General features: G+C 46.1%; 3 protein-coding genes across 9 annotated transcripts; 2 read left to right on the forward strand and 1 right to left on the reverse strand.

The window, feature by feature from the left end:
- The first annotated feature begins 5,436 nt into the window (after nt 1-5,436).
- Nucleotides 5,437-9,681, forward strand: LOC103013544 (pulmonary surfactant-associated protein A). Of its 3 annotated transcripts, none has more exons than XM_007177932.2 (6): nt 5,469-5,517; nt 5,982-6,041; nt 6,365-6,559; nt 6,814-6,933; nt 7,690-7,767; nt 8,239-9,681. In XM_007177932.2, the coding sequence occupies exons 3-6, from the start codon at nt 6,388-6,390 to the stop codon at nt 8,613-8,615; spliced, it is 747 nt and encodes a 248-aa protein (XP_007177994.1). In that variant the 5' UTR covers nt 5,469-5,517; nt 5,982-6,041; nt 6,365-6,387; the 3' UTR covers nt 8,616-9,681. The 3 variants fall into 3 exon arrangements, with proteins under 3 accessions (XP_007177993.1, XP_007177994.1, XP_028021184.1); XM_028165383.2 differs by having other exon boundaries at nt 5,492-5,517; nt 5,982-6,046; XM_007177931.2 differs by lacking the exon at nt 5,982-6,041 and having other exon boundaries at nt 5,437-5,517.
- A 7,516-nt stretch (nt 9,682-17,197) lies between these two features.
- LOC103013990 (mannose-binding protein A-like) lies at nt 17,198-22,178 on the forward strand. 2 transcript variants are annotated; one of them, XM_007177934.2, is made up of 5 exons: nt 17,198-17,385; nt 17,807-17,923; nt 18,785-18,859; nt 21,427-21,620; nt 22,103-22,178. In XM_007177934.2, the coding sequence occupies exons 1-5, from the start codon at nt 17,202-17,204 to the stop codon at nt 22,103-22,105; spliced, it is 573 nt and encodes a 190-aa protein (XP_007177996.1). In that variant the 5' UTR covers nt 17,198-17,201; the 3' UTR covers nt 22,106-22,178. The 2 variants fall into 2 exon arrangements, with proteins under 2 accessions (XP_007177996.1, XP_007177995.1); XM_007177933.2 differs by lacking the exon at nt 22,103-22,178 and having other exon boundaries at nt 21,427-21,840.
- Nucleotides 22,179-28,723: 6,545 nt separating this feature from the next.
- Nucleotides 28,724-43,784, reverse strand: SFTPD (surfactant protein D). 4 transcript variants are annotated; one of them, XM_057531127.1, is made up of 9 exons: nt 43,726-43,784; nt 42,226-42,427; nt 36,580-36,696; nt 36,192-36,308; nt 35,762-35,878; nt 35,294-35,410; nt 34,619-34,702; nt 32,258-32,343; nt 28,724-28,951 (listed from the first exon to the last, which is right to left on the reverse strand). In XM_057531127.1, exons 2-9 carry the CDS (start codon nt 42,422-42,424, stop codon nt 28,874-28,876), a joined length of 915 nt encoding a protein of 304 aa, XP_057387110.1. In that variant the 5' UTR covers nt 42,425-42,427; nt 43,726-43,784; the 3' UTR covers nt 28,724-28,873. The 4 variants fall into 4 exon arrangements, with proteins under 4 accessions (XP_057387110.1, XP_007177997.1, XP_007177998.1 ...); XM_007177935.2 differs by lacking the exon at nt 28,724-28,951 and having other exon boundaries at nt 31,653-32,343; XM_007177936.2 differs by lacking the exons at nt 28,724-28,951; nt 36,580-36,696 and having other exon boundaries at nt 31,653-32,343.
- Between the last annotated feature and the right edge of the window lie 25,633 nt (nt 43,785-69,417).

The raw sequence follows: 69,417 nt of genomic DNA on the forward strand, positions 1-69,417 counted from the left end.
CACCCTACAGCGAGCCAGGCCTCAGGGGCACAGCTGGGAACCGCGGGCTTCCTGAGTGAGGATTCTCCCCAGGGTCATTAGGGTCTGAGGCACAGGCAGCAGCGTTCGTGGCACTGTGTCCTACCACTCCCTGGCCTTTTGTGACATGTACCAACCTGGCTCTCCTTCCCCCCGTGGGCCCCTCTACTCCTCTCATGTGTCTCTCCCAATCTGGCTAACTGTCCTTGGTTCTCCTTGGTTCTCTGGGGTGGACCTCAAGCTGTGTGCAATGGCTCTCTGCTGGTCTCTCAGTTCCCTCTGCATTCGCAGGGCGTGCTTGCGTCCTTGTGGGTCTCTGTGATTAGTCACCTGCTCCCTTCCCTGGTTCATGTTTATCCGAGACACTCATCCTCAGGTTACCCTTCCACACTTCACAGGCGGAGGCTCTTTCTCCTCCAGCTTCAGTATCCCTGTTGCTCCTCGGACCAGGCTGGATGCTGGGTCAGGATCTCATGCAGATTCCGTGTTTGTCCTATGGATGTCTGCAGGGCTGTGTACAGACAAGCCATCGCAGTGAGCACAGCCCCAGGACAGTACTGCTGGGTTGCTGGGACAAGGCTTTGTGGTGGAAGCAGACGTGGCTGGTGGCCGGTGGCCAGGCCGTGGTCACCTGCCATAGTTGCACTCCTGAAGGCCCTGCCGCTCTGAATGTCCCTGCAGGCCTGGCTCCTGGCCTGGGGCAGTGCGGGGTCCGTGGCCCAGCATGTGCTCTCTGGTCTTGAGTTGGGGCACAGCCATGTAGCTTAGGAGAGCCCCAGCTCTGGCACATGGTGGGGCTGTGCTCGCTTTGCAGAGGGCTGAGCTCCTCTGGCTCGGGTCATATATGAAGCACAAATTCAGTTTTTTTATATTTATACTCATAGTCATAATTTTTATATTAACACCATCTCCCAGTAAACCAAGATGTGTTTGGTCGAAGCTGTGTTAAATACATGTTGGCTGGAAGCTGGAGTCTTTATTTGTTCCTAGTCAGTTTCTCCTGGGTCAGTGAGTAGCAACTCCAGCACCCACCCAACAGATCCTCTGCTACGAGGGGACTGGAAAGCAGCAACCACACGCCAGAGGGTAGTTTCGGAAGAAGACCCTAGAGTTAGGAGTGATGCAGATGCCGGGGAAGCCCTGCCTGCCCCCGCAGAGGGCGGGCATTGGACGGGTGCCTGAGGAGCTGGTACCTTCCCCTCTACAGATGTGGGACACTCCAGCAAGGATCAGATTTTCCCCACACCAGTCACCCTGCCAGGAGCTCTACCTGAGCTGTCATCTTTTATCATCTCTTCAGCCCAAGGAGGTGGAGTAGCCTGTGGTCTGGCTGCCCTTCAGGATACCATGAGGGAGCAGGGTGGGCGGTGCTGAGACCTCCTTCTCGGCCCCATTCTTGAGCCCCTTTTAAGCTGAAAGCTCCAGAGAATGCCCTCTCTTCTTGAACATTCAGGTCTTTTAGAAAATGAAACCCAGATCATAGCTAGTCTTAGGCCCACAACTTGGCCTGAGGGGACATTGCTCCGACATCCCAGATCACTGGGACAAGCATTGCAGGCCTAAATGCCAAGAGGCTTTGGTCCCTTCTGAAATGTTTTCAAAAGTCTAGAATGAATGTACTGAGGTATTCTTGCTGTAATCTGAGGTTAATTAAATATAGGAGGGCTCACAGAAGGGCACTGCACACGAGGGAGTAGAACACATCCAGGCTGCAGGACCAGGAAGAAGGAGCCTCTTTAGAGAGCTCTGTGGACACTCCCACAGCTGATGCCACGGTGTTCCGGGGCCTGGCTCTTGGGTGAGCCAGGAGGGGGCCAAGGCTGACACGGGAGGGTCACGTGGGTGTCAGGATGTGGACTCAGGTGTTCTCTGAGGACAGTGGAGGCCCCGGATGAACGTAGTGAATGTGGGGGAGGAATGGGGAGATCCATGACGGGAAAAGTCTCTTCAGTTCCAGTGTAAACACGAGGCTGGGATCAGACCAGAAGCTGGTTGTTCCGTGAAGCAGGGCGAAAAGAGAATCCCATGTTGTCCTGAGCCTGGAATTCTTCCCAGGGGAACAGCTGTGACTGCGTAGAGCACATGTTAATGTACATGTTTGATTCTGAAGACCAGGGCCTCCTTGATCCTGTGATGCACTAGAGTTAAACTAAAGTCCATGAAGAAGCTTGCAGGCCATTGAAAGTTCTCTCCTGTCACAGTGTAGGTAGCAGACGGTTTCTCTAACTCCCTCAGGCTGGGATCCAGGTGCAGCCCATCCTGCATCTTTCCTGGGGAGAACCCCAGCCTGCTTGCTGCTAACCCCTCCCTGGCCCTGCTGTCTGCCTGTCCTGTCCTGTCCCACCGGCTGCTCTCGGCTTTGTCTCCACCAGGCAGCCTCATGTAAACAACCACCAGAGCCTGAGCCCTGGCTGGTGCCTCCTCTCTGGGCTTTGCACGTGTGGTTTGCAAGGTGTCTGGAGCCCACTGCCCCAGAGAAAGGGACACAGACTCTGTGAGAAGCCTCTGCACTTGGTCAACATCTCTGCTTTGATGGACACTCATCCCCAGGAAGGCTGGTCAGGAGCTCCAGCCACACTTGGTTCCTTCCTTTGCTCTGTCCTAACTGTGTCTTACCTTGCTGTCCTCCCTCCCAATGTAGCCATGGAAACTCCCTTGGGAGAGTCATTCTAGTCCAGGTGGAGGCAGGGATAAAGCAAATCCTGAGCTTTCTCACCCCCGGCTCCTGGATGTTCCCTGCCACTTCAGGAGAGCTGGGGTTTGTTTTAAATACCAGCCCCATTTGTAACCCATATACTCCACACTTCAGCCCCTGCTCAATAGCCACACAGAGGTCAGGAAGACTTTTCATCTGTATCTGAGCCAAAAATCAGCAACTTTGACAACGTGGTCCCAGACTAAACCCATAAGATGACAGCAAGCCGAAGGACGTCTCTCCTGCCTCACCCAAAGCCTCTGCTTGATGGTCCCTGAAGGTAGGTTTTCCAGATAAAATATAAGATGCCCAACTACACCCGAACTTCAGATAAACAATGAATAATTTTTTAGTATAAGTACGTCCCAAATGTTGCATACTTACAGTAAAAAATTATTTGTTCCCTTGTGAACTGTTGGTGGGATTATAAACTGGTAAATGGGTCTAGCCACTATGGGTAACAGTATGGAGGTCCCTCAGAAATTTAAAAATAGAACTACTATATGATCCAGCCATCCCAGTTTTGGGTATATATCCAAAGGAAATGAAAACAGGTTTTCAAGGAGATATCTTCACTCCCATGTTTATTGCAGCATTATTCACAATAGTCAAGTTTATGGAAACAACCTAAGTGTCCATTGATACATGAATGGATAAAGAAGATGTGGTGTATACATACAACGGAATATTATTCAGCCACGAAAAAAAGGAAATCCTGCCATTTGCAGCAACATGGATAGTCCTTGAGGACATTATGCTAAGTGAGATAAGTCGGACAGAGAAAGACAAATATTGTATGACATCCACCCTTTTTTTGTGTGTGGCAGGAAATGCAGTCAGAACACTCCAGACAAGAGAAGAATCATGCTCAGAGAAAGAGTGACATGGAAAGCACCCCTCAGTTCCGTGAACTTGGAACATCCTCTTAGAAGCTGCAGAAGGGAGAGTGGTGGAACACAGGATGAAGAAGGAGGTAAGGCCACGTAAATAATTAATTAGTCATTTTATTAGAATTTTTATGACACACTTTAATATATTGGCATTTAGCCATGTGAGTGACTTAAGTTAAACAGGTGACTTAAAAGATTAAATAAAATACCCCATGTTACTCTTTCATGTTTTTAAATAAAAATAATATCTGAACCAGTGTTAATTTCTTGATTTTGATGGTTATATTGGAAAGCATCTTCATATGAAATATAAACTAATATACTAGGGTGATGGAGTATCATGTTTGCAACTTACTCTCATAGGTTCAGAAAAAAATTTGTAGTGCACCTGCATCTTTCCTGTAGGTTTGTTATTACTTCAAAATAATAATTTTTTTTAAAAAACCCAGAAAACCATGACTCAGGAAGTTATATAACCTGACCTAGGCCACATGGATAACAAGTGGCAGCTCCAAAGTGCAGCTCAGGTGCGTCTGGCTCCTAAGTCCACACCCTTCCCCACCAACCATGGCCCGGACCTCCAGGCTGCCTCCCCCTACACCCTTTAAAATCTGCCCAAGAAGACCCCTGTTCCCGTTCCTTCACGTGCAGAACCGCATCCCCTCCAAGCCGAGTTGTGGTCCTTAAGCTGGAGCTGCTCCCCAGTTGCCCCAACCCTGCGCTGGCCCTGGCTCCCCATCCTGTGCCTGACAGAGTCGCAGGGCACGTGACAGGCGGCAGCAGGGCAGCTGAAAGCACTCCGGGCTCCAGAGAGGCTCTGACGGGCTCCCTGCTCCTGGGAGAGGGATTCCATTAGCTGAGCTCCCCCTCTTCCTGAGGACCTCAAGATTTTTCAGACCACTCACAGGTAAGCATGGCGATTTCTTCCTGTCTCTGTTCCCCATCGTTACCATCCCTACGTTAGAGATTCCCTCCTCATCAAGCGGCTTGAAGAGGGAATCTTATCAATTAAGGCTTCACGTGTCATTCCACTACTTACAGAAATCACCACTGCAGGTCATCAGACATCACCAAGGCCAAGACAGAAACTGCTGCCCTCCTGTGACCTTCCAGCCCCGCCCTGCTTCCCCACCTCTGAGCCTGCCGGGACGGAGGGATGGGGAACCCGCTAAGGGTTCACCTGTACCTGTGAACCATGTGTCCATCAACTCAGCTGCAGGCCCCAGAAGCAAGAGCTGGGGGCTCAGTGGTGAGCCACGCCCCATGACAGTTTGTTCCAGCTCAACCTGACCACCCTTTGGCTTCAGACATGACCTCTGTACACTCTGGAGCCCTATGGACCACTTCCAAGAGCCAAAGAGGCTCTGGAGCTGGACTGGCCCCGGGAGACAGCCCTGTATGTCACTGATCTGCCTCTTTGCTCCCCTGGGAAAAGAGTCCAGCCCTGGTATGTTCTCTCCAGCTGGTGGGCTTTTGGGGGATAGTGATTCTGGGGCTGCGAACGTGTCACTAGCCAGGACCGGGAGGCCGAGGCCCAGGAGGGAGAGGGCTCCCTTTGCCACGTGCCTCCATCGGTTCCCGTGTAAGTGCTCTCATCCTTCACTGCTTTTGGGAAACTGGATGGAGGGAGAGCGGGTGGCCTCCGGTCCATGGGAATTTTCCTTTCTTACCGATCTGGAGTTTCTCTTTAACGGGTTTCCTAAGTGGCCCTCCAGCCTGAGTGCCCTGTGGGGAAATGTACTGGGTAAACAAGATGACAGCTTCCTGCCTGGCTCTCCTGGAGTAGAGGCCCTTGTGACAGGCCCCTCTCTGGGGTGGAGAGGAAACCTGGTAGCCTACATCAGTATAAATGTTGCTGTCCACCTCGCCACCCTGATCTGGAGGCAGAGAACCACACAGGCTCTGTTCGTGTGGGTGAGTTTAGCCCCATCCCCTGGGTCTTCCCCAGGGTTGCAGCAGCATGAACCAGCCCAGCAGCCACAGGCTTCACTATGGGTCAGGCAGGGAAGGAGGGGCCCTCCCTGGGTACCACTGGGACTTGTTCCACAGAACCCTAACTATGGGTACAGGAAGATGGGCTTGCAAATATCCTCACACTTCACTTTGCTCCTGGGCCGGGCCCATTGGCCCCAGGGATTCATCAGGGCCTGCAGGGTGGAGGCAGGGGGAGAAAGAGCCTGCCAAAGAGGAAGCCTCCCAAGAAAGCAGGGAGGAGGGACTCCCTATCATTGACCAACGTGGGGTGGCCAAGACATGGGCCCTGGTCATCTCTGCTCATCCTCAGGATCATGGTCCCTTAGAACTCAAAGGGAGGGTAGCTGAGAGTATGAGGGACAGATGGAGCGAGTGAATGTTGACCACATCCTTCCTCCCAACAGCCTGGGAGGGACAGGCCAGGATTGCCTCCAGGACAGAAGTTTCAGCTGAAGCCAAGAGAGGTGAAGTGAGTTCCCCACAGTCACACAGCTAGGAACAAACAGAGACTCCATTAGAACCCAGGTCCTCTGACTCTCCAGAGCTCTCTACAACTCCTCCCCTGCCCGGGTACCACTCCACCTCCAGCCAGAGGGATGGGGCATGAGACCATGTTAGATACCAGATGATGCTGGGAGTTTCCAAGGATAGTTTGGGTCTTTCCAGAGCTCCTGTCTGTACCTGCCCTGGCCCTCAGGCTCCATCACATGCCTGAATCTTGACAAAGCACAGCAAGGGGAGACCTTGGCAAATGCTTCAGGTGGACCACAGCCCTTCCCTTCTACAGAAGGAGCCGCTGGAGCAAACGCCATGCTGCTGTGCTCTTTGACCCTCACCCTCATCTGGCTGGTGGTTTCTGGCCTTGAGTGCGACATGAAGGAAGTTTGTCTTGGAAGCCCTGGCATCCCTGGTACTCCTGGATCCCATGGCCTTCCAGGAAGAGATGGGAGAGATGGTATCAAAGGAGACCCTGGACCTCCAGGTACTGAGTGGGAGCTGAGGGACCTGTTTTCAGGGGGACTTGCTGTCCAGGGTTCCGGGCTGGGTTCAAGGGTCAGCTGGATGGTGGGAGTTTCCCGGGACCCTTAGACTGGAGCAGCCCTGGAGCATCTACCCTCAAGGTGCCTGTGGAGTGACAGGTGAGTCAGCCTGGCTGATAATGGAGGTCCAGTCCCATCAGCCCCAGCCCACTGTGGGTGATAGATAGCATACATCCTTGTCCCCCTCTCTCTGCAGGCCCCATGGGCCCCCCTGGAGGAATGCCAGGCCTCCCTGGGCGTGATGGGATGACTGGAGCCCCTGGCCTCACTGGAGAGCGTGGAGAAAAGGGAGAGCCTGGTGAGAGGGGCCCCCCAGGTGAGCAGGATGTGGCCAGTGTACAGAAGCAACTGGACACTGTGCCCATGTGGTCAGTTACATGAGGGATGACGGGGATCAGACAAAACCACGGAAGTCCCCAAAGGGTATATTTTTCAACCTAGATAAGAGAATATGAGGTTGAGAAATCAGAGGGGTCTGGGTCGTGGGACTGGTGGGTATTGGAAGTGTTCCACGCATCATAACAGCTGATGGGGAGACACGGGGCGTCAGGTGTGGGAAATGGAACAGCACTGGGAGGAGGGGAGGCACTTCCTAGTGCTGAGGCATAGGGGCATTCTGAGGATGTAGGGGGTTATGTGGACCAAGGACCAGACAGATGACATAACTGGGAACCCTGCATGTCCAGGGGAATTCTGGAGCTCTGAGCAGTAATCAAGATCCATCAGGAGAGTCAGAGAGAACCAGATTTGCTCTTAATGGAGGGTGGGGAAGGGGGCCCTTCCCAGAAACTAGAAAACCCCACAGAAGTGGACAGACAGAGCCATGAAAGGATATGGCAGGAAAGAAGAGCAGAGATGGGGCTGAGCAAGTGCAAGGCTGCATTAAAGGACAAGTGTGTAGGGAGTGGGAAACACACTCCAACCTCATGGACCCTTATGACCTGGGGCCTGGGCAGTGGCTCTAGACAAGTGAAGGGCAGAATGCCAGGCTTGCCGCTGGCCTCGCACCTGCTTGGCACAAGTGGGGGTTTTTGTTGGCCTGCCCCTCTTCTTGCTGGGGATCTCTCTACAGGGCTTCCAACTTATCTAGACAAGGAGCTCCAGAGCACACTCCGTGAGATCAGCCATCAAATCCTGCAGTCGATGCGTGGTAAGGGGATCCCTTGGGGCCTTATACGGTAGGGGGTTCCCATAAGTTCTCATCCTCAGCATCAGGCTCCAGAATCTAGAGACTTGACAAACAAGTGTGGACATGGAGGTCCTTTTTCAGATGTTCTTCAACGGCTCAGAGGAGACCGAAGTAGATATGGATTATCTCCCTATGTCCTGGGGAAGCAATGTTCCTGGCTATACTGCTTTCTATTGAATCCCAGGAAATTGCACAGTTTCAGGCACATAATAGACAGTCAATAAGTAATTGTTAAATGGGTGAATGGATAATTAAATGATGGGAGCATGGAGGGGAATCCAGAAAGACTAGGATTGGAAGAGGGAGGGAAGAAGGAGAGAGAGGCAGAGGTGAAGAGATTGGAAAGCGCATAAAGGCAGAGTGAATAAAGGGAAGGAAAAGGACTTGGAAACAAAGAGGCCTGTGGCCTGACCCGGATTCCTCTGCTGTCAGTCCTCAGTTTTCAGGGCTCCATGCTGGCAGTGGGAGAGAAGGTCTTCTCCACCAATGGGCAGTCGGTCAATTTTGATGCCATTAGAGAGTCATGTGCCAGAGTAGGTGGACGCATTGCTACCCCAAGGAGTCCAGAAGAGAATGAGGCCATTGCAAGCATCGTGAGGAAGCACAATACTTATGCTTACCTGGGCCTGGCTGAGGGTCCCACTGCTGGAGACTTCCACTACCTGGATGGAACCCCTGTGAATTACACCAACTGGTACCCAGGGGAGCCTGGGGGTCGGGGCAAAGAGAAGTGTGTGGAGATGTACACAGATGGCCAGTGGAATGACAAGAACTGTTTGCAGTACCGACTGGCCATCTGTGAGTTTTGAGCAGGCACCAAGGCCACAGGATGGAGGGGGTCCTGCCTTGCCTTTCAGCCTACATCCTGGGGAATCCACCTGGTCTGTGAGGTGCTGTAACACCTTTGTGGCTATAAGAGTTGGAGGCGTCTTAGCCACTCCACTCCCAGGTGGGCCCTGACTCCTCCCCCTTGATTACTAATCAGTCTGACTCCCCCTGGAGCCCCTTCTCAGCTTTGCACTCTAGACAGCCACTCTAACTTTGCCCTTTGGCAAGAGATGGAGGCTTCTTTCTTCCTCTTCTTGTCCAACTCCTTCATTTATAGATGGCAACAGTGAGGTCCTGGGATGGAGGTTCCCTCCAAAAGCACACACAGGGTGCCTGCTTCCTGGCCCCTCTACTCTTTCTTTACAGCCCGCTGCCTGCCCAGCCTTATCAAGATGTAGCAGTCAGTGCTGCTCAAGCATAATGATAGACGGGTGGACTTCTGGGAAATTCCAAATGTGTGGAGCTAAGGATACATTTGGGATTATCTGGCAGCCTGAGGTCTGTGGGGCACATCTGCTCAGGCTCTCCATGATGTCAGAGGGCCTTGTGGTACCCCAGCATGGTGGAGGCCAACCCACCCCTAGTGATTGGCATGTATTATCCACTCCCTTGACTCTTGGGGTACCAACTCAACTCCCTGACCTAAAAGCAGCCAGCCTATGCCTCTAGGGAAGATCTCACCCCCCACCTCAGACATTACCCAAGTAACTTCCTGCTGATGAACACATCCCCACCACTTCAGACCTCAGTGAGGTGTTTATTGAGCATATACTATATACCAAGTGCCTTGACAAGCACTTCTAAGACATCTTATAAACTATGATTTAATCTTCACACGGTGCCATGGAACAAGAATTATTCTCCCCATTTTTTATACAAGAACACTGAAACTTAAAGAAGTTAAATGTTTTGAGTTTTGTTACACGGAGCAAGTGACAGAGGCTGGTTTCAAACCCATCTACCTGAACCTGAAGCTTGTGCTCATCACCACCCCACCCTCTCACTGAACAGAGATGATTCAAGTATAATAAATCATGAATATGTTAACATGAGTTTCCATTGCTTTGGTTTCAAGAAATATTTCTGTGTTTTTAGAAATCAAGTTAACTCTGGCTCTGAGGCCCCACTTATCGGAAAAGTGGAAAGTTCAATCTCAGGTTAAGCTTTCTTTGTTGGGTGGAAGGGGCAACCTGCTCCCATCCTCAGGTTGTATGGGAAGATGGGGAGTTACAGAAATGTCTGGAGGAACAAACGAGCATTAGTGTTGATGGCTGTCATCAAGATAGCTCCTGATCTAAGTCTACATGTTCCATTTGTGGGTGGTGATATCATGCCTTCCGTTTCCCACTCAGCCCCCTGGATGTTTTCCATAGCCCAACAGTGGTGGCATTCAGGGCTCTGTGAGCCACCTCAGTCTCAGGTCTGCATGGAAAGGGACCATGGCCCCCATGTCCCAAGGCTGTGTGGGAATTGGATCATGTGTCTACTTGCTTGAGGAGGCAACCATATATATGTCCCATCTCCAGAAAGGTCCCCACTTCTCCCACCTTCACATAATGCTCTCCCTCACTGCATATACTTCTTTTTTGGGACAAGAGGAAGTTCTGGATCACAATCCACAAAACCAGATGGGAATGAGCAGAAATATTTCTCATTCTTTCATGAATGTCAATTTTTAATCTGGTCACCCTGCCACATGAGCTTAGGGCCCAGCACACAAGTTATTGAGCCTTCCCCAAAATTCAAAAAAATAAGGAGAAACATATTTCCCATATTTTACAGATGAACAGTCTAAGTCTCTGAAAATTTTTGTCTTCTCATTTATTGTTAGGTTTTATTTTTACTTCCTTTATGGTGTTATTTGCAATTGTTACTATTTTTATCACATTTTAAATTAATTATTGCTGGTTTATAAGAAAACTATTGATTTATTTTTGGTTGATTGTATATCCAACCATCATTTTGGATTCTCATTTTCCCCCTAATATTTCTAATAATTGATTCTCACATTTTATAAATATATGCTCATATTTACAAATGACAGAAATTTTGCCTGTTCCTCATGGTATTTATATTTCTTATATATCATTCTTTTCTTTCTATAGGGGCCAGGAGACCCTATATATTGTTGAAGACACTCAGTGATAAATGTTATCTTTAGGGGGGCATTGAATGTATAATGAGAACATTTCCAGTATTTCAGCATTGAGTTGCTTGTTTTAGGTTTCTGATGCCTTTTATCAAGGCAAAGAAGTTCCCTTATTTTCATAGTTTGCTGAGATTAATTTTCATCATGAATGTGTACTGAGCTTTATCAGATGATTTTTTTGGCATTTCCTTTAAGCTGTTAACATCCAACGGGTGTCAAGTGTGAGTTGAGTCATTTCCTGTTCCTGGGCACTGGCATCTAGAGCCCACAAATGAGAGTAAAAGGGTCATCTTTTAATGATTCCAGGGGGTTCCAGGGACCCCACCATGGAACCTGAAAGGTGAGGGCCATTCAACATGAGTGGTTTAGTAATTCGCATTCTGTTGCTCAGTATAAGGAAGACTAAAGAGGCGAAAGCAAGCTGACCTTCCGTGGGTGACATCTGTACTCTCACAATGGAATTTATCCCTTCCTCTCCTCTCCCTGTGGCATGGGGGAGGGGACTGTCCTATCCTCCTCCTAATCTTTGCAAATAGGGATGCCCAAATTACTTTGCCTTCCTTCCCTGATTAAGTCACCTAAGGCAGGAATCTTCTGTTCTAAAATTGCTGAAGAGCTGAACCAGCAGAGGGCCTGATCTTGCGGAGGCATGGGGAGATGGAGAAGGGGGAGAATAGAACTGTGAGCAGGTGTGTTCTGGGGCAACGTGGATTTCCACCACTTGGATGGAATTTCCCAGGGGCTGCCAATGTCGATGTCATGGAAGCTAGCCAGAGTTTAAGCCCTACTCATGAGCAGATTGCTTCTTGGAACACAGAGACTTGACGAGCAAGAGACTATGAAGTGATATGTTCACTGATGTCATGTTGAGGGTAGGGAGCATGCAGCTGGAGGCTTTTACAGAGGCCCTTATCTGAAGGACCAGCTCCTGAGAGGAGCTGTCATTTATAATCAGTCATACAAAGGGACCCAACAACCAGTTAGGATGGGCCGAGAAGCAGCAGTGTTCCCACTGATACATGGTGCCTCCTGTGAGCAGGTATTGCCACCCTGGGCACCATCACTCTCTCTACCAACCGCACATGCAAAAAAAATAAGAGAGAAGGCACTGTCCACCCTTCACTTCAAGAAGCCACCAGTCTATGGCCAGGGTGGTGATGAATCAGAGATAAAACAGATTTTAATAACAAAACTAAGGGACAATAATAATTTGGACTATATTTTAACTCAACTCTAGAAAGTTTGTATTCCAAGGGAAGAATATGTATGAAGAGTTTTGAGACCATGTATTAGTTTCGAGAAAAGGGTGAGCTTCAAGCTTCAAGATTGTACATATCTGCATTAAGATTCTTAAACTTGTTATATATTAAATTAGTGAGTTAACTGGACTATGTTTTGATGTTGAACCATCTTTGCATTCCTGGGATACCCTACTTGGTCTAATGGCTGATACTCTCATCACACTTACCGTGTGCCAGGTATTATACTTCCATTAACTCATATAATCCTCATTAACCTTATTATGTAGACGTTATTATTATGCCCAATTTACAAATGCGAATATTGAGGCACGTAGAGATTAAAGTGATTTTCCAAAGATCATGCAGCCAGTTCATGGCAGAAGTGGGCTATGAATACAGGAAGTCAGATTCCAGGGACCGTGCTATTAACCATGGATGCATGGCTGGACTTTAATAGCTATTTTTTTACTTCAAGCTTTCAAGGGAGTTCCTGTTCGTTCCACATCATTTCATTATTCTGATATTAGTGGCTACTAGGGACATATTCTTCCCACATTTAAAGCTGCTGCTCCCTTAGTGTCTGCTCACGGTCACATGGCCACGCCAAATATCAAAGGGGTTGGGGTGTTTACTCCACATACTCCAGTGGGAGACATTGCACAGTACCATGACAAAGGGCATGGATATATATTTCTACAAAAAGAAAATGTGGAAATCAGGACAGTAATTCAAACCACCAGGGTTATGTTTGCCAAATTTGTTTATTTTGCAAAGAACGAGCATTTCTGAAATTTTATTAATAGCTCTATAGTTATTTCCTTATTCTAGTTCAAGTTTCACTGTTTAATTTTTATTTATTCCTTATTTATTTATTATTCCTTCTTTATTTATTCCTTATTTATACTGTCTTTATTTTTTAAATAAGTTTATTTATTTATTTTTGGCTGTGTTGGGTCTTCGTTGTTTTGAGTGGGCTTTCTCTAGCTGCGGCGAGTGGGGGCTACTCTTCCTTGTGGTGCGTGGGTTTCTCATTGTCGTGGCTTCTCTTGTTGCAGAGCACAGGATCTAGGCACGCGGGATTCAGTAGCTGTGGTGCGCGGGCTTCAGTGGTTGTGGCTCGCGGGCTCTAGAGCGCAGGCTCGGTAGTTGTGGTGCATGGGCTTAGTTGCTCCGCGGCATGTGGGATCTTCCTGGGCCAGGGATCGTACCCGTGTCCCCTGCATTGTCAGGCAGATTCTTAACCACTGCGCCACCAGGGAAGCCCTATACTGTCTTTTTAAAACTATCAATTTATCTGTTGTCTAGAGTTGACAGCATTCCGAGGCCTGTTTTTTGAGTCTTGTGTCAGTCAGATTTCACTCTACTTATTTTTTACTGTGTTCGGTAGTTTTTACAAGGTGAATTCAAATTTACCTGATCTCCATCTGAGAAAATCCTGAGGTGCCTGGGTTAAGGGTAAGGTCCTCCATTGCTTTTACGTCCCCATGGTACACTAGATTGTGATGAGCTGGGACACTTGAAAAACAATTTTTCATCTTGGCATGAAGGGAGAATTTTAATAATAATAATAATAATAGCAAAATAATACTAATAAGCATAAATTCAAACCCCAGATCTATGAGAGGACAGACTCAATGGGTATGCATCCTCGACGGGGGTCTTTTTCCCAACAGAGTCAAGTATTTCTTATTGTCCCTTTGCTCACAGCGCATATCCCTCCCTCCTCCCGTTCTATCCTCTTCCCTCCTTCTAAAGCCCTCTTTCCTCTAAGTCTGTAGGACATGTAGGGTCCTGGCTGTATGTAAATCTCTCAGCTTCAGATGTCCACCTTTCTGGGAGGTCTGCTCATTTGCCGTAGGGTTTGAGAGTTCTTTGTCCTCTGAGCCTATGGGCCCTTCGGAGTTGTGACAATGGCCTCAGTAAACACAGCCCTGGGAGGGGTCTTCTTTACAATGGGCCCCTCTCAGTGCCTGGCAGCCTCCTTGATAACAGGAATCTGGGAGGCTTGCTGAACAGGGCACATTGACTTGAGTACACAACGGTCAATGACTCTTGAGGGGCCAAAGCACCAATCACAAGGCAGAGTCAAAGGGAAGTGGTCCTACCCCTGCTCCACCACAGGGGAAAAAGCAAACCTCTAGAGTTGTTTGGTGAGACTGAGTGTTTCAAAGAGTGGGTGTAAGTTTGGGGGAAGGCAGGAATCAAAAGTTATATCAGGGACTTGAAGAAGGCCACTTGACCAGGCTCTGGAGATAAGAACCGGACACGCCTGGAAACCCAGGCGTGGAGGAACCACAGACTGATCTGGTGTCTGCCCTGCTCAGGGTCTCTGCTTCCCTCCTCACTCTCTCAGTGGATCCTCCCCACGTGCCCAGCCCTGAGTTACACCCTGGAGACAAGGAGGTGAATCAAATGCAGCTCCTGCCCTAGAAAAGTATTAAAAGCACTGGGAGAGTGGGCACAGATGTTAGCTCTAGCTGGAGGCAAGTCAAGAGGGCCACTTTAAGCACACGATGCTGGAGGATTCCTTTGTTCCACAAATGCTTGAGCATTAATTCCGTTTCCAGGCCCTCTTAGAGGTGGGGAAGCAAGATGCCTGTTCTCATGAAGTTCCTGTGCTAAAGGAGTGGGATGGTCAATAAATATGCAACCAAAGAAATAAGACAATTTTACATAGAGAAGAATTATAAGCAGGTAACTAAAACAGAGAATTATAATTTTGTGATAGAATGGTTAGGGAAAGCCCTTTCTCCAGCAATAATATTTAAGATGAAATCTGAATGACAACAAGCAATTATGCAAAGATGGAGAGAAGTGTCCTAGGCTGGAAGAGCTAGTGCAAATGCCCATGTTCAGCTTTGAATTTGAGTTGTCTACAAACACTTCCTTTCCTTGTGCCTAGCCCTGCGATGTGTCCAGAGAGGACAGCTGACGAATGTTCTGAATGACAAGGGAGGAATGAGGTGACTCAGTGTTGTAGGTGTTTAACCCCTTCCCTCCTGCTCCTCGTAAATTAAATATGAATGGAAGGGGGAACTAGGCAGAACAACTGGTACACAGATGTGCGCATGTACATGTGTGTATGCATGAGCATGTGTTTGGTAGGATGTCTATGCACGTCCCTTCCAGAGACAAATATTTGGAAAGAACTATCCTCTGGGATGCTGATCTATGATCTGGGAATCTGTGATTCTAGAGGATCAGATAGCCGAGCTGTAGAGATAGATGCATGGGAGGGAGCGGTGGGAGGAGTCTGGGGTGTTGCAGTAGAGAGCTGCCCAGTGCTAAGCTGGAGACCCCACCAGCAGCCCTGGAGAACTGCCCAGCATACAGCGGTTCTAAGGATGGTTGTTTATTAATCTGGGGTTGAAGGCCAGTCCAGCACTGTCCCTGGTCACCAGACTAATCGGGGCTGACATTGCTGAGGCATCTGCCAGAGGCCTAGGCTGGAGGACCAACTTCCCTGCCATAGCCTCTGTGCTCTGAGGAGGCCCCTAGTAAGTCATTTCTGAGGACAGAAGAGGAGGCCTCGGCCAAGAGTCTGGCCACTTGGCTTGATCCTGGTGAGTTCCAGGCAGGGGCTGTGGTGGGGTTGTCAGGCCCCCTGAGGGCCTCTGTCTCTCTGACCTGGGGCCTTGTGCCCTTCCTGGATCCAGGTTACCAACTGCAAACTAAAGGTGGTCTTTTCAGCCAAACAGAAGAATGGAAGTGGGGTGTGTATGCCAGCAACATGTTTAGCTCTGGCTTTGGCCTCCCACATAATCAGGGGAAGTTAAGCAAGAGGGAAGGTGGAGAAGATTTGATAAAGAAAATTCCCTTCCGGGACTTCCCTGGCAGTCCAGTGGTTAAGAATCCGTGCTTGCACGGCAGAGGACATGGGTCCCATCCCTGGTCAGAGAACTGGGATCCCACGTGCCACACAGTACAGCCAAAACAAAATAAACAAACAAACAACAAAAAAAACCAAAACAAAAAAGAGAGAGAAAATAAATTTAAAAAATTAAAAATCCTAAAAAAAAAAAGAAAAAAGGAAAGAAAGAAAATTCCCTCCCAACTTGCTACTTCTCACTGAGTCCTGGAGGAAAGGAAGGGTTAAGGGAGCTGACAGGCCAGGGTGGCCAAGGACAGATGCAGTAGTGATGCAGCAAAGGCAGGGACATTGGAATTAGAGGCCAGAGAGGAGCAGAGGGATAGGCCCATGGGGGCTGGGCTGTGAGGCTTCCTGGAAGGGGACCAGCTCGAGCAAAGGCTGGATGGGAATCTGATGGCTGGATGGGGGCACAGAGCCGGAGAGGTGTCTCGGAAGCATGCAGAGAATCCTGCCAGGAGGAGACGTATGAGCTGACCCTGCTGGGCCCAGGGTGAACAGAAATTTTAGGAGCCTGGGTTCTGGCTGGAAAAATGGCCTCTCAGTGGAAAATCTCAAACCAAGGGAAGGAGGTAAATCTAAGTGTCAACTGGCCAGGATCAATGACCAAAGAAGGTTCCATTCTCAGGGTCAGAATAAGTTTCCATACCTCAGGGTACTCTGGGTCCCGAGTCCCAGCAAGTGCCTGTCACAAAGTAGAGACTTTATTAAACAGGATGATTGACAGGCTGTTGGGGAAACAGCTGTGGTTCTGGGGGTGGTTGGGGCCCTGAGGTGTAAAACAGAGATTTTTATGTGACATGAGACAATGGATGTTGTAAAACAGGTCCCGCCAAGCAATGGGTCACATGCTATAGTTTGAGTCTACCTTTAGCGTCCATAGGAAGGAGAAGAAGAGGGAAATTTAGGCTACTTAGGCCCTCAAGAAAGGGAGTTGAGAAGAGAACAGCCACAGGTCATGCAAGAAATGAGCCCTCTTTGCCGGGCCATCAGGAACAGGGCTTGTGTGTCATTTGTAGACCCTTGGGCCCACAGGGCATGAGAGCCCCAGGGAAAGTGGGCCCCCATTATATTACTCTTGCATCTATATTTGTTTTAGCACTGATCTAACTCTAATGCATTTTACTTGTGCTAGTAGTAGTTTTCCTAGTAGCCTGGAAGTAACTCAGGGCCAAGAGTTGTGATATCCCCCTCTGTGTCAGCTGCCCTGAGCACAGGGTCCAACACATCAGAGATGGTAGCAAATGTTGACTAAACCAAATGAGATGGAATTATTTTCTTTGACTTTCTCCACTCTAAGGTAAGGACCATGTTCCTGTTTTTGTCACTTCCTGTCCTCCTTCTGTGTGTGGTGACAGCATCCTGCTCAGAAACAAAAGCCTGTGAGGATGTCCAGAAGACCTGTTCAGTGGTGACCTGTGGCATCCCGGTCACCAACGGCACCCCAGGCAGAGATGGGCGAGATGGACCCAAGGGAGAAAAGGGAGAGCCAGGTATAGGACAGGCCGCTCTGACTTCTTAAATCTTTTACCCCAACGGGAGAGTTTTCTCTCTAAGGGATCTAGCACAGAGACATGAGGAGGCTCAGCTTTCATTATGGTAGGTGATGATTCACTGAGAAAAATTCCTGTAAAAGGGCATTCTCTCCAAAATAAAGATGCTTCTCTGGCTCTCCAGGATCCCTCATTGCCACCCAGGAATTGGTGATGTGTGGTTGTCCTTAGAGAAGGGGTGTCTTTTCTGCTCAGGGAGCTGGCCCTTAGGACAGGCCATCCCCTGAGATGCAGGAGGATCTTTCTTCTTTGGATCACTACTAGCTGAGTGGTGGTTTTTTGGGGTCAATCAAATATTGAGCTTTTGGAGAAAGAGAATGAGCGACAGACACTGGGTCACATTTCCTTCCTCTTCCAACAGGGCAAGGGCTCAGAGGCTTGCAGGGCCCTCCAGGGAAAATGGGGCCTCAAGGAAACATAGGGAAACCTGGGCTTCCAGGACCAAAGGGCCACAAAGGAGATCGTGGAGACAGTTCGGGTAAGGAGCTCACCCCAGCAAGTGATGTGGGCTGAGGGGACCCAGGACCTAGGAACTCCAGGGCCAGGTGGGAGGTGCCCCATCTCCTGCTGCCCTACTGGAAGATGCTCAGCTCTGCTTGCTGACCCAGCACCCTCATTCCTCTCAGCTCCTTGGGGCCCAAGGGGATTCCCACTGGTGCCCGGGTATAGACTTCAGAACCCTGCCCACCTCACCCTCAGCAGACCTCTGTAGGACATGTGCCCTGGCCCTTCTTCAGCTGCAACAGTTCAGTGCGTGGTTCCAGGCTGCAAGGGAGGAAACTGGTCCCCTCTGCTGTTGGATCATGTCTGTTGTCACAAGAATGGCATGAAAAGGGTTGGCCTCATAGGACCCCTGGATAATGGGGAACATCACAGCAACTTAGTTCAGAGTAAAATAAATTCAGTAACAACAAAACCAAAATGATGACCTCTTATATTTGTCCACTGGCCTATCAAAATAATAAACGTATTAAAGAGTTTGCCTAGAATAGGAAATGAAAATATGATTAAGAAAAATTTTCAGAAAGGAGAATAATTAGCTGGGCCTTTTCTTATAAATAATTATAATATTGCAATATTTAAGCAGTATATGAAGAAAAGGATCCAGAGCTATAGTTTATGGTATTATTATTATTTCCAGAGTTATAGTTTACAATAGTTACTAAGTATATCTGAGAAGGCAGGAATACAGTGTTTTTCCTTTTGCTTCTTTTTGTTTTCTTATTTTTCTGGAATAAGAATACTTTTTAGTAAGCTAATTTTTTTTTTTTCCAAAATACTCTGCTCTCCAAATTAGGGTCTTCTTCTAAATAAATATCCTCTCCCTATTGCTTTATAGTTGCCGAGGCTAAGCTGGCTAACTTAGAGGGACAGATAAGGAGCCTGAAATCACAACTGGATCACATCAAAAAGTGTAAGCTTTTTTTCTGTCCCCAATGTGTTCTTGATGTTGAGATGGAGATCTCTGGGAGATTTTTGCCGTTTGGTATTACGTGGAGCTGGGAGGTCTCTTGTGGACCAGTGTTCTGAAGTTGGCTCTCCCACCTCAGAGGCACAGCCCTGATGCCTGGCTGGAGCACCAAGAGCCTTTCGTCCACACGGCTCAGAGTAAAAGGGAGAAAAAATAGAAAGAAAGAAAGAAAGAGGCTATAATATAGTGAAGTAAAATAAAGCTATTGTAAAGCAAAGCTATACAGACAAAATCTCACCCAGCAGCATATACATATACACTCACAAAAAAAAGGAAAAGGGGAAAAATTAATATCTCCTGCTCCCAGAGTCCACCTCCTGAATTTGGGCTGATTCGTTGTCTATTCAGGTATTCAGCAGATGCAGGCACATCCAGTTGTTTGTGGAGCTTTAATCCGCTGCTCCCGAGGCTGCTGGGAGAGATTTCTCCTTCTCTTCCCTGTTCGCACAGCTCCTGGGGTTCAGCTTTGGATTTGGACCCGCCTCTGCGTGTAGGTCGCCTGAGGGCGTCTGTTCCCCGCCCAGACAGGACGGGGTTAAAGGAGCAGCTGCTTCGGGGGCTCTGGCTCACCCAGGCCGCGGGGAGGGAGGGGTACAGAGGAGGCGGGGCGAGCCTGCGGCGGCCGAGGCCGGCGTGACGTTGCACCAGCCCGAGGCGCGCAGTGCGTTCTCCCGGGGATGTTGTCCCCGGATCCCGGGACCCTGGCAGTGGCGGGCTGCACAGGCTACCGGGAGGGGTGGTGTGGCGAGTGACCTGTGCTCACACACAGGCTTTTTGGAGGCGGCAGCAGCAGCCCCAGCGTCTCACGCCCGTCTCTGGGGTCCGCGCTGATAGCCGCGGCTCGCGCCCTTCTCTGGAGTTCGTTTAGGCGGCGCTCTGAATCACCTCTCCTTGCGCGCAGCGAAACAAAGAGGCAAGAAAAAGTCTCTTGCCTCTTCGGCAGCTGCAGACCTTTTCCTGGTCTCCCTCCCGGCTAGCTGTGGTGCGCCAACCCCTTCAGTCTGTGTTCACGCCGCCAGCCCCAGTCCTCTCCCTGCGCTCCGACTGAAGCCGAGCCTCAGCTCCCAGCCCCGCCTGCCCCGGCGGGTGAGCAGACAAGCCTCTCGGGCTGCTGAGTGCTACTCGGCGCCGAGCCTCTGTGCGGGAATCTCTCCGTTTTTTCCTCTGCGCCCCTGTTGCTGTGGGGACCGAGCTGATAGCTGCGGCTCGCGCCAGTCTCTGGAGTTCGTTTAGGCGGCGCTCTGAATCCCCTCTCCTTGCGCACGAGGAAACACAGAGGGAAGAAAAAGTCTCTTGCCTCTTCGGCAGCTGCAGACTTTTTCCCGGACTCCCTCCCGGCTAGCGGTGGCGCACTAACCCCTTCAGGCTGTGTTCACGCCGCCAGCCCCAGTCCTCTCCCTGCGATCCGACCGAAGCCGAGCCTCAGCTCCCAGCCCCGCCCGCCCCGGCGGGTGAGCAGACAAGCCTCTCGGGCTGGTGAGTGCTGGTCGGCTCTGCTCCTCCGTGCGGGAATGTCTCCGCTTTGCCCTCCGCGCCTCTGTGGCTGCGCTCTCCTCCGTGGCTCCAAAGCTTCCCCCCTCTGCCACCCGCAGTCTCTGCCCGCGAAGGGGCTTCCTAGTGCGTGGAAACCTTTCCTCCTTCACAGCTCCCTCCCACTGGTGCAGGTGCCGTCCCTATTCTTTTGTCTCTGTTATTTCTTTTTTTTTTTCTTTTGCCCTACCCAAGTACAGGGGGGAGTTTCTTGCCTTTTTGGAGGTCGGACGTTTTCTGCCAGCGTTCAGTGGGTGTTCTGTAGGAGCAGTTCCACGTGTAGATGTATTTCTACTGTATCTGTGGGAAGGAAGGTGATCTCCACGTCTTACTCTTCCGCCATCTTCTCCCAGCCTCCCCAATGTGTTCTTGACTCTAACTTTTTCTCCAGAGTGCTCTACGTTTTGGGGGGACGGTGGAAAAGAACTTACACTTATGACGACTTATTATATACTAGGTTGGAATTTTCTCATAATGTGGTTTTATTCAATCCTCTTGCCATCCCTATTTGTGGGTATTACACCCATTTTATTTACAGGTGAGAAAAAAATAGGTCCAGGAAGTCTAGATAATTCATTCAACAGCATACAGTTAGGAAGTGGGAAGGAGGATGGTGTGGAGGTCTGCTGACTCTGGAATCTTTGCTCCTTCCTTAGCACCCACGGGCCTCAGATGGCGGTCCACGACTCTTTCTCATCCTGGTGCCCACGTCTGGCAGTGGGGCTCAAGCATGTTTCCCTAGGTCTACCTGTACGGGGACAGTTTTCAACAGATATTTGTCCTAAGGATGGGATATGCCAGGAGAGCCCCGGCTTGCTGCCAGGGACTTGCCTTCCACCTTCTTACTAGGATCTCACCAGGGGTGGTAGAGAATGGGGCTCAACCCCAGACTCCCAAGTTCCCAGAGAAGGGTTTTTTCATCTGCTGTCCTAGGCTGGGCTTGAAGCCAAGTCAACCTCACCTACATTTTGTGATTTCAGTGCAAAGCTTCTCCTTGGGTAAAAAGTCTGGAAAGATGCTCTACGTGACCAATAGTGAAAAGATGCCTTTTTCCAAAGTGAAGGCTCTGTGCGCTGAGCTTGGGGCCACCGTGGCCACCCCCAAGAATGCTGAGGAGAACAAAGCCATCCAGGACATGGCCCCTGACATAGCTTTCCTGGGCATCACAGATGAGGTGACCGAAGGCCAGTTTATGTATGTAACAGGAGGGAGGATGGGCTACAGCAACTGGAAGAAGGGTGAGCCGAACAACCATGGCTCAGGGGAGGATTGTGTCCTCCTCCTGAGAGACGGGCTCTGGAATGACATCTCCTGCTCTTCCTCTTTCTTGGCCATCTGTGAATTCCCAGCCTGAAGAGGCAGATTCCTCCGCCCCCTCCTTGGCTCCCTGCTGAGGTCCCTGCTGCTCTGAAAGAGAATTCAGTGCCAGTTTCCCCGTGTCCAGTGTTGATTCATTCCTTCATGGGGATGGGAGAAAAGCAAGGGGACACATTTGATTGTGGGAGAATGAAGTGAAAAGAGACTGACCGTGGGGCATGAGGGTTTCTGGTCCAGTCCAGTCCATGGCAAAGGACACCTTGTGTCCTGCCAAAGAGCACAGCATTGGGTCAGAGTCAATCTCAGAAAAAGCACCTTCAAACCCTCTCCTTTTTTTAGTGAGGACACTGCAGCCCAGCAGATGCATCAATGGAGGACCACACCTGTGTCCGAGCAGGCAGTGTCTCAGCTTCCAAGAGATCCAATTCCCATTTTTCCAAGTTGCCACTACCTGGTGCCAATGTCTCTTTCCCATGGCTAGCCCGGCCCTGTCTACGACATGAGTGTTGTTTTTAGTTGTTCATGAGCTATACCCTAAAACTGTAACACTTGGCCATGTCCTACACGGGTAACAGTGAATAGTCCTAGGAATCCCCTCACTTGCCCAAGTGGCTGTGGCCTCCCTATAGTCACTAGGGTGATCTTGAGAACAAAGGGCAGCCTTCCCTTCCCGCATACTTTTAGGAGACTGTTTTGATATTGTGGCATATGCCAGTATCGCGGGAGGAAGCAAATGGTCAGGCGGGCTGGGTCCTTCCTTACGGGGCATCATCAGTCTTAATGCCTCCATGTTCAACATCCCCTTTCTTCTGTGACATCCTCATCCCATTATAGGTCAATGGGTCCATTATTCGTAGAGACAAGAGGGAAAATCTCCCTAAAGGTGCATTTCACACACTAGGGGGCAAATTATGCAGCACCATCCAGTGAGCAAATAAAACCTCCCTCTGAGCAGAGTTCTGACACTATCTTGGCCCACAATCAAACTCATGACCGTGGATGTTCTTGAGCAATCTCAGGGTGGATGGAGCTGGGATTATACGGAGCCCAGGCAGCAAACTGGGGGACGAGAGTGAATTCCGGTTCCAGCTGTATGCCAATCACAAAATGAGGTTGAAAATATTTCATGAATGGGCTAAGGGCCATTTTAACTCAATGAAATATCTTTGTTAAATTAGTTTTCCATTTTATTTTTCTTTGTATCCGAACTACCAGAGGGAGCGCCTCGCACTTGGTAAGTGCTTGATGAGTATTTGTTGCATGGGTGCCCCAAAGAATTACCAAATGGACGAGTGGGTGGGATACTGCGAATTGAATATTATAGGGTAGAGTTCTCTCTGAGGTGTGCTTCTTCTGTGAGGCTATCGGGGTAGGTGTGGGATGTGCTGAAGACATTGGGGCTGGCAGGGTGAGGGAGACAGCACCTGTGTGCTCAGCCTCTGGCCCACCTAGACTGTCACATCACTGAATTTTCAACCTCATGAAGCTTTTCTTCAGGCACTGCACTTGGGGGCAGTGAGAAGGGTACTTTTGTGATGTACAGAACAATTCACTATTTGCACTTCAAATCCAGACTTCTTGCCAAAGGAATGGGAAACTGCCTAAAATTTAGAGGCACATATGAAACCTAGGTAACATAGGTTATGGCAAATGGAAAAAGGAAAGACCAGAAAGTTTTTAGAAGGAAAGAAGATACATGTAAGACAACCCAGAACAAGAGAATTATCATAACCAAGCATGAAAATTCCACCTGAATTTTCTCATTGCCAAGACAAAAATGAGAAAATGGACAAGTAACCATTATATAATTCTTTCTATTTTATGTAAGGGGGTGGCGGGGACCATGTCTACCCTGAGATGATTGTCCCCTTTGTTTATACTGTGCATAAAGGTCAGTGTACAAGATGCAGTCATGTGCTTCACAGGAATTGTTTCCCAGCATGTAATGAGTGCCCCCTCAGTCAGGGAAATGCAATAAAAATCTGTGGATGAGCTCAAATTCTTCCATTTCCCTTTCAGTCTTCTCCTTCTAGTTCCTTCCACAGTGTTCCCTTCCCCCTTCATCCCTCAATCACTAGAGCCTCACATTCCTGCTCTGAGAGCTTTCTATGCCACCCAAGACCTGACCCTGCTCCCCTACCCTTAAGCCATCCCCAGGGGACATGAAGCTTTCTCCCCAGCCTCTTGGACATGTAGAGCTGGTTCTTCCCCTGATCGAGCACCTGATCATCTTTTCAGATCTCCTCTCTCTAAATGTATCCCCTGGCCGGCATTCTTCCCTCAGTCTAGGATTGAGGCAACAACCTCCCTATATTCACTTCCCAATTCTTATCAGCAAGCAGTGGGGCCCCAGGCAAATCAGCTCAAGAGAAGGTGGAGTTAACCTAAAAATGGATTCTCATGAGAGTCCAAGGATAGAAACTACAGTTCATCCGGCTTCCCAAGACCTAAAACAAGAGGGAAATTATGGATTCAAGGATACTGTCCAGATCATCTCTTTCACTCTCTCAAGGGCTGAGGGCAGGCTGTTTTCCTTTACTAAGGGACATATGATGATTGACATCTCTTGCACAGGGGACCTAATGAAGCCAGGTGCTCCAAGGACAGACCTCAGGGGCCTCGGGCAGCACATTTCCCTCGGGACTTCAGGACTCTGAGCAACTTCTTGAGCCCCGTTGTTTGTTCTCATGGAATAGGAGTCTTCGCCATGGCATGCTGGCTCCCTGGGCCTCAGTTTCCCTATCTGTAAATTGGTCAGTAATGGCTTCTCCCTTTTAAAGCTGGATGAATCAATGATCACACACAGATGCAGACCTGCAGGGCCCATTTCAGGGGCAAAGCTGCAGGATCCGAGAACTGTCTTCCGTTTTTGTTACCTGCCAATTTTTTCCAAACTCATTGTGCCCTGAACACTTATCACCAATTTCTCAGTTCCATAGAAAGTCAGACTGAGTGAGTTAGAATGGCAAACACACCCTGCTCTTGAGATGGGGACTTTGAGTTTAAATTATGTCTGTAAGTCAGCAGTCTCCCATGAAGGTATAGATACAGCCAATGTGATTGCAATTTGCTTCCTGTACTAGAATGAAAATAACTACCAAAACTCGCAACATACAAGGCCTGGGCTCTGGCCTGGATTCTGGATCCTGGTACGGCAAGGCCTTGTTCCCACAGGACAGTCTTTCTTTGGAGTCTTCCAGCTCTACTGTTCTCACTTTTAGCCATGCCCAAGCCAGAGGACAGGGGCTTGGGGTACCAGCTGAAGGCCTAGCATTCACACTCCTGAAATCCCCTTCCTGCCCAGGACCAGCCTGCCTCCCTTCTCTGGCTGTCAGAGGTGTGCGGGAACCAGGGTTCACAGTTTGCTCATTGCTGTCAAGGTTGTTTGCTCATTATTGTGTAAGTGAACTATGCTTTAGAACCTGCCAGGAATCAGGGATATTTTTTTTTTTTCTTTTCTTTTCTCATTAACGAGGAAGGGATTGAACATTATCATGGAGTGTGGGCTGGAGATGCCGGGAAGTGGACTTTGAAAATTGATGCTGTCCTCCTAACCTGAAGTGGCTGGTGGGGTGCTGGGAAACGAGGAGGATCTCAGGGCGGGGGTCCACCTGGATGGGATGTTCTTAGCCCTGGTGGCAACCTGTGTGGGGAGGAGAACAGTATCTCCAACTATGGACCCGTGGTTTGTCCAAGCAAATACAAGTGTCATGCTCAAAAGCAGTGAAATGCAAGTAACCATTTATTAGCCTAACAAACGCCTTGGGCTGGGCCAGCCGCCGCCGACCCCAAATCCAGCCTGCCCTGTCCTGGCAAGCACAGCGCTTATGCCACCTCATGCAGCTCTCAGAGCAGCGACCCGCAGAATTGCCCGGAATGCTAGCCAAAGTCATAGGCTCTCAGCTCCACTCTGCACCCAGTGAATCAAAATCTCAGAAATCTGTTACCTTCGCGAGGCCCTGAGGTGACCTGGGTTTTTTGTCAGTTTGGGAAACGACTGTCCTAAGAAATATAGTCACCATAGCTGCTTTCTGCCTCCCCCTCACTTTTGCAGGAGGGCCTAGAACCAGGAAGCCAGGCTTCTCCTTTCCTTGTAGACCCTTCATGAGGTGAAGGGCGTCCTGCTTCACTCTGTATATTTTTTCTTCCATTTTTGTTGAGATATAACTGACATATAGCACTGTATAAGTTTAAGGCGTACATATATTTATATTGCATTGGAAGTAGAAGAGTTGAATGAAGGAAATCCTTAATTCCTACTTATAAATCTATTCGTAGGCCTGAAGAAATATTATATTTATATTTATTTGTTTTGGCCTTTATTTTTTGTTGTTTTTAAAATTTGTTTTAAAAAGATGAACACTCAATTCAATTATTTTCAGCACACTTTTTTATGGTTTTTAAATTTTTAATAACAAAAGTAAAGTGTATTTTCCTCTGACTATAGCTTTAACTATAGCTCATAGATTTTGGATACTTATTACTGATTAATTTGAGTTTCTTTAATTACTACTAAGATTGTGCATTTTTTCATGTTTCCATACTATTGGCCATCAGTATTTCTTCTTTTATGAATTCCCTCTTCTCATTCTTACTTATCCCATTTTTTCTACTTAGATATTAATTTTCTTATTGATTTATCTGTTATGTACTTTGCAAATAAATCAGACTTTTAATTTTGATTTTATGTTGTGTTTTACTTTTTGGCAGAGATGTTTTATATATTTTTTTGTGTAGATATATCAATATTTTATTTGGATTTTCTTCTCTGATAGTCTTAGCTCTTTTCCCTTCTAAGACTACATAAATCATTACTTATATTTTCTTCTGATTTTGATTTTTATATATAACTGAAAGAATCTGATTTCGTTTTTCTTCCAAATGCTTAACTTTTTAATTCAGCATTACTAATTGAACAATTCATTATTCTCCTACAATTTGGGTATTCTATTTCTATCTTTTATCATGCATATATAAGATATATATGTATATATATGTATATTTGGACCCGTTTTTGGAGTCTGTGGTTTTTTACATTGTTTTATCTAGTCCTGTGTCAGTAATACACTGTTGTAATTATGTTAGCTTTGTAAAACCCTTTAAAATAAAATGACCACGTCCATTCTCCTTATGTTTTTATTTTATTTATTTATTTATTTATTTATTTATTTATGGCTGTGTTGGGTCTTCGTTTCTGTGCGAGGGCTTTCTCTAGTTGTGGCAAGCGGGGGCCACTTTTCATCGCGGTGCGCGGGCCTCTCACTATTGCGGCCTCTCTTGTTGCAGAGCACAGGCTCCAGACGCGCAGGCTCAGTAATTGTGGCTCACGGGCCCAGCTGCTCCGCGGCATGTGGGATCTTCCCAGACCAGGGCTCGAACCCGTGTCCCCTGCATTGGCAGGCAGATTCTCAACCACTGCACCACTAGGGAAGCCCGCCCCTTATGTTTTTAAATTAATGTTTATGACTGTTCTAGGATGTTTATTCTTTCATCAGAGCTTTGGAATCATTTGATGAAGTCCTCACAGCCTCAATCACTGTTTTTCTGGGGGATTGACTCTTTGGAGAATTCACATCCCTCTCATCCCTCTGGGGACCAGGCATCCCAGGCTTGCTCGAAAGCCACCACTGGTTTTCTTCCCTTTCCTGCCCTGGTCCATCTTTCTGGTCACAGGATGTGTTTGCTTGGCCTGAAGTTGTCATCTGACCTTTTGGCCCTGGCCTGGCCCCAGCCACTTACCCCTGAAATGAATGAAGTATTCAGGGAATTAATAAATGTGCAGAAAGTCTGGCAGTGAGGTCATGGTGCTATTTCCTCATATCAAAGAGCCTGGAAACATCTTGAAGGCACTTTCTTCAGGCCTACGAATAGATTTATAAGTAGGAATTAAGGATTTCATTCATTCAACTCTTCTACTTATTCACTTCATTCATTCTGTCTCCTTACGAAATAAATATGAAAAGTGCCATTTTGCTCAGGCAGGGCCCTCTTGAGTCCTTCTGTGGCTCCAAGTTGTTTCAGCCAGGCAGTCTGAGAGAGACTATACTGCTTAAGTAAATGGAGATCAAATATGTGAATATTCAAAATGTATCCAGTAAGGATGGGCTACACATGCTGCAGTAACAACCCCCAAACCCCAGTCAAAATCCAAGTGGATCTGGGTGATCCCCAAGGGCAGTTGTTTTCCATCCATTTACTCAGGTGTCAAGCATCCTGGATTGTCCAACCTTATAACCACCAACACTTCTGTGCTCACCAGGGCAGCAGAAAATTGGGCATTTCAGAAATGTGCACTTGCCCTCAACTGCTCCCATCCAGAAGGAATACATGTCACAGGGTAATGCCTGCCTCCATAAGGCCTCTCTTATTGAAACAGTGAAAAACAATAAAATCTACCAAAAGATACCAGTTATTAGCTATACAGAGGCCTAAGAGTCACAGGCAATTAGATTGAACAATAATGAGTGTCTTGGTCTCTGAGTATCTTGGTGCCTTCACAAGAAGATGGCTCTCCTCTATTCTCCTGGTTAAAAGGCTCTATAATCCATCCACTCATTCCCAATCTAGCCCTTGAGCACCTTCACTGCCCATTGCTGAAGCACAATTCTACAGCTGATCTCTAATGTTAAGGAAGTGCAGGGCTGTAGCATATGTGAGGGCATGACCAGCTGTTTCCACCTGTGTATCCAGTGCCTGGATAAGTATTTGGCATATAAATTAATATTTTATTTCTTCTGATAGGTACCTGGTATCTTTGCTCTACTATATAAAACACAAGTAACCCAAAAAGGTCCAGTACACCATTAAACTTGAATTAAGGACATCTGGAAGGTAATAGTGATTGAGAATGCTCTGAATATAAGCAACTCAAACGCCAGTGATTTATTTATTTATTTGTTTGTTTTTTAAAGTTAAGTATTTTTTAAATTAATTAATTTATATATTTTTTTGGCTGCGTTGGGTCTTTGCTGCTGCACGTGGGCTTTCTCTAGTTGTGGCGAGCGGGGCCTACTCTTCATTGTGGTGCGTGGGCTTCTCATTGCAGTGGCTTCTCTTGTTGCGGAGCACGGGCTCTAGGCATCTGGACTTCAGTAGTTGCGGTGCGTGGGCTCAGTAGTTGTGGCTCGCGGGCTCAGTTGTTCCACAGCACGTGGTATCTTCCCGGACCAGGGATTGAACCTGTGTCCCCTGCAATGTCAGGTGGATTCTTAACCACTGCGCCACCAGGGAAATCCCAATACCAGTGTTTTATGTCAGTGGAATTCAGAACAAAGATAGAATCGTAGAAAAGTAAACATCAGAGGGCTTCCCATAGGCTGTTCAGTATGGGATGTGGGCCCATCTGGTAACAGGAGGGTTGAGAACCAGGAGGCAACTTGAGAATATACTATAAAACAGGGACTTCCTTGTGTGGTTGTCCCCTCTCCAGGTATGGAAGGCTCCCAGCTTGCTCCCATGATGTCACCTGGCATTGTGAGTGTCATAACATCTCTTGAGAATAAGGGTCACACAGCTCTGGCTTCATTTGGCACCTAGGCTACCAAACTAGGGACATGGCTACTATGGTTGGGGTGGGGCTGACATTGTTTAAGATCTATGTGGACCTTTGTCCATGAATGATGGTGTAGGAGAGACCTCTGTGCTCAAGAATGGGTAAGGACCTGCATTTTCTGAAATACTTGCCTCGGTCCTCTGCTTTAATCGGGCTGTGTCTGCAGAACCCAAACCACCCTCCTTACTTATTCTCTGTGTTGGAAAGCAAACCAGACCCCCGTGGACCATGGTGCAGGTTGATCTGAAGCTTGTTCCTAGGGTTTGGGGTCTCAGCATTTCCGGCCTTCACCAACACAGGAGATTTTTTTTTCTTCCTATGGAATCACATAGTCCTGCCACTCTTTCCTTCCCTCTTGTCAAGAAATAGGCTTGGCTTACATATTGGGATGAGTAGTGATCACCCATAGAGCATTGTCCAGACCACCATGACCTCGCAAGGATCCCAGTGGCCATAGTGTACAATGTAGCTCCTCCCCCGCCCCCAGGGTGAGTTGATTGGATCAGAGGTGGGCATCTGAGACAAGTAGATGCATTTCTACATAGTTTTGAATTGATATCAAGCAAGAGTTTCTGATCTCTGGGACACACGAGAGACCTGGATGCAGAGGAAGCCGGTGTGTAAAGGAGGGAAAGAGGTGAGGATGGGCAGAGACAGGCAGAAGCCAGGGAGGTGGCACAGCGGTGCCTGTGCACCCCCAGTCCTTCGTAAGCCAATTCAGAATTCTCTGTTCTTTAAAAACACCCCTTCTTTGGCTTAACTAGATCCAATTGTTTTTCTGATTTGCAATAAAAGCAGTCTGTTCTAAGCTCCAGAGAGTTGTACTGGAGAGTTGTTTGCTCATTATTGCTTAACTGTTTATATTGCAGAAGCTGCCAGGAATTGGGGATTTTTTCAAGTAACGGGAAAGATATGAACAGGGAGGCTGAGCTGCATGCTGCTGAGACGTGTGTGTGGCTTTTGTTTTCAGATGTGCTGTCCCATATATGAAGTGTGGCTGCAAGAGTGTTGGGAAGAGGGGTAGGGCTCGGGGGTCCCATTCAGAAAGGGCCAGAGAGGGCAGTCCTCCTGGTCCCTGGGAACAAAGGGAAGAGTGGTAGGTTTCCTGTCTGGGGGAGGGGTATTCGTTGCCCCCTCCCATGAGCCTATGGTTCATCCAGGTGTCATTCCAATTTCTTAAGAACAGATGTCATTTAAATCTTTCTTTGCAGCAGTGTGTCAATAAGATCAACTAAATATACAGAGGCCTTTGGCCTAAAAATTTACAGGCCAGAAGTATAAGCTCTGGGGTCCGATGGCCTTTTTCATGAGCGAGCTGTAGCACCGGTACTACCTGTGCAAGTTCCCTCCCTATCTGTGTCTTAGTTTCCATGTCTGTAAAATGAGAAGGGTTTGAGTAGATTATCTCTGAAGAAGAGTGGAGAAGAACATCCCCGGAACTGCCAGGCAGGAAGAGGTTTGGGGATGAATTTGAACATGGCTGGGCACCCTCTGTGCCTGAGATTTCAGAAGGGATTAGGATTGTGCAGATGGTATGTTCTCCCCTGAGCCAACCACAGTCACACTGTCATGGGTAGAGAGAGATCCTGGGCGGTCAAGGATGAGGGGAGTCTATTGGGTGTAAGGCCACTCAATCTGGCCAGAGAGGCAGGTGCTTCCCTGCCAGGTCATCCCTCTGTAACTGTGCAGCTTCCTAGGCTCAGGGCTTGAAGCAAGAGGCAGACACTGAGACCTCCCAGGCCCGGGGCTCCAGCTTGCACTGGCTGGAGGAGTCTGGAGTTCGGGGAGAGGTCTTGAACAGGGCTCTACGTGGGGGAGGCGTCAATAGAAAGGATTTGAAACCATGGGAGAGAATGAGCCCAAGCCTGGAGCGAGAATAAGGAGAGAGGGGAACTGGAGCTGAGGCTCCCGTGCCCCTCTGTGGAGCAGTCCAGGAGAGGAGGAGGGATGAGACTGATGCAGAGCAGCCAGAAGGATAAGAAAATTGCAAGCAGAAGAGGAAAAGGGAAGGAGGAGGCAGTGATCAGCTGGGTCAAATGAGGCCGATGGCTGGAGGAGGTGGAGGGCTGAGGAGGAGATGCTGGATTTTGCAACAGGGAGTTCTTGGAGACCTCATTTTAGCCCTTGCCCTGGGAAAGCAGGCTGGCCTCCTTTTCCTCTGATAGGTCTTCCTGGTGTGAAGCCAGTTTCAAACTTTATTCTGAGGGAGGCGTTCCATAGCAGCCCTGCCTTCTGGCCTCACCCATGGCTCTGTGGAGAAGCCCTGGCCAACAGAAGGTCACCTTTTTTTTTTTCTTTTTTATAAATTTATTTTATTTATTTATTTATTTTTGGCTGCATTGGGTCTTCGTTGCTGTGCGCGGGCTTCTCATTGCGGTGACTTCTTTTGTTGCGGAGCAAGGGCTCTAGGCACGCGGGCTTCAGTAGTTGTGGCTCGTGGGCTCTAGAGCGCAGGCTCAGTAGTTGTGGCGCACAGGCTTAGTTGCTCCGCGGCATGTGGGATCTTCCCGGACCAAGGTTCAAACCCGTGTCCCCTGCATTGGCAGGCGGATTCTTGACCGCTGCACCACCAGGGAAGCCCTGAGGATCACCTTTTTATTGGGACATTGGCAGCACACAGCTCTGGGCAGTGCCCCACCCTCCCCGGGGGCTCAGAACTCGCAGATCACGAGGCGCTGTTCTCCGCAGGCCTGGTCGTTCCACTTGCCATTGGGATAGATCTCCACACAGTTCTCTGCATCTCTGTCGTTGTTGGGCTCCCCGGGGGCCCAGTTAGAATACACCAGGGGCTCCCCTGTTGGGTAGGTGAACCTGCCTTCCTTCTTGTCGTCGGTCATGCTCAGGAAAGCAGCCTTGTTCAGGTCATTGACCAGCTGTCTCAAGGCCTCGTTCTCGGCCTCAGAGCGTGGGGAGGCCACCTGTCCCCCGGCCTGTGTGCATACCTGCTGTGCATCCTGAAAAGTTTTTTCAAAACCTCCCGTCTTGAAGATCTTCTCCCCGACACCCCGGCCACTGGGGAAGAGCTCCACTAGGGGAAGAGGAGAGTCAGGTTGGGGTGTGGCAGCACCTGGACCTTTGTGCTCCAACCAGAGCCCCCCAGCCTCCCAACCAGGGTACCAGGGCACCAGATAGGATGAAAGCGAGGCACTGATTCCAGAGCAGCCCTGGCTCCACGATGCGCCCTGTGAGTGGTGCTGTGGTCTCCAGTTACAGGTGAGGACCCTGGAACTCAGGGAGCTTACATAAGAGGCCCAAAGTCACACAACTGTCAAATGTATAGTGAGGATCACACCTTGCTGGATGTGACACTAAAGCTTAGACGTGCACTTTCTGTTCCTCCCCATGTCGTATGCCAGAATTGGTTTTTCAATTACTGTGTAGATTGGAATGACTTTGGCCAGGGAAATGACACGGTGCAGCCCAGGGCAGTTCCTAAGAGTGTGGAAAACACCATGCAGGGGGCTCGCTCTCACACCTGCATGATGGCTGGGCATGTGGTGTTGTCAGAGGGGGGTCTGTGCTGTGTGAAGGGGTGAGGGGAAAGGAGAGGAGAGGGTGGGGCATCTGAGAGCAGCGACATGCTAATCTCTGCGCTGGGGGCAGCCCAGTGTTGGCCTCTTGATATGCTTACGGGTGATGCCCCAGCCAGTCAGCCTCCCTGGACCGCTGGGCAGGGGATGAAGGCATCTGAGAGGTGTGTGTGGGAGTGGGGGGAGGGAGTGGGATCGGCGCTGGAGAGACCCCTGTTTGGGAGTCAGAAGGCCACGTGTTCAGCCCCAACCTGACAATGACGGTCCAGGTGGGCAAGGGAAAGTCACTTCCCTTTTCAGGGTTTCCCATTCCTTATTTCTAAAGTAGGTGTACACTACATAAAAGCATCACCTGTGTGACATGTTAAGTATCTCTTATTACTCCATCCTATCCCCATCCCTTTGACTTCTAGGCTCATGCATGGAAATCTTCAGGGCTCCTAAGAGGGCTCACTGGACCGGGTAGGAACCCAGACTACACCCTGACCCACTGCCCTTCTCCTCTGAGTAGTTTCAACACGGACTCAGGGGCCAGGTTCTCCAAGGGGTCAGGATGGAACCCAGAGCAGCCCTGTACAAGGTCAGTGCAAGTTCACGTGCCATAATTGGGTTTATGTCCCATGCATCTGGGTGGGTATGCATGTGTATGCGTGAATATGTCCATATATCCACCTGAAGGTACACAGGTGGACTTAAGGTCCATCTGGATGGGTGTGCATATTTGTGTATGCATACGTGTGCATGTGTGCTCATGTATGTAGATGGTGTGGAGTGAGCGATGGTGTTTAAATACCCACACATGTGGCCGGTGCATATGCCCATGTTCTCCTTTGTTTGCATCAGTGTGCATACAAGCAAGTGAATGGGTATGCAAATATGTTTGTGGAAGGAGGAAGACATCAAATGCTGGAAACTCATCCTTACTACATAGGTACTTAGTTGGCTTGAGTCCTTAGCAACCAACCCTATATCTCACCCCATTATGCTCTACTCCTTCAGAAAACTCTTCTTTTTTTGGATCATGAGGTTTGATGAATGATGTGGACTCAAAGCTGATGTCAGGGAGAGCAGAGAAGGGGGAGGGGCAGTTGGGGACTGAGGCAGAGAGTCCCAAAGGCACCGGGCACTCAGGTGCGCACTCCAGGAGGCCTCTGCCTCCTTAGGATTCCAGGCTTAGGGAAGAATCTCTGCTTTAAACACCCAAGGAGATGCAGGGAGAGTCCAGCACTGGCCAGAGACTGGAGGCAGCCTGCCCCTGCCAGACCCAGGGGCATCTTTAGGGTGAGATACTCGGTGGCCACACAGCAAGGTTGGGCCCCCACCAGACTTGAACCCCATGAGCGGCATCCCAGCCCCTGCTCACAGGACTATGTCTGGATTCTCTGCTGCCTGGGCTGTGCAGCTGCATCTCTGGGTACTTGCATACCTGGCTCCACAGAGGGAAGAAATGCATCGTGGGTTGGGTGTCCCCTTGTCTATCATAGGGACCTGCCCAGGGTAGGCAGGGTTGAAGGTCTGCTGCACTGGTGATAAGGATTGCATCCTCCTCCTTGTCCCTTGCATCTCCTTGCAGCTCCTGGAGCACGTGGCTGCACTGCTGTGTCCCAGCCCATCCTTAGCCCCACTCCCTGCCCCAGTTCCAGGTCCACTCCTAAACATGGTTCCAGCCAAGTTCAATTTTAGACCCAAGCCCAGCCAACTCCAAGCCAAGACCCAGACCTAGTATGAGGCCCAACCTTGGTGTCTGGCTCAGGTTCAGGTCCAGGAACTCACCTTTCTTATACTGAGAGAAAGCATTCTGGAGGCGTTTTAGCTGTCCCTGTAAGGTCTCCACCTGCTGCCGGAGAGCGGTGATGTCTGCAAGGCAGAGAGGCTGAGTGAAGACAGGTCCAGCACAGCCTGGGATCAGCTCAGAGCCCGGGCCTCAAGGGAACGGTGCTCAGTTGCAGACGCATATTGGGGGTGGGGGTAAGGAACTGGGACGGACCCCTAGGAAGCCCACATCTGCTGACATAGGTGGCCTCTGCTGCCCACAGGATTTCCTGTGGTTCTGCTATGAACACTATCCCCTAAGCAGGTCCCTGCACCACACTGACACTGAACCAGGTGGCACTGTAATTCCAAATTCTAGGAACCTGATAACACTTCCTTTTGCGGGGTGGGAGTAGAGGAATACACGTAGCTCGAGACCTTCCCATCCACTGGGTTATTTGAAGTTCAAAGCTATCTGATGAATTGGGAAGGGAGGTGCGCTCATCCCAAAGATCAGATGGAAAAACTGCTCAGGTTGCCCTCCAGCGAGTCATAGAGGCTAAGACCAGCGTCCACTTTGACTTCCAGCCCCCCACCTGTAACTAAGGGGGACGCCTGAGAGGAGGGCCTGGGAGGGCCTCCTCCCACCCTCCGTTCCCACCCGCGCCCCATTGGGGGCCCCCAGAGCTTCCTTACCTGGGAGTCCACTCTCTCCCTTTGCTCCTCTTTCTCCAGGAGCACCTCTGTCCCCCTTCAGTCCTGGGGGGCCCCTGGCACCTGCAGGTCCCTGTGGACCTATGGCTCCAGAAGGCCCTGGGATCAGAGAAGAGTTGGGTGAGTTCTGAACGCATTTTCTAGCATTTTCACCTCCCCCAGTACATGGACTATCTTATCGCCCAGCTATACGCCCTCCCCATATACATATGTCCCTCTGTGCCCTGAACCCAGCCTTGCATCCTCTCTGTATACTGACTGTCCCTGTCACCCAACAACCAACCTTCCCTGTACATAGACGGTCCCTGCTACTCTCCCTGCCCTCTCCCTAGAGACAGACAGTTCCCAGAGCCCAACACTGGCTGTCGCCCTGGAGTGCTAGCTCTGACCTGGCGGGTGGTGATGGTGGGTACAGGGGAACAGGAGCTCAGCCCAGCTTCCATCGCTCACCTGCTGCCCCAGCACTTCCAGGGGCTCCGCGTTCACCGGGGGCACCTCTCTCTCCTTTAAGACCTGCGGGGCCTCTTGTCCCTGGGGAGCCCTGCATGCCTGTGGCACCCACTTCTCCTGAGGAAGGAACAAATTGGGACGAACACGGCTGAGAGTGCGCTCAGCACTTATCATTGCCTCAGAAGCGGAGCTTTTCACCCACAGCTCCAGGTGAGAGAAGGAACTGGGAGACGGTGCTCCTTAGTGCCTGGTCTCCTCTGGGGAGGGTATCGGGGAAATATGGTCAGTGTGGGAATCTGGGGGGAGAGGCCCTGGCAAGGCCTAGCTGGTGCAGATGGTCCGGGCTTTTCCAGGCACTGTGCGCGTGCTTTAGGTCCCATCACAGACTGCCACGCCTCCTTCCCACACCCATCACACACCAGCCACCTACCACTGGGTCCAGTCTCGCCTTTGGGGCCTGGTGCACCTGCAGGTCCTATGTTCCCCTGCCTCCCTGAGGGACCTTCTCTTCCAGCTGGACCAGGCAGACCTCGAGGTCCTGGAGGCCCTGGGGAAAAGGACCAGCCCGGTTAGTGACACCGAATCTCCTTGGAAGTGGGCGTGCATAAAAGATGAGGGCAGTAATAGAAGTCTGAAAGGCGGCATCCTCCTAAAGGTGTCACCCAACAGCAGCTCCAGTCTTCCCTGAAATAACCCAGTGCCACCTTGAAAACAACCTTCTGCCTCCTTCCTGGGGGAGAATCTGTGCATGCCTACCGGCATGTCCTAGCGACAGCACACCACCTGCAGACCTCTGCATTCCATGCCCAGCTGCTCACCAGGTGGTCCAGAGTCTCCCTTTGGCCCGGGTTCTCCAGCAGAGCCATTGTCCCCTTTGGGCCCAACTGGGCCAGCTGGTCCAGGCATCCCTGCTCCTCCTACAGGTCCTGGTAAACCTGTGGCAGCAGAAGAAATGGGCATAAACCTGGCCCCTGGCCCCAGGCCCCGGAGGAGCCAGATGGCGTTCCTTCAGTGTTCTATAAGGTGTAGACACTTCACCTCAACAAGACCCGGTCCAGTGGTGATCCAGGAAATGGGTGTCCACATCCCCATTTTACAGGTGAAGAAACAGGTTTGCCAGAGTTGGAGGCAGATCAAACCAAGACCTGCCTGACTTTCCATACAATGCACCTTTCCTGCCCCAAGGCCACAGTATTTATAGCAGGCAAGTCTGTCAGCTTTTGCCCTTGATCATGGACTCCTTGCCCTCCCCCTTCCCAGAACCAAAGCTTATATCAGAAATGACACCTGATGCTAATCACCAGAGAAATATAAATCAAAACCACATTGAGCTATCACCTCACACTTGTGAGAATGACTATTATCAAAAAGACAGCAAATAACAGGTGTTGGAGGATGTGGAGAAAAGGGAACCTTTGTGCACTGTTGGTGGGAATGTAAACTGGTACAGCCACTATGGAGAACAGTATGGAAGTTCCTTAAAAAATTAAAAATAGAACTACCATGCAGTCCAGCAATTCCACTTCTGAGTATTTAACCAAAGAAAATGAAAACACTAACGCAAAAAGATTCATGTGCCTCCAAGTTCATTGCAGCATTGTTAATAGTAGCCAAGACCTAGAGGTGGCCTAGAGCCTAAGTATCCATGGATAGATGAATGGATGGAGAAAATGCAAGGCGTATATACAAGGGAACATTATTCAGCTGTAAAAAGGAATGAAATCTTGCCATTTGCAACAACGTGGGTGAACCTTGAGGGCATTATGCTAAGTGAAATGGGTCAGACAGAGAAAGGTACCATACGATCTCACTTATATGTAGAATCTAAAACACAAATGACAAAACAGCGTGCTCATAGATACAGAGGACAGATTGGTGGTTGCTAGAGGCGCGGTTGGGGAGTGAGCAGAACGGGTGAAAGTAGTCAAAAGGTACAAATTTCCAGTTATAAAATAAATGAGTCCTAGGAATGTAATGTACAGCGAGGTTACTATAATAAATAATACTGTGTTGCATGCTTGAAAGTTGTTAAGGGTGTAGATCATAAAAGTTCTCATCACACACACAAAAAATTGTAGCTATGTGTGTTGATGGATTTTGATAAGCCTTATGGCCATCATCATTTCACAATATATACAAATATAAAATCATTATGTTGTTCACCTGAAAGTCATATAATATTATATATCAATTATATTGTAATAAAAAGAAGAGAAAAAGCTATGTAACATGCTCTTAAAGCTACAGAAATTAGACCAAATTATTATGCATCATTAAGTGATAAAAGTATGCTATAAACACTCTATTTCATACGATTCTGTTTCCTAAATATGTCCATGAATGGGTAGGGCGTGTGCACACGTAAAACACATTGGAAAAACCACAAGAACAGCACATACAAAAGTGTTAACAGTTGCTGTTTCTAAGTGGTGCAATTAAGGCATTTTTAATTTTCTTCCTTTTATCTTTAGTGACCACATATTATTATTATTTTTTACACATATTATTTTTTATTGGAAAAATGACCAAACATTTTAAACTTGTTACCTCAAGAAAGACTGCCTAAGTCTGAAATTATATGAGATCTACCTCGATTTAAGAATTTTACACTCAATTCTGTGAGTTTGGTTATTTTTTCATTGAGATGAAATTCACATAATATAAAATTAACCTTTTTTTTTTTTGGCTGCGCGTGCAGCTTGCGGGATCTCAGTTCCCCGACCAGGGATCGAACCTGGGGCCCAGCAGTGAGAGGGCTGAGTCCCAACCGCTGGACCGCCAGGGAATTCCCTAAAATTAACCTTTTTAAATTTTACAAGTCAGTGGCGTTTAGCACATTCACAACATTGTGCAACTACCACCTCTATTTAGTTCAAAAATATTTCATCAACCCCAAAGAAAACCTCATATCCGTTAATCACTCTGTCTCTGCTTCTTCCCAGGCCCGGCTATCGCTATTCTGCTTTTGTCTCTATTACCTATTCTGGATATTTTATGTAAATACATACAGTATATGAGCTTTTGTGTCTGGCTTTTTTAACTCGGAGTGACATTCTTGAGGCTCATCCAACTCGTAGCACGTCTCAGCACTTCATTCCTTTGTGTGGCTGAGCAATGTTCTAGTGTCTGAACACAACACGTTTTGTTTATCCATTCACCACGGATAAACGCTGATGGACACATGGGTTGTTTCCATCCTTTGGCTGTTGTGAATAAAGCGTTCATGTGCAAAAAGACAAGAGAAGAAATGACACCTGTCAGGGGCTGCTAATTTACTCATTCACTTATTTGTTCATTTCCTCATTGTTTCATTTATTTGTTCGCCGGGAAACGAACAATGGAACATAACTTTCTGCTTAGCACTGAGCAGGATGTAAATGTTAGCACCACGTCCTGGTCTGCAAGGGATTTGTCACTGAATTTTAAACTGTGAGGCATGGGTAACGAGCGAGGAAGACAGTTTATGAGATGTCCCTCGTCCCATCCCAGCACCTCCAACCCCAGCACACACACATAGTCGGAGGAAACAGGACTTCAAGGCTGAAGAGGATTTAGAGAGACTTGGAGAAGAGAGGTGACATTTCAGATTTGGAAACCGTGCTCCAGGGTAAGAAAGGCCAGGGCCTGCCTGGGCCAAGCATGTCCTGGTGATGATAGACTGTGCATTTGATGGGTGGCTGAGAGCTTCTGTGTTGGGCATTGTGTTCTGCTTTTAGTTGCAATCCTCACTGGGCGTGAAATGGAAGCATAGAGGATGGGCCCCGCATCCCAATCCCACAGTGCGCCGTGCTCAGGCGGAGACATCCTGGCCCCAGGCCAAGCCTCTCTTGGGCTCCCCACTGGCCGGGGTGGCAGCAGGTACATGTGAAAAAAGCCACTCCTTAGAGGGGAGCGTTAGAGGTTGCCTATCCTTGTGCACAAACTGTGGAGGCCATGAGAGCACCCTTTCCAGCAGCAAGCACCGTGCCTGCCAAAGCACACATTTTGCATCCTAGCACCCCACGAAGTCCTAGCCCTGTACCTTACTGCCACCCGAAGTGAAGCTTTATGCACCAGTGATTTGGCCAGTCTTAACTGTATTAAAATTCCTCCTCTCTTGGCAATTTACATTCATTTATTCCACAAGTATTCACTGAGCTTCTACTAGGTACAAGGCACTGTCCTAAATGCTGGGATTCTATTAGTGAAAAAAAACCAGACAAAAACCAAATCCCTTTCTCATGGAACTTAAACTCAACTGCATAGAAATAGATCATCAAAATTAAAATGTACAACATATGATGATTTATCAGATCAGAATAAGTGCCACAGAGGAAAAACAAAGCACAGAGTATTGGTGGGGCTGTGCAGTGTTCTCTCTCCAATAGGAGGGCCAGAGAAGGACTCTGTCTGTGACTAAAGCCATGAAGGAGGTGAGGAGTGAGCCATGGGGATGTGTATGGAAAGAGCAAGGCCCTGAGGAGGCAGGGGGCCAAGCGTGCTTAGGGACCAGCGACAAGCCAGTGTGGTCAGAGCCCAGGGAGTGTGGGAGGAGTGGAAGGAAGTGAGATCAGAGATATCAGCAGGGGTGGAGGGTGGCCTTGGGGACTGCTGTGGGGTGTGAGGTTTTACTCCAAGGGAGATGTGCGCCCCTGGAGGGACTCTCTCACTGAATCCTTTCGGGCGGGGGTCTTGGAGGTGCTGAGGAATGAGGGAATTGTCCTTGGAAATTCAGCCCCCCAAGCAGGGTCCAGGTCTTATTGGCCCTGCATGAAATGCCTGGAGCATCACCAAGTGACCCAGCTCCACCCTCTACCTCTGCCCAAGGGTCTCTCCTCTCAGGCCCATCTTGTCCTTTACAGCAGGTTCTTGGGACCACGTGCATCAGAATCTTGTCACCAGTGCAGACTCTGGCCCCACCCAGACCTACTGGGTCAGGATTCTGAGGATGCTCTGATCTCCAGGAAATCCTCAGACCCATAACAGTTGAATAACTAAAGTGCCTGGAACTGAGGAGCCAGAGTGGAGCCTGGCCCTTGGTCCAGCTGTGTAGTGTTCTCTCTCCAAGCACCGACCCAAGGCCAGGCTTGGAACGCACAAGAAGGGGAGGGCTCAGCCACATCCGTGCTGCTCAGAGGGCCACTGTAGGAAAGTCTCCCTACCCCACACCCTGCCCCGGGATTCAATTCAGGGCCCTACTGGGAGCTACAGAGAGCTGGCACCTTGAATACCAACCTTCTCCTGAGTTCACTTCCAGACAACCTTCTCCAAGCCCCAGCCCAGTTATGTTGGGAACTGCTTTCTGTCTGTTAAGGACAGACCAATAATTGTCCCTTATCCTACAAAGCCTGGGGATGTTACCTATTCTCTCCAGCTTAAATGTTGTTCATTTTCTTCCTCCCCAACCAAAATGCAAACTCCAGAAAGATAAAGACCTCAGTTGATGCCTGCATAGCCCTGGCCTAGCGCCATGGTGGTCCCCTTGTTCTTGTTGCTGGTTCATTGAATTCTCACTTCTTGCCGGTAAGATCCAGATCCTCCCCTGTGGGGCAGTGTTTCTCGGACAATTCCCTTAATAATCAGTACCTTTGGAAACCTCAGGAGAATTCACCTGATTGGTACAGCAAGAAGATGCAACTTTATCCTGAAGACTCAACAGGAAAATGAAGTCTTGGCTCAATTATTTGTCACTGTAAGGTAGATATTATTCCCATCTACACATGAGCAAACTGAGACTCAGAGACACTGAGTGCCTTGTCTCCGGGGGTCCCTGCTGTGGAGCTGGAGCTAGCAGTCAAGCGCAGATGTGTCTGATGCAGAAGCCCATGTCTTTTTCATCTTCCAGGTTGGGTTTCACATAGCATCTTTGTGTCACAATTTTCCTACCTATCAAATGAGATTAATACATCCCTTGTAAGACTTTTGGTGGGATTAAATAAACCACTCAAGTGAACACCCAAGCACCAGGCTGAACAAAGGAATGTCAGCTGCCTTTCCTTCTCTCCTCTCTCCATAATGTATTTAGGGAAAATCCTTTTGACCGGGCCTGAGTATGTGGCCAGAGAGCCTCATCCTTTCCCGCCCCTCATGGAGTACAGTTTAATTACATATTAAAAATATTTAACATCCTGCAGAGGCACCATTTAATCAGAATGAACAAGTTAAGTTCTGGAGCAGGGTTCTAGAGGACCCCAAATACCAGTCATTTACTCACTGTTTGCTCATTCTTGGGGTGGGTGGAGTCAAGATCCTAAGGGAGGAATCAGGGCAGCTGCTGATGGAGGTGGGGGCTCGGGGCAGCCCATCTTTGCCAACCAGTAAGGCTGTGTTTTAAGTGGGCTGAATATCTGGGGGAAACCCACCCATGCGGGATGAAGAAGACCATCTCCAAGGTTTACACAGCAGAAAATCCAGAGTTTCTGGGTTGGTTACAATTCCAATGCCCACCCCTTCCCACCAGGACAAGCCCATGGTCCCAGCTCTACCTGGATCCCCCTTCTCGCCCTGGGGGCCTTCTCTCCCATCTCGTCCATCACGACCAGGAAGGCCATTCTCCGGGGTGCTACACACGACCAGGGTGCAGGCGTTGGCCAGTGTTTTCTGGGAATAGGTCTTCACTTCTGCCCCCAGAGACCTTGGGGGCCGTGAGAGCAGGATCAGCATGGAGAGAGGGAGGAGAAGCATGTCCTAGGCAGAGGAACAGAAAGAAAGGGGACACGTTCTTGGTGCGAGGATGTGGATTAGGGCTTGGCCTAGCTCCTGGAGGTGAGGAGAAGCACTTCCTCCACCTCCTCTCCTCTGCTCTGGGGCCAAGAGCAGCAGGGCTCTGAAAGCAGTTTAGGGACAAGGTGGGCATAAGGTCTGGCCTGAGAGGGCATGAGTTGACCAGCTGGACTTCTGGGGTGACCACAGGGGTGACCAGCAGCACGAACCTATTCTTAGATGCTCTGTGTCATCCCTTCTTGTGCCTCCCCTTGGGCACTGCCATGGGCACTGTGGCAAGGATGTAGAATTCCTCACTGAGGCCATCTGTCACATCAGGAAGGACTCACTGAGAGCTCTCGGGTGGGACCCTTCCCATCTCTGGACCTCTTTCTCCCTTTCTGTACCAGTAAGTTGGTTGACTTAATTCCGACAAGGCAAACTCGTTTCCTCTCACTTGCTGCCTTGGATGGACTAGTACAGGTGGTCTCAAGTGCTGCCTGGGAAAAAGCCAGAGTCCTGAGCACAGGATGGGTGCATGACTGCATGTTTGCCAGGTGATTTGCCATTCCTGGGCTCCATGAGGAAAGTCCCTGGGACACCTAGAGTCCTGTCCAGGCCTCCTGAGAGGACTTGGAACAGGGACCTCATGGAGGAAGGGGATGTGTGAGACGGGCACAGTCAGGGGAAGGCTAGTCTGGGGGAGGAAAGAGCAGATGTCCGAGAGCACATCCGGTTACCATCAGAAAGGGACTCAGGAGCTAAGTGAGGTCAGGGTGGGTGCAGGACCTGGCTCACTCCCAATATTGGGCTTCTTTCCTCTGTAAAGTTACGAGCATGGAAAGGGCTCATGGGAATTGCAGAGGCTGAGAACAAAGGCTGAAGACCTGTGCAAAGGACAGGGGGTCACCAGGCAGGCTGAGGTAGTGGGAGGGGAGAGGCTTCCTGGCCAGAGAAGTGCCCCCTTCCAAGAGGAAGATGAATTGCATTTTTCACAGGGGCTTCCAGACAATGGCGTCTGAGGTCTGGTTGGATGTCACATCCAACTCACCCACCCTCTCCCAGCCTAGGAAACACATCTCCTACCGAGCAAAGGGAGCAAAATGAAGAGCACTCCTTAGTACTCCATTGTGCTCTCACCTCCAACAGCTACCCTCCGAGACGGCAGCAGCTACACAGACCTGCCTTCCTCAACACCACTAGGGTAAACCACCCAGACAGGCAGGGAGATATTCACCAGACATTGGGAAAACAGAATGAGAGGCAAGGACAGAGACACTCACAGTTGCTTCCTCTAGGGCTCCAGAATCTCCAGGCAAATTAGAGTTTCCTGGCAGGCACTGACTATTTATACACGCCCTGTGAAGTAAACCTCCCAGCTCTGGTTTCCTGAGAACTCTCATCAAGAAGTAGGGCAATTTCCTTCCTTGTTGACTCACTCAATTTCACCCCACCTGCGTCTGGACACCTGCCACTGATGTTCATAAAACCACACACACATCACCTTAGAGTTCATAGAGCACCCTCAGCCCACGATTTCATCTGCACCTCACTGCAGCCCTGTGAGTTACGGGGCAGCATCAGTGTCTGTATTTCACAGATGTCCAGGAATCCAAGGTCTAGAGAAGACCAGCAAGTTGCACAATGACCTCCACCTCTTGCAAAAGCAGCTTGCACCTACAGAGTCCAAGAGCCAGCACCTGCTGTGCCCACTCCTCTTCCTCCTTCATGTCCACATTATGGCTCAGATATTAGGAAAGAGGTGGGAGCTCCTTGGCATATCTGAGCAGTGGTGGGGCAGGTGGAAGGGCTGCCAAGGCAGCAGCCTGTGGGAGCCAGTGGCTGGGAAAGCTACCACCCGGCAGGGGTCACTCTTTTGCTTCCTGCTCTAGATGTAGGACAGCCTCCCACTTGCCTTTTATGGGATGGCCTTCCCTTAACTTGCTTGCCCGAATCTCTCCAACTTTTTAGCCAGTGTTTCTCCATTACATGGCTCTAGTGGCCAGTTTGGATCCCTGAGCTGCTGATATACTGTTGTAACCATCCCCAAGGAAACTCTAATTTCCAGTGACTGTGGGGCAGTTGCTGGCATCTCTGCTTGCTTTTAGATCCCTGTGACTTTATCTCTTCCATCAACCCTTCGCCTAGTGCTGGTGGTCTACACACCAGCAACCCCAGGTCTCCAATCCTCTCCTTTGGCCACCCCACTGGAGGTGCTGACTTGCTCCTGGGTTTTGATGATCCTTGTATATTGTGGAATCTATAATGCCAGCTTTCCTCAGTTGGTAGGGAAAGGTCTTCTCTTTTCCATACTGCAATTTTTTGAAGGAGGATCCCATAGTAGAGAACCTGGGCCCCTAATGCTGGAGCTCTTCCATTATTAACTCACAGCCCTCTCTATTCTAGGATGTTCATGTGCCCCCTAGAGATGTAGGTCAGCATGGAGGTTGAACTGAACACTTGCTCTCCTCTCCACACAAAGCCTAATTGTCAAGTCTTATCCCGGTGGCTAGACAAACTCTCCTAATTTATGGTGACTTTTATTTCAGGAGTCCTATACTTTGTCTCTTCCTGCAAGCTGGCTTCTATTAACTGCCACCTCCTAGACTGTCAAATACATCCCTCATGATGCCCTCAGGCCCCATTATAGCACAGAATATGATGTTTCCTTTGTCTAACTTCACATTCCAACAGAATCCAGTTCTATTTATGATCCAGCCCAGACACTCGTGTTGCAACGATAACCTTTGCTTTTCTCAGTTCCATCAACACAGGTGAGAAGAATCACAATGGCTTTCATGCAGAGGATCACTGGACCACGCTCTCTTCCCAATACAAAGTCCAGGATGACTGCACAGTTTCTTTGGCAGCTGGTCACTGGTGCTGTACTGCAGCCGCAGAAATATCTGCACCCCATGGTGGGCTTCATCAGCTGCACTTCTGTCAGAGCTAAGCTGTAGCCTCTGGTATTTTACCGGCTGCTTGTCCACATGACTGTTGAAACACCCAGCTCAGTGGGCCTGTGTAGGGTTAGGCCATTCAAGATGGCTGTTCTCTTGCTCTCTCTACATCCCCCTGCTCGACCAGTCCCTGCTTCACTCACATGACTATCTGATCCTTTTAATTATAGGGCTTAATTAGTAACTGCCTACCGGCTGCCCCAGCTGTTGGTTTCCTTGGTAACTAATGAGCCAACCTGACATCAATTCCCCCTATAAATGGTAGCCTCCTCCCTCGAGTGAGGCTTGTTATGTCCTTCCTGCTCTCTGCCGAACATGGTGTGTTGTTGCTCTAGGATCCTTCTGCTTTGGACGTGTAAGATCCCTTGTCCGATAAGCCACTGATGTCTTTGTCACTATCTCCGGGCACTTTCTTCAGTCACAAGGCTGGGCATCAACAAGGCTTGCAGGCCTGCGGGGTGCAGCCCAACAAATGGTGAGTCAGCCAAAACGCTGAGGAAACTCCCGGGAGAGCCGAGATACTGGGGAATAAGGACGGGGAATGGAAAGTTGCGGGAGTAATCCTGGGGTGGCCGTCCACCAGCATGTGGGGCCCTGTGGCAGCTGACTACTGTGAGAGTTGTCTTTCCGTTCCATTGTATTGATGACATCCTGTTAACCCCAGAGTCTCTTTCCAGTTTAAAAGCAGCGGCCCAGTGCTGGTTCATCTGACTGCATGCGGAGGGCTGGTGAATACAGACAAAACGCAAGAGCCTTTCTGGGTTTTTTTTGTTGTTGTTGTTGTTATCTACAAAATACAAACATACCCCTGATCTGCCACCCCCAAACAATTACAGACATAGGCTTTAAGGATATTAACTGAGGGACAGGCTTGTGAATTGGACGTGGCCAGTTACCCTGAAGGGTTTGTTTGGGGCCTGTGACAATGGCAAAACAATAAGGGTACCCTTGGGCTTCTGGTCCCAGCTATGGCAGGGGGCAGAGCAGCGATACAGTGTGATGGAGCAAAGCTATATGCAGCCTACAAGGCCTTACAACAGGTGGAAGATGTTACAAAAGGCCTACCCGAGTTGTCAAGCAATGCAACAAACCCCGCTTTAGCGGCCATGAAGTTCAGGACTGGGCCGATAAAATGCCGTACACTGGCATTTCCACCTGCTCTTCAACCCCACTGCTGCCGGGCTAATTGAAGGATGAGCGGCCTACTTAAACAACAATTGAGACAGGAGACCTGCTGTCTCAACCTGTGGACCAGGAGGCTGACTCAGCTCATACGAATTTATAGCGAAGCATCCCAGGAGCAACCATCCCAGTGCCTATGCCGTGTTAACCCAGAGGCAACTAGTCGACACTATCCGAGTTCAGCTATTGAGGACCCAGGACCATTGCCAGCAGGACAGTATCTCACTTTTGCCCTCCCCATGGGATCTGCCCCCAGGGGAACATATTATAAATGGCCCTGGGACTGGCAGGTGAGTCCCCGGTGGTTTGGGTTTGCCGTCCCATGGAGATTAGGGCTAGAAAGGAATTTATAGATTTCACCTTTCTTCTACCCAGCCCCACCTAAGACTACTAAGGTAATAAATCCAGGCCCCTTACTGTAGAAAGGTGGCATTATATTAACCCTATGGTCTGTTGAGCCCCCTCTCCGGTATTTGGCACCGGCCGTGGGGACTGAGGGGGGGACAGGCGGTGTGGTACTGCAGCCCAGGAGAAAAACCACAGGCAGGGGTGGTGTTATGCCAGAATGCTGTTACTGCTTGTATTTTGCTTAATGGTCATGATCTTCCCTGTATCGAGTTGGTTAGACATCTTACATTTCGTCTCTAGTCTGGGCGGAGGGAATCTGTTTGCAGGCTGGGTGACAGCGGTGGCCTCACTGCAGAATGAGTCTGATTGGTGGGTCTACAGTGAGATACCACTGTTGTCCTCCTCTGGAATTCCATGAACAACTGAGCCGATGAGCGCCTGGCCCCAAAGTTTACCCACCTTTTGGACTCTCAGTACTCTCTAGCTGCTGTTGTCTGTATTGAATTTGTGGTATCTGGTGGCAGTGCACCTCCACATACCTGACTCCAGGGATATCGTGGAAGAGGGGCGGGCCAAGATTACAAGGGTCATGTGGGATATGTAGTGGGGCAGTGTATGGTCAGGTCATTCAAGATGGCTGTTCTCTTGCTCTCTCTACATCCCCCCGTTCCAACAGGCCCTGCTTCACTCACATGACTATCCAATCCTCTTAATTATAGGGCTTAACTAGTATCTGCCTACATGCTTGCCCCTGCCCAGCTGCTGGTTTCCATGGTAACTGATAAGCCAACCTGACGTCAATTCCCCCTATAAATGGTAGCCTCCTTCTCCCCCAGTGTCAAAGATTGCGGCCGTGTCCTGCTGCCCTACATGGTGGGGGTGTTGCTCTAGGACTCTTCTGCTTTGGATGTGTAAGATCCCCTGTCCAGTAAACCATTGATGTCTTTGTCACTGTCTCTGGCTCTTTCTTCAGTCTCAAGGCTGGGTATCTACAAGGCTTGCAGGCCTGTGAGGTACAGCCCAACAATGATGGACAGGTTGCTTTGGTTTTGGTCCCAGGGAACCGTTGGGGGAGGTCTGGCATTGCGGCCTTCTGCCGGGGCATTCACGGACCCACTTCTGCTCTGCTCTGGGTGCTGAGCTCTTTGGTTCTAAACCCATATCTAGGGTAGAAAAAAGGAGGCATGGACCTCAGAAGAAGTAAGATTCCAGCTCAGTTTCCCCCCGATCTGTCAGGCAGAGGGCAATGTCTGTTAGGCCTAATCTTGGGGATCCTATTTATATCTTTCACCTGGCCTTGCAAACTAGGAGCAAATTCAGGGCAACTCTCCACACCTGGCTAGGAGTGGCTCCTACGTTGGTTGGCTAGAATGTCGGGCTCCTCCTACACTATTACTTCTCTTGCCCTTTCATTTCTTGAAAGTTGATGTCTTAATATCTCCCACTTAATGAGTCCTAGGGCAAATAGTGATCTTCTTCCCCTTCCCTACCCAGAATACTCAAGTCCTCAAGTATACAAGCATTCCTTAAAACCTTTTCCCCCGTCTGCTAAGAGCTGTGATCCAAATGAAAAATCACCTTCTCTGGCTCAGAAGGATGTCCCGGTTCAGGCATGGTTGAAATTCATGCCTTCAGTGAATGTGCCCACTTGATATGACTACAAGCCCATCTCTTACGGACAGACGTTCAGACACAGGCAGCCACCAAGTCCAGATGAAAAACACCTGAGTCTAGAATCAACACTCTTCTTTCAGGGTTGTATCAGGAAAGGAGCTCTCCTGATGAGATTGAATTTCCTCTCCATCCATGGAGAACAGAGGTAAGAACACCGGGGCTTGCAAGCCAGTTGAAGCAGAATCACAGGTTCTTGGATACAAATGAGTCTTTTGAGACTCTGATATACCCAAAACCACTATCTTCATAACTTATGGAGAACAACAGTTCTCAACCAGGGGCAATTGTGTCTCCACCCTCAACCAAGGATAAGGCCAATGACCCTATATGATTAGGTTATTAGGGGTAGGGGAGGATGGATGTGGATTTTGGGCAGGGTCTGTATGGGCTCCTAGGCCCCTCAGGCCCAAGATGCTGATAAACAAATGTTACCTCTGCTTCCATAATAACTTACTTCAGAACTTATCAGAGATTCCGTCTTCAGCACAGGTAGTACCTTGGAGATGGGCATATTGTTTATTTCTTTATTCCTAACCAGCCTAATCCTTCATTAGTTCATGGACTTTCCTTTTGGACCATCCATTCAAATGGGCCTGGAGCCACTCAACCACCTATGGCCATGTGTTCCCAAGGGATGCACATTCACTACCAGGATTTGAGTAAATGCTGTCTCGGACACACAAAAGGGGAGCATGAAGAGAAATACATCATCTTGGGAGTTCCCTGGTGGCCTAGTGGTTAGGATTCCAGGCTTTCATTGCCTTCGCCAGGGTTCAACCCCTGGTCAGGGAACTGAGATCCCACAAGCCACGTGGTGCATCCCCACCTCCCCCCCCCCCCAAAAAAAACAAAAACCAGAAAAGTCTTCTCCCCAGCATGCCCTCAGATTGAAGTTCCTGTAACCCGTAGCTTATTGGGAACTATAACATTTGAAAAAACCCTATCTCTAATAAGTTGCTTTACTTTATTTGTTGGTAGTCTGAATATGGCTTCTCCTAGAATAACTATTTTCTTTCCAGCTGTCTCTTTGATCTCTAGATGCATTGTTTTCTTTCTTTTTTATATTGATTATTCCATTCAAAATTATTCTACTGGTCTGTAAACTGTCCTCTGTCAAAAAAGTAGTACAAAAAAGGAATCCTGGTCTGAAAACTGGGAATATGGGTATTATTTTCATCCAGAGTCCTTATACTATATATTGTTCATTAATCTGTAGTATTGATTGCAGTGATCAATGACAATGTACCATGATCAAGTTGACCCTATTGCTTACATTCTCTACAGTGTCCACATGTGACTTAATTTTCTATTGTGAAGTGAATATCCAGTACAATTCCCTTCCCCCATCAGTGAATGCCCCAAACCAAGTTTTCCTCCATTGGTAGAAGAGATAGACAAATTTATTTTTTGTATTTAATCCTTCATATTGTATGATATAACATGCAAAAATTTCTTAGCAAAATACCTGATATAAGGTATTGAGTCAAAATTGCTAGCCCAGGTTGTCTCTTTATCTTGACCCTGAGAGATAATGAAAGAGAAATTCAATCATGCCTGGATTCTAGTTTCTGGAATGCCAATTTCTTTTTTTTTAAATTGAAATATACTTAACATACAGCATTGTATAAATTTAAGGTGTACAACATGTTAATTTGATACATTTATATATTGTAATATGATTACCGTTGTAGTGATAATTAGCTCCTTTAACATAAACCATAATTATAATTTCTTTATAGTGGATGGAATATTAGGTTCTAGTCTCTTAGCATGTTTGATTACAATATACTGTTGTCTATATTCACTATACTATGTATTTGATCTCAAGGACGTATTTACCACTTGTTGCAAGTTTGTACACTTAAAAAAACATGTTCTAACTCCCCCGTCATTATCCCCTAGTAACCATTTACTCTGTTTTTATGAGTTAGGCTTTTTTTAGATTCCATGTATAAGTGATATCATACAGTATTTGTCTTTCTCTGTCTGACTATGTCACTCTGCCTAATGTCCCCAAGATCCATCCATGTTGTTGCAATTGGCAGGATATACTTCTTTCTCACGGCTGAATAGTATTTCATTGCACATATGTGTGTACCTCATCTTCTTTATCCATTCATTTGCTGATGGGCACCTAGGTTGTTTCTATATCTGAGCTATTAAGAATAATGCTATAAAAAACATGGGAGTGCATATATCTCTTAAAAAACCTCTTTTCATTTCCTTATGATATATACCCAGAAATGGAATTGCTATGTCATAGGGTAGATCTGTTTATTTTTTTGAGAAACTTCCATATTGATTTCCATAGTAGCTGAACTGACTTGCATTCCCAGTGTCCACGATGTGTTCCCTTTTCTCTTCATCCTTGCCAACACTTGCCATCCCTTGTCTTCCTGGTGATAGCCATTCTTAAAGGTGTGAGGTGATAGCTTATTGTGCTTTTGATTTATATTTCTCTTTTCATGTACCTATTAACATGTTTCACGTACATCTTTTCATGTACCTATTAACCATTTGCATGTTTTCTTTGGGAACATGTCTCTTTCATCCCCTTGCCTATTTTAAAATCAGATTGTTATTGAGTTGTATGAGTTCTTTATATGTTTTGGATATTAACCCTTATACATGGTTTGCAAAAATTTTCTCCCATTCTGTAGGTTGCCTTTTCATTTAATTGTTTCCTTTGCTGTGCAGAGGCTTTTAAGTTTGATGTAGTCACATTGGTTGTTTTTTTGCTTTTATCGTTTGTGCTTTTGGTGTTATATCTAAAAAATCATTGCCAAGACCGATGTTGAGGAACTTCTACCCTATGTTTTCTTCCAGGAGTTTTATGATATCAGGTCTTATGTCTATGATTGATTTCAAGTTAATTTTTGTGAGTGTTGTAAGATAGGGGTCCAATTTCATTGTTCTGCATGTGTTGATCCAGTTTTCTCAACACCACTGATTGAAGAGACCTTCGTTTGCCCATTGAGTGTTCTTGGCTCCCTTGTCAAATGTTTTGACCATATTAGGAGGGTTTCATTCTGGGCTCTCTATTCTGCTCTACTGGTCTGTGTGTCTGTTTTTAGTCTAGTTCCATACTGTTTTTATGACTATAGCTTTGTGGTGTATTTTGAAATCAGGAGGTGTGATATCTCCAACTTTGTTCTTCTTTCTCAGGATTGCTTTGGCTATTCAGGGTGTTTTGTGGTTCCATACAAATTTTGGGATTTCTTTTTTCTATTTCTGTGAAGAATGCCATTAGAATTTTGATAGGGATAGAATTGAATCTATCGATGGTGACCTATATCTATAAATCTGTTATCTATATCTAAATCTATGACCATTCTAACAATATTAAATCTTTCAGTTCATGAACATCAAACGTCTTTCCATTTGTTTTTGCCTCTGATTTCTTTCAACAAAGTCTTGTACTTTTCATTGTACAGATCTTTCACTTAAGTGCTTAAAATCTTTGCTAGGCATTTTATTGTTTTTAAAGCTATTAAAATGGGCTAGTTTCCTTCATTTCTTTTTTTTTTTTTTCCCAAACATCTTTATTGAAGTATAATTGCCTTACAATAGTGTGTTAGCATCTGCTTTATAACAAAGTGAATCAGTTATACATATACAATATGTTCCCATTTCTCTTCCCTCTTGCATCTCCCTCCCTCCCACCCTCCCCATCCCACCCCTCTAGGTGGTCACAAAGCACCGAGCTGATATCCCTGTGCTATGCGGCTGCTTCCCACTAGCTATCTATTTTACATTTGGTAGTGTATATATGTCCATGACACTCTCTTACCCTGTCACATCTCACCCCACCCCCTCCCCATATCCTCAAGTCCATTCTCTAGTAGGTCTGTGTCTTTATTCCCGTCTTGCCACTAGGTTCTTCATGGCCTTTTTTTTTTTTTTCCCTTAGATTCCATATATATGTGTTAGCATACTGTATTTGTTTTTCTCTTTCTGACTTACTTCACTCTGTATGACAGACTCTAACTCCATCCACCTCATTACAAATACCTCCATTTCATTTCTTTTTATGGCTGAGTAATATTCCATTGTATATATGTGCCACATCTTCTTTATCCATTCATCTGTCGATGGACATTTAGGTTGCTTCCATGTCCTGGCTATTGTAAATAGAGCTGCAATGAACATTTTGGTACATGACTCTTTTTGACCTATGGTTTTCTCAGGGTATATGCCCAGTAGTGGGATTGCTGGGTCGTATGGTAGTTCTATTTGTAGTTTTTTAAGGAACCTCCATACTGTTCTCCATAGTGGCTGTATCAATTTACATTCCCACCAACAGTGCAAGAGTGTTCCCTTTCCTCCACACCCTCTCCAGCATTTATTGTTTCTAGATTTTTTGATGATGGCCATTCTGACCGGTGTGAGATGATATCTCATTGTAGTTTTGATTTGCATTTCTCTAATGATTAATGATGTTGAGCATTCTTTCATGTGTCTGTAGGCCATCTGTATATCTTCTTTGGAGAAATGTCTATTTAGATCTTCTGCCCATTTTTGGATTGGGTTGTTCGTTTTTTTGTTATTGAGCTGCATGAGCTGCTTGTAAATCTTGGAGATTAATCCTTTGTCAGTTGCTTCATTTGCAAATATTTTCTCCCATTCTGCGGGTTGTCTTTTGGTCTTGTTTATGGTTTCCTTTGCTGTGCAAAAGCTTTTCAGTTTCATTAGGTCCCATTTGTTTATTTGTGTTCTTATTTCCATTTCTCTGGGAGCTGGGTCAAAAAGAATCTTGCTGTGATGTATGTCATAGAGTGTTCTGCCTATGTTTTCCTCTAAGAGTTTGATAGTGTCTGCCCTTACACTTAGGTCTTTAATCCATTTTGAGTTTATTTTTGTGCATGGTGTCAGGGAGTGTTCTAATTTCATACTTTTACATGTTCCTGTCCAATTTTCCCAGCACCACTTATTGAAGAGGCTGTCTTTTCTCCACTGTATATGCTTGCCTCCTTTATCAAAGATAAGTTGACCATATGTGTGTGGGTTTATCTCTGGGCTTTCTATCCTGTTCCATTGATCTATATTTCTGTTTTTGTGCCAATACCAAACTGTCTTGATTACTGAAGCTTTGTAATATAGTCTGAAGTCAGGGAGCCTGATTCCCCCAGCTCCATTTTTCGTTCTCAAGATTGCTTTGGCTATTCGGGGTCTTTTGTGTTTCCATACAAATTGTGAAATTTTTTGTTCTAGTTCTGTGAAAAATGCCAGTGGTAGTTTGATAGGGATTGCATTGAATCTGTAGATTGCTTTGGGTAGTAGAGACATTTTCACAATGTTGATTCTTCCAATCCAGGAACATGGTATATCTCTCCATCTATTTGTATCATCTTTAATTTCTTTCATCAGTGTCTTATAATTTTCTGCATACAGGTCTTTTGTCGCCTTAGGTAGGTTTATTCCTAGATATTTTATTCTTTTTGTTGCAATGGTAAATGGGAGTGTTTTCTTAATTTCACTTTCAGATTTTTCGTCATTAGTGTATAGAAATGCAAGAGATTTCTGTGCATTAATTTTGTATCCTGCTACTTTACCAAATTCATTGATTAGCTCTAGGAGTTTTCTGGTAGCATCTTTAGGATTCTCTATGTATAGTATCATGTCATCTGCAAATAGTGACAGCTTTACTTCTTCTTTTCCGATTTGGATTCCTTTTATTTCTTTGTCTTCTCTGATTGCTGTGGCTAACACTTCCAAAACTATGTTGAATAATAGTGGTGAGAGTGGGCAACCTTGTCTTGTTCCTGATCTTAGTGGAAATGGTTTCAGTTTTTCACCATTGAGGACAATGTTGGCTGTGGGTTTGTCATATATGGCCTTTATTATGTTGAGGAAAGTTCCCTCTATGCCTACTTTCTGCAGGGCTTTTATCATAAATGGGTGTTGAATTTTGTCAAAAGCTTTCTCTGCATCTATTGAGATGATCATATGGTTTTTCTCCTTCAATTTGTTAATATGGTGTATCACATTGATTGATTTGCGTATATTGAAGAATCCTTGCAATCCTGGGATAAACCCCACTTGATCATGGTGTATGATCCTTTTAATGTGCTGTTGGATTCTGTTTGCTAATATTTTGTTGAGGATTTTTGCATCTATGTTCATCAGTGATATTGGCCTGTAGTTTTCTTTCTTTGTGACATCTTTGTCTGGTTTTGGTATCAGGGTGATGGTGGCTTCGTAGAATGAGTTTGGGAGTGTTCCTCCCTCTGCAATATTTTGGAAGAGTTTGAGAAGGATAGGTGTTAGCTCTTCTCTAAATGTTTGATAGAATTCGCCTGTGAAGCCATCTGGTCCTGGGCTTTTGTTTGTTGGAAGGTTTTTAATCACAGTTTCAATTTCAGTGCTTGTGATTGGTCTGTTCATATTTTCTATTTCTTCCTGGTTCAGTCTCGGCAGTTTGTGCATTTCTAAGAATCTGTCCATTTCTTCCAGGTTGTCCATTTTATTGGCATATAGTTGCTTGTAGTAATCTCTCATGATCTTTTGTATTTCTGCAGTGTCAGTGGTTACTTCTCCTTTTTCATTTCTAATTCTATTGATCTGAGTCTTCTCCCTTTTTCTCTTGATGAGTCTGGCTAATGGTTTATCAATTTTGTTTATCTTCTCAAAGAACCAGCTTTTAGTTTCATTGATTTTTGCTATTGTTTCCTTCATTTCTTTTTCATTTATTTCTGACCTGATCTTTATAATTTCTTTCCTTCTGCTGGCTTTGGGGTTTTTTTGTTCTTCTTTCTCTAATTGCTTTAGGTGCAAGGTTAGGTTGTTTATTCGAGATGTTTCCTGTTTCTTGAGGTAGGCTTGTATTGCTATAAACTTCCCTCTTAGCACTGCTTTTGCTGTGTCCCATAGGTTTTGGGTCGTCGTGTCTCCATTGTCATTTGTTTCTAGGTATTTTTTGATTTCCCCTTTGATTTCTTCAGTAATCACTTCATTATTAAGTAATGTATTGTGTAGCCTCCATGTGTTTGTATTTTTTACAGATCTTTTCCTGTAATTGATATCTAGTCTCATAGCGTTGTGGTCGGAAAAGATACTTGATACGATTTCAATTTTCTTAAATTTACCAAGGCTTGATTTGTGACCCAAGATATGATCTATCTTGGAGAATGTTCCATGAGCACTTGAGAAAAATGTGTATTCTGTTGTTTTTGGGTGGAATGTCCTGTATATATCAATTAAGTCCATATTGTTTAATGTATCATTTAAAGCTTGTGTTTCCTTATTTATTTTCATTTTGGATGATCTGTCCATTGGTGAAAGTGGGGTGTTAAAGTCCCCTACTATGATTGTGTTGCTGTCAATTTCCCCTTTCATGGCTGTTAGTATTTGCCTTATGTATTGAGGTGCTCCTATGTTGGGTGCATAAATATTTACAATTGTTATACCTTCCTCTTGGATCGATCCCTTGATCATTATATAGTGTCCTTCTTTGTCTCTTGTAATAGTCTTTATTTTAAAGTCTATTTTGTCTGATATGAGAATTGCTACTCCAGCTTTCTTTTGATTTCCATTTGCATGGAATATCTTTTTCCATCCCCTCACTTTCAGTCTGTATGTGTCCCTAGGTCTGAAGTGGGTCTCTTGTAGACAGCATATGTATGGGTCTTGTTTTTGTATCCATTCAGCCAGCCTGTGTCTTTTGGTGGGAGCATTTAATCCATTTACATTCAAGGTAATTATCGATATGTATGTTCCTATTCCCATTTTCTTAAATGTATTGGGTTTGTTATTGTAGGTGTTTTCCTTCTCTTGTGTTTCTTGCCTAGAGAATTTCCTTTAGCATTTGTTGTAAAGCTGGTTTGGTGGTGCTGTACTCTCTCAGCTTTTGCTTGTCTGTAAAGGTTTTAATTTCTCCATCGAATCTGAATGAGATCCTTGCTGGGTAGCGTAATCTTGGTTGTAGGTTTTTCTCCTTCATGACTTTAAGTATATCCTGCCACTCCCTTCTGGCTTGCAGAGTTTCTGCTGAGAGATCAGATGTTAACCTTATGGGGATTCCCTTGTGTGTTATTTGTTTTTTTTCCCTTGCTGCCTTTAATATGTTTTCCTTATATTTAATTTTTGACAGTTTGATTAATATATGTCTTGGCATGTTCCTCCTTGGGTTTATCCTGTATGGGACTCTCTGTGCTTCCAGGACTTGATTAACTATTTCCTTTCCCATATTAGGGAAGTTTTCAACTATAATCTCTTCAAAAATTTTCTCAGTCCCTTTCTTTTTCTCTTCTTCTTCTGGTACCCCTATAATTCGAATGTTGGCACGTTTAATGTTGTCCCAGAGGTCCCTGAGACTGTCCTCAGTTCTTTTCATTCTTTTTTCTTTATCCTGCTCTGTAGTAGTTATTTCCACCATTTTATCTTCCAGGTCACTTATCCTTTCTTCTGCCTCAGTTATTCTACTATTGATCCCATCTAGAGTATTTTTAATTTCATTTATTGTGTTTTTCATCATTGCTTGGTTCCTCTTTAGTTCTTCTACATCCTTGTTAAATGTTTCTTGCATTTTGTCTATTCTATTTCCAAGATTTTGGATCATCCTTACTATCATTATTCTGAATTCTTTTTCAGGTAGACTACCTATTTCCTCTTCATTTGTTAAGTCCAGTGTGTTTTGAGCCTGCTCCTTCATCTGCTGTGTGTTTTTCTGTCGTCTCATTTTGCCTATCTTACTGTGTTTGGGGTCTCCTTTTCACAGGCTGCAGGTTCGTAGTTCCCGTTGTTTTTGGTATCTGTCCCCAGTGGCTAAGGTTGGTTCAGTGGGTTGTGTAGGCTTCCTGGTGGAGGGAACTAGTGCCTGAGTTCTGGTGGATGAGGCTAGATCTTGTCTTTCTGGTGGCAGGTCCACGTCTGGTGGTGTGTTTTGGGGTGTCTGTGGCCTTATTATGATTTTAGGCAGCCTCTCTGCTAATGGATGGGGCTGTGTTCCTGTCTTGCTAGTTGTTTGGCATAGGGTGTCCAGCACTGTAGCTTGCTGGTCGTTGAGTGAAGCTGGGTCTTGATGTTGAGATGGAGATCTCTGGGAGATTTTTGCCGTTTGGTATTACGTGGAGCTGGGAGGTCTCTTGTGGACCAGTGTCCTGAAGTTGGCTCTCCCACCTCAGAGGCACGGCCCTGATGCCTGGCTGGAGCACCAAGAGCCTTTCGTCCACACGGCTCAGAGTAAAAGGGAGAAAAAATAGAAAGAAAGAAAGAAAGAGGCTATAATATAGTGAAGTAAAATAAAGCTATTGTAAAGCAAAGCTATACAGACAAAATCTCAGCCAGAAGCATATACATATACACTCACAAAAAAAAGGAAAAGGGGAAAAATTAATATCTCCTGCTCCCAGAGTCCCCCTCCTGAATTTGGGCTGATTCGTTGTCTGTTCAGGTATTCAACAGAGGCAGGCACATCACGTTGTTTGTGGAGCTTTAATCCGCTGCTTCTGAGGCTGCTGGGAGAGATTTCCCCTTCTCTTCCCTGTTCGCACAGCTCCTGGGGTTCAGCTTTGGATTTGGACCCGCCTCTGCGTGTAGGTCGCCTGAGGGCGTCTGTTCCCCGCCCAGACAGGACGGGGTTAAAGGAGCAGCTGCTTCGGGGGCTCTGGCTCACCCAGGCCGCGGGGAGGGAGGGGTACAGAGGAGGCGGGGCGAGCCTGCGGCGGCCGAGGCCGGCGTGACGTTGCACCAGCTCGAGGCGCGCAGTGCGTTCTCCTGGGGATGTTGTCCCCGGATCCCGGGACCCTGGCAGTGGCGGGCTGCACAGGCTCCCGGGAGGGGAGGTGTGGAGAGTGACCTGTGCTCACACACAGGCTTTTTGGATGCGGCAGCAGCAGCCCCAGCGTCTCACGCCCGTCTCTGGGGTCCGCGCTGATCGCCGTGGCTTGCGCCCTTCTCTGGAGTTCGTTTAGGCGGCGTTCTGAATCCCCTCTCCTTGCGCGCAGCGAAACAAAGAGGCAAGAAAAAGTCTCTTGCCTCTTCGGCAGCTGCAGACTTTTTCCCCGGACTCCCTCCCGGCTAGCTGTGGTGCGCTAACCCCTTCAGGCTGTGTTCACGCTGCCAGCCCCAGTCCTCTCCCTGCGATCCTACCGAAGCCCGAGCCTCAGCTCCCAGCCCCGCCCGCCCCGGCGGGGAAGCAGACAAGCCTCTCGGGCTGGTGAGTGCTGCTCGGCGCCGAGCCTCTGTGCGGGAACCTCTCCGCTTTGCCCTCCGCACCTCTGTGGCTGCGCTCTCCTCCGTGGCTCTGAAGCTTCCCCCCTCCGCCCCCCGCAGTCTCCGCCCGCGAAGGGGCTCCTAGTGCGTGGAAACCTTTCCTCCTTCACGGCTCCCTCCCACTGGTGCAGGTGCCGTCCCTATTCTTTTGTCTCTGTTATTTCTTTTTTCTTCTGCCCTACCCAAGTACGGGGGGAGTTTCTTGCCTTTTTGGAGGTCGGACGTTTTCTGCCAGCGTTCAGTGGGTGTTCTGTAGGAGCAGTTCCACGTGTAGATGTCCCTTCATTTCTTTTTTAGATGTTTCATTATTCATATATAGAAATGCTGATTTCTGTATGTTTATTTTTTTTCTTTTTTTATCTTTCAACTTTACTGATTTTGTTATTTCCAACAGTTTTGGGTTGACTCTTTGGGATTTTCTATATGTAAAATTATATCATCTGCAAATGGTGGCAATTTACTTCTTTTTGATTTGGAAGCCTTTCATTTCTTTGTCTTGCCTAATTGCTCTAGCTAGGACTTCCAGTGCTGTATTGAATAAGAGTGATGAGAGTGGGTATCCTTGTCTTGAAAATGATCTTAGAGAAAAAATTTTCAATTTTTCACCATTGAGTAGATTGTTACCTGTGGGTTTGTCATATTTGGCCTTTATTATGTTGAGGTGTGTTTCTCCTATACACAGTAGGTTAAGGGATTTTATCATGAAAGGATGTTATATTCTGTCAAATGCTTTTCCTGCATCTATTGAGGTGATCACGTAATTTTTATCTTTCATTCTATTAATGGGATGTATCATATTTATTGATATGCATATATTGAACCATCCTTGCATCCCAGGGATAAATCTCCCTTGCTCATCATGTATAATCCTTTTAAAGTGTTCTTGAATTTGGTTTACTAATATTCTTTGCATCTATATTCATCAGGGATATTGGTCTATAGTTTTCTTTCCTTCTACTGTCCTTATCTGGCTTTGGTATCAGGGTAATGCTGGCCTTGTGGAATATGTTTGGAAGTATTCCCTTCTCTTCAATCATTTGGAACAGTTTGAGAAGATTTGGCATTAATTCTTTAAATGTTTGGTAGAATTCATCAGTGAAGCCATCTGGTCCTGGGGTTTTCTGTGTTGGGTTTTTTAAAATTACTGTTTCAATTTCTTATTACTGGTCTGTTTAAATTTTCTATTTCCTCCTGATTCAGTCTTTTTTTTTTAAACATCTTTATTGGCGTATAATTGCTTTACAATGGTGTGTTAGTTCTGCTTTATAACAAAGTGAATCATTTATACATATACATATGTTCCCATATCTCTTCCCTCTTGCGTCTCCCTCCCTCACACCCTCCTTATCCTACCCCTCTAGGTGGTCACAAACCACCGAGCTGATTTCCCTATGCTATGCGGCTGCTTCCCACTAGCTATCTATTTTACGTTTGGTAGTGTATATATGTCCATGCCACTCTCTCACTTTGTCACAGCTTACCCTTTCCCCTCCCCATATCCTTAAGTCCATTCTCTAGTAGGTCTGTGTCTTTATTCCTGTCTTACCCCTGGGATCTTCATGACTTTTTTTTTTCTTAGATTCCATATATATGTGTTAGCATGTGGTATTTGTTTTTCTCTTTCTGACTTCACTCTGCATGACAGAATCTAGGTTCATCCATCTCACTACAAATAACTCAATTTCATTTCTTTTTATGGCTGAGTAATATTCCATTGTATATATGTGCCACATCTTCTTTATCCATTCATCTGTCAGTGGACACTTTGGTTGCTTCCATGTCCTGGCTATTGTAAATAGAGCTGCAATGAACATTTTGGTACATGACTCTTTTTGAATTATGGTTTTCTCAGGGTATATGCCCAGTAGTGGGATTGCTGGGTCGTGTGGTAATTCTATTTTTAGTTTTTTAAGGAACCTTCATACTGTTCTCCATAGTGGCTGTATCAATTTACATTCCCACCAACAGTGCAAGAGGGTTCCCTTTTCTCCACACCCTCTCTAGCATTTATTGTTTCTAGATTTTTTGATGATGGCCTTTCTGACTGGTGTGAGATGATATCTCATTGTAGTTTTGATTTGCATTTCTCTAATGATTAATGATGTTGAGCATTCTTTCATGTGTCTGTTGGCAACCTGTATATCTTCTTTGGAGAAATGTCTATTTAGTTCTTCTGCCCATTTTTGGATTGGGTTGTTTGTTTTTATGTTATTGAGCTGCATGAGCTGCTTATAAATTTTGGAGAGTAATCCTTTGTCAGTTGCTTCATTTGCAAATATTTTCTCCCATTCTGAGGGTTGTCCTTTGGTCTTGTTTATGGTTTCCTTTGCTGTGCAAAAGCTTTTAAGGTTCATTAGGTCCCATTTGTTTATTTTTGTTTTTATTTCCATTTCTCTAGGAGGTGGGTCAAAAAGGATCCTGCTGTGATTTATGTCATAGAGTGTTCTGCCTATGTTTTCCTCTAAGAGTTTGATAGTGTCTGGCCTTACACTTAGGTCTTTAATCCATTTTGAGTTTATTTTTGTGTATGGTGTTAGGGAGTGTTCTAATTTCTTTCTTTTACATGTAGCTGTCCAGTTTTCCCAGCACCACTTATTGAAGAGACTGTCTTTCCTTCACTGTATCTCCTTGCCTCCTTTGTCATAGATTAGTTGACCATAGGTGCGTGGGTTCATCTCTGGGCTTTCTATCTTGTTCCATTGATCTATATTTCTGTTTTTGTGCTGGTACCATACTGTCTTGACTACTGTAGGTTTGTAGTATACTCTGAAGTCAGGAAGTCTGATTCCTCCAGCTCCATTTTTCGTTCTCAAGATTGCTTTGGCTATTCGAGGTCTTTTGTGTTTCCATACAAATTGTGAAAATTTTTGTTCTAGTTCTGTGAAAAATGCCATTGGTAGTTTGATAGGGATTGCATTGAATCTGTAGATTGCTTTGGGTAGTAGAATCATCTTCACAATGTTGATTCTTCCAATCCAAGAACATGGTATATCTCTCCATCTATTTGTATCATCTTTAATTTCTTTCATCAGTGTCTTATAATTTTCTGCATACAGGTCTTTTGTCTCCTTAGGTAGGTTTATTCCTAGATATTTTATTCTTTTTGTTGCAATGGTAAACGGGAGTGTTTTCTTAATTTCACTTTCAGATTTTTCATCATTAGTGTATAAGAATGCCAGAGATTTCTGTGCATAAATTTTGTATCCTGCTACTTTACCAAATTCATTGATTAGCTCTAGTAGTTTTCTGGTAGCATCTTTAGGATTCTCTATGTATAGTATCTTGTCATCTGCAAACAGTGACAGCTTTACTACTTCTTTTCTGATTTGGATTCCTTTTATTTCTTTTTCTTCTCTGATTGCTGTGGTTAAAACTTCCAAAACTATGTTGAATAATAGTGGTGAGTGTGGGCCACCTTGTCTTGCTCCTGATCTTAGTGGAAATGGTTTCAGTTTTTCACCATTGAGGATGATGTTGGCTGTGGGTTTGTCATATATGGCCTTTATTATGTCGAGGAAATTCCCATTATGCCTACTTTCTTCAGGGTTTTTATCATAAATGGCTGTTGAATTTTGTCAAAAGCTTTCTCTGCATCTATTGAGATGATCATATGGTTTTTCTCCTTCAATTTGTTAATATGGTGTATCACGTTGATTGCGTACATTGAAGAATCCTTGCATTCCTGGAATAAACCCCACTTGATCATGGTGTATGATCCTTTTAATGTGCTGTTCGATTCTGTTTGCTAGTATTTTGTTGAGGATTTTTGCATCTATGTTCATCAGTGATATTGGCCTGTAGCTTTCTTTCTTTGTGACATCTTTGTCTGGTTTTGGTATCAGGGTGATGGTGGCCTTGTAGAATGAGTTTGGGAGTGTTCCTCTCTCTGCTATATTTTGGAAGAGTTTGAGAAGGATAGGTGTTAGCTCTTCTCAAAATGTTTGATAGAATTCGTCTGTGAAGCCATCTGGTCCTGGGCTTTTTTGTTGGAAGATTTTTAATCACAGTTTCAATTTAAGTGCTTGTGATTGGTCTGTTCATATTTTCTATTTCTTCCTGGTTCAGTCTCGGAAGGTTGAGCATTTCCAAGAATTTGTCCATTTCTTCCAGGTTGTCCATTTTATTGGCATAGAGTTGCTTGTAGTAATCTCTCATGATCATTTGTATTTCTGCAGTGTCAGTTGTTACTTCTCCTTTTTCATTTCTAATTCTATTGATTTGAGTCTTCTCTCTTTTTTTCTTGATGAGTCTGGCTAATGGTTTATCAATTTTGTTTATCTTCTCAAAAAACCAGCTTTTAGTTGTATTGATCTTTGCTATCATTTCCTTCATTTCTTTTTCATTTATTTCTGGTCTGATCTTTATGATTTCTTTCCTTCTGCTAGCTTTGGGGTTTTTTTGTTCTTCTTTCTCTAATTGCTTTAGGTGCAAAGTTAGGTTGTTTATTTGAGATGTTTCCTGTTTCTTAAGGTAGGATTGTATTGCTATAAACTTCATTCTTAGAACTGCTTTTGCTGTATCCCATAGGTTTTGGGTCATCGTGTTTTCATTGTCATTTGTTTCTAGGTATTTTTTGATTTCCCTTTGATTTCTTCAGTGATCTCTTGGTTATTAAGTAGTGTATTTTTAGCCTCCATGTGTTTGTATTTTTTTTTAATCAGTCATCAATTTTATACACATCACTGTATACATGTCAATCCCAATCGCCCAATTCAGCACACCACCATCCCCACCCCAGTGCAGTTTTGCCCCCTTGGTGTCCATACGTTTGTTCTCTACATCTGTGTCTCAACTTCTGCCCCACAACCTGGTACATCTGTACCATTTTTCTAGGTTCCACATACATGCGTTAATATAAGATATTTGTTTTTCTCTTTCTGACTTACTTCACTCTGTATGACAGCCTCTAGATCCATCCACGTCTCAACAAATGACTCAATTTCGTTCCTTTTTATGGCTGAGTAATATTCCATTGTATATATGTACCACATCTTCTTTATCCATTCGTCTGTCGATGGGCATTTAGGTTGCTTCCATGACCTGGCTATTGTAAATAGTGCTGCAATGAACATTGGGGCACATGTGTCTTTTTGAATTAGGGTTTTCTCTGGGTATATGCCCAGTAGTGGGATTACTGGGTCATATGGTAATTCTACTTTTAGTTTTTTTGTTTTTTTTTTTAACTTTTGGGTTTATTTATTTATGGCTGTGTTGGGTCTTCGTTTCTGTGCGAGGGCTTTCTCCAGTTGCGGCAAGTGGGGGCCACTCTTCATCGCGGTGCACGGGCCTCTCACTGTCGTGGCCTCTCTTGTTGTGGAGCACAGGCTCCAGACGCGCAGGCTCAGTAAATTGTGGCTCACGGGCCCAGTTGCTCCGCGGAATGTGGGCTCTTCCCAGACCAGGGCTCGAACCCGTGTGCCCTGCATTGGCAGGCAGATTCTCAACCACTGTGCCACCAGGGAAGCCCCTATTTTTAGTTTTTTAAGGAACCTCCATATTGTTCTCCATAGTGGCTGTATCAATTTACATTCCCACCAGCAGTCCAAGAGGGTTCGCTTTTCTTCACACTCTCTCCAGCATTTGTTGTTTGTAGATTTTCTGATGATGCCCATTCTAACTGGTGTGAAGTGATACCTCATTGTAGTTTTGATTTGCATTTCTCTAATAATTAGTGATGTTGAGCATCTTTTCATGTGCTTCGTGGCCGTCTGTATGTCTTCTTTGGAGAAATGTCTATTTAAGTCTTCTGCCCATTTTTGGATTGGGTTGTTTGTTTCTTTAATATTGAGCTGAATGAGCTGTTTATATATTTTGGAGATTAATCCTTTGTCCGTTGATTTGTTTGCAAATATTTACTCCCATTCTGAAGGTTGTCTTTTCGTCTTGTTTATGGTTTCCTTTGCTGTGCAAAAGCTTTTAAGTTTCATTAGGTCCCATTTGTTTATTTTTGTTTTTATTTCCTTTACTCTAGGAGGTGGATCAAAAAAGATCTTGCTGTGATTTATGTCAAAGAGTGTTCTTCCTATGTTTTCCTCTAAGACTTTTATAGTGTTCGGTCTTACATTTAGGTTTCGAATCCATTTTTAGTTTATTTTTGTGTATGGTGTTAGGGAGTATTCTAATTTCATTCTTTTACATGTAGCTGTCCAGTTTTCCCAGCACCACTTATTGAAGAGACTGTCTTTTCTCCATTGTATAACTTTGCCTCCTTTGTCATAGATTAGTTGACCATAGGTGCGTGGGTTAATCTCTGGGCTTTCTATCTTGTTCCATTGATCTATGTTCCTGTTTTTGTGCCAGTACCATATTGTCTTGATTACTGTAGCTTTGTTGTATAGTCTGAAGTCAGGGAGTCTGATTCCTCCAGCTCCGTTTTTTTCCCTCAAGACTGCTTTGGCTATTTGGGGTCTTTCGTGTCTCCATACAAATTTTAAGATGATTTGTTCTAGTTCCGTAAAAAATGCCCTTGGTAATTTCATAGGGATTGCATTGAATCTGTAGATTGCTTTGGGTAATATAGTCATTTTCACAATGTTGATTCTTCCAATCCAAGAACATGGTATATCTCTCCATCTGTTGGTATCATCTTTAATTTCTTTCATCAGTGTCTTATAGTTTTCTGCATACAGGTCTTTTGTCTCCCTAGGTAGGTTTATTCCTAGGTATTTTATTCTTTTTGTTGCAATGGTAAATGGGAGTGTTTCCTTAATTTCTCTTTCAGATTTTCATCATTAGTGTATAGGAATGCAAGAGATTTCTGTGCATTAATTTTGTATCCTGCAACTTTACCAAATTCATTAATTAGCTCTAGTAGTTTTCTGGTGGCAGTTTTAGGATTCTCTATGTATAGTATCATGTCATCTGCAAACAGTGACAGTTTTACTTCTTCTTTTCCAATTTGTATTCTTTTTATTTCTTTTTCTTCTCTGATTGCCGTGGCTAGGACTTCCAAAACTATGTTGAATAATAGTGGTGAGAGTGGACATCCTTGTCTCGTTCCTGATCTTAGAGGAAATGCTTTCAGTTTTTCACCGTTGAGAATGATGTTTGCTGTGGGTTTGTCGTATATGGCCTTTATTATGTTGAGGTAGCTTCCCTCTATGCCCACTTTCTGGAGAATTTTTATCATAAATGGGTGTTGCATTTTGTCAAAGGATTTTTCTGCATCTATTGAGATGATCATATGGTTTTTCTTCTTCGATTTGTTAAAATGGTGTATCACATTGATTGATTTGCTTATATTGAAGAATCCTTGCATCCCTGGGATAAATCCCACTTGATCGTGGTGTATGATCCTTTTAATGTGTTGTTGGATTCTGTTTGCTAGTATTTTGTTGAGGATTTTTGCATCTATATTCATCAGTGATATTGGTCTGTAATTTTATTTTTTTTGTAGTATCTGTGTCTGGTTTTGGTATCCGGGTGATGGTGGCCTTATAGAATGAGTTTGGGAGTGTTCCTTCCTCTGCAATTTTTGGGAAGAGTTTGAGAAGGATGGGTGTTAGCTCTTCTCTAAATGTTTGATAGAATTCACCTGTGAAGCCATCTGGTCCTGGACTTTTTTTTGTTGGGAGATTTTTAATCACAGTTTCAATTTCATTACTTGTGATTGGTCTGTTCATATTTTCTATTTCTTCCTGGTTCAGTCTTGGAAGGTTATACCTTTCTAAGAATTTGTCCATTTCTTCCAGGTTGTCCATTTTATTGGCATAGAGTTGCTTGTAGTAGTCTCTTAGGATGCTTTGTATTTCTGCGGTGTCTGTTGTAACTTCTCCTTTTTCATTTCTGATTTTATTGATTTGAGTCCTCTCCCTCTTTTTCTTGATGAGTCTGGCTAATGGTTTATCAATTTTGTTTATCTTCTCAAAGAACCAGCTTTCAGTATTATTGATCTTTGCTATTGTTTTCTTTGTTTCTATTTCATTTATTTCCACTCTGATCTTTATGATTTCTTTCCTTCTGCTAACTTTGGGGTTTTGTTTATTTTTCTTTCTCTAGTTGCTTTAGGTGTAAGGTTAGATTGTTTACTTGAGATTTTTCTTGTTTCTTTAGGTAGGCTTGTATAGCTATAAACTTCCCTCTTAGAACTGCTTTTGCTGCATCCCATAGGTTTTGGATTGTCGTGTTTTCATTGTTATTTGTCTCTAGGTATTTTTTGATTTCCTCTTTGATTTCTTCAGTGATCTCTTGGTTATTTAGTAACGTATTGTTTAGCCTCCATGTTTTTGTATTTTTTACGTTTTTTCCCCTGTAATTCATTTCTAATCTCATAGCATTGTGGTCAGAAAAGATGCTTGATATGATTTCAATTTTCTTAAATTTACTAAGGCTTGATTTGTGACCCAAGATGTGATCTATCCTGGAGAATGTTCCGTGCGCACTTGAGAAGAAAGTGTAATCTGCTGTTTTTGGATGGAATTCCTATAAATATCAATTAAATCTATCTGGTCTATTGTGTCATTTAACACTTCTGTTTCCTTATTTATTTTCATTTTGGATGATCTGTCCATTGGTGTAAGTGAGGTGTTAAAGTCCCCCACTATTATTGTGTTACTGTCAATTTCCTCTTTTATTGCTGTTAGCAGTTGCCTTATGTATTTAGGTGCTCCTATGTTGGGTGCATATATATTTATAATTGTTATATCTTCTTCTTGGATCGATCCCTTGATCATTATGTAGTGTCCTTCCTTGTCTCTTGTAACATTCTTTATTTAAAGTCTATTTTATCTGATATGAGTATAGCTATTCCAGCTTTCTTTTGATTTTCATTTGCATGGAATATCTTTTTCCATCCCTTCACTTTCAGTCTGTATGTGTCCCTAGGTCTATAGTGGGTCTCTTGTAAACAGCATATATATGGGTCTTGTTTTTGTATCTTCAGCAAGCCTGTGTCTTTTGGTTGGAGCATTTAATCCATTCACGTTTAAGGTAATTATCGATATGTATGTTCCTATGACCATTTTCTTAATTGTTTTGGGTTTGTTTTTGTAGGTCCTTTTCTTCTCTTGTGTTTCCCACTTAGAGAAGTTCCTTTAGCATTTGTTGTAGAGCTGGTTTGGTGGTGCTGAATTCTCTTAGCTTTTGCTTGTCTGTAAAGCTTTTGATTTCTCCATCGAATCTGAATGAGATCCTTGCCTGTTAGAGTAATCTTGGTTGTAGGTTCTTCCCTTTCATCACTTTAAGTATATCATGCCACTCCCTTCTGGCTTGCAGAGTTTCTGCTGAGAAATCAGCTGTTAACCTTATGGGAGTTCCCTTGTATGTTATTTGTCGTTTTTCCCTTGCTGCTTTCAATAATTTTTCTTTGTCTTTAATTTTTGCCAGTTTGATTACTATGTGTCTCGGCGTGTTTCTCCTTGGCTTTATCCTGTATGGGACTCTCTGCATTTCCTGGACTTGGGTGGCTATTTCCTTTCACATGTTAGGGAAGTTTTCGACTATAATCTCTTCAAATATTTTCTCTGGTCCTTTCTCTCTCTCTTCTCCTTCTGGGACCCCTATAATGCGAATGTTGTTGCGTTTAATGTTGTCCCAGAGGCCTCTTAGGCTGTCTTCATTTCTTTTCATTCTTTTTTCTTTAGTCTGTTCTGCAGCAATGAATTCCACCATTCTGCCTTCCAGGTCACTTATCCGTTCTTCTGCCTCAGTTATTCTGCTATTGATTCCTTCTAGTGTAGTTTTCATTTCAGCTAATGTATTGGTCATCTCTGTTTGTTTGTTCTTTAATTCTTCTAGGTCTTTGTTAATCATTTCTTGCATATTATCGATCTTTGCCTCCACTCTTATTCCGAGGTCCTGGATCATCTTCGTTATCATTATTCTTAATTCTTTTTCTGGAAGGTTGCCTATCTCCACTTCATTTAGTTGTTTTTCTGGGGTTTTATCTTGTTCCTTCATCTGGTATATAGCCCTCTACTTTTTCATCTTGTCTATCTTTTTGTGAATGTGGTTTTTATTCCACAGGCTGCAGGATTGTAATTTTTCTTGCTTCTGCTGTCTGCCCTCTGGTAGTTGAGGCTATCTGAGAGGCTTGATGGGAGGCTCTGGTGGTGGGTAGAGCTGATTGTTGCTGTGACTCCCTCTTGCGAGAACACCAGAATCACAACTAGCTGCTGGACAGTCATTGACAGGAAGACACTGCTAGTGTTGGAAGGTCTTCTGCAGAGGCGGGGGGTGGCTCTGTTTCACCGTGGTGACAAGAACACTGGCAGCAGAAGTTCTGGGAAATACTCCTTGGTGTGAGCCCTCCCAGAGTCTGTCCTGTTTGTATTTTTTACAGATGTTTTCCTGTAATTGATATCTAGTCTCATAGCGTGGTGGTCAGAAAAGATACTTGATACGATTTCAATTTTCTTAAATTTACCAAGGCTTGATTTGTGACCCAAGATATGATCTATCCTGGAGAATGTTCCATGAGTACTTGAGAAAAATGTGTATTCTGTTGTTTTTGGATGGACTGTCCTATAAATATCAATTAAGTCCATCTTCTTTAATGTATCATTTAAAGCTTGTGTTTCCTTATTTATTTTCATTTTGGATGGTCTGTCCATTGGTGAAATGGGGTGTTAAAGTCCCCTACTATGATTGTGTTACTGTCGA

This window comes from Balaenoptera acutorostrata, chromosome 16, assembly GCF_949987535.1.
Source record: "Balaenoptera acutorostrata chromosome 16, mBalAcu1.1, whole genome shotgun sequence".
NCBI lineage: Eukaryota > Metazoa > Chordata > Mammalia > Artiodactyla > Balaenopteridae > Balaenoptera > Balaenoptera acutorostrata.

Excerpts from the sequence above, each read along its gene's own strand:
- LOC103013544 (XM_007177931.2), top strand. The coding sequence starts at position 6,388 with ATGCTGCTGTGCTCTTTGACCCTCACCCTCATCTGGCTGGTGGTTTCT. Across the intron at positions 6,560-6,813 it reads AGGAGACCCTGGACCTCCAG|GCCCCATGGGCCCCCCTGGA; the intron begins GTACTGAGTGGG and ends CTCTCTCTGCAG. Across the intron at positions 6,934-7,689 it reads TGGTGAGAGGGGCCCCCCAG|GGCTTCCAACTTATCTAGAC; the intron begins GTGAGCAGGATG and ends ATCTCTCTACAG.
- LOC103013990 (XM_007177933.2), top strand. The coding sequence starts at position 17,202 with ATGTTCCTGTTTTTGTCACTTCCTGTCCTCCTTCTGTGTGTGGTGACA. Across the intron at positions 17,386-17,806 it reads GGGAGAAAAGGGAGAGCCAG|GGCAAGGGCTCAGAGGCTTG; the intron begins GTATAGGACAGG and ends CTCTTCCAACAG. Across the intron at positions 18,860-21,426 it reads ACTGGATCACATCAAAAAGT|TGCAAAGCTTCTCCTTGGGT; the intron begins GTAAGCTTTTTT and ends TTGTGATTTCAG.
- SFTPD (XM_007177935.2), bottom strand. The coding sequence starts at position 42,424 with ATGCTTCTCCTCCCTCTCTCCATGCTGATCCTGCTCTCACGGCCCCCA. Across the intron at positions 35,879-36,191 it reads AGGCGAGACTGGACCCAGTG|GAGAAGTGGGTGCCACAGGC; the intron begins GTAGGTGGCTGG and ends TTCCTTCCTCAG. Across the intron at positions 35,411-35,761 it reads TGGAAGTGCTGGGGCAGCAG|GGCCTTCTGGAGCCATAGGT; the intron begins GTGAGCGATGGA and ends CTCTGATCCCAG.